The 60948-nt window shown below is 33.4% G+C and overlaps 6 protein-coding genes, 1 long non-coding RNA gene and 3 pseudogenes across 7 annotated transcripts; 5 read left to right on the top strand and 5 right to left on the bottom strand.

Moving 5' to 3' along the window:
• The first annotated feature begins 306 nt into the window (after positions 1–306).
• On the top strand, positions 307–868 carry LOC144563581 (uncharacterized). Its single transcript, XM_078313070.1, has 2 exons — positions 307–593; positions 637–868. The coding sequence occupies exons 1-2, from the start codon at positions 307–309 to the stop codon at positions 866–868; spliced, it is 519 nt and encodes a 172-aa protein (XP_078169196.1).
• A 5239-nt stretch (positions 869–6107) lies between these two features.
• Positions 6108–15730, top strand: LOC144563580 (chalcone synthase 1-like; annotated as a pseudogene).
• A 2946-nt stretch (positions 15731–18676) lies between these two features.
• LOC144563660 (chitinase 2 pseudogene) lies at positions 18677–19540 on the top strand (annotated as a pseudogene).
• Positions 19541–25573: 6033 nt separating this feature from the next.
• On the bottom strand, positions 25574–28797 carry LOC144562794 (Acyl-CoA N-acyltransferases (NAT) superfamily protein). Its single transcript, XM_078312085.1, has 8 exons — positions 28545–28797; positions 28129–28231; positions 27933–28012; positions 27421–27750; positions 27034–27110; positions 26726–26768; positions 26192–26260; positions 25574–26054 (listed from the first exon to the last, which is right to left on the bottom strand). The coding sequence occupies exons 1-8, from the start codon at positions 28596–28598 to the stop codon at positions 26049–26051; spliced, it is 762 nt and encodes a 253-aa protein (XP_078168211.1). The 5' UTR covers positions 28599–28797; the 3' UTR covers positions 25574–26048.
• An 851-nt stretch (positions 28798–29648) lies between these two features.
• Positions 29649–36073, bottom strand: GTA2 (global transcription factor group A2). Its single transcript, XM_078312084.1, has 22 exons — positions 35538–36073; positions 35160–35392; positions 34923–35066; positions 34681–34842; positions 34500–34583; positions 34225–34295; positions 33736–34090; positions 33301–33456; positions 33116–33213; positions 32982–33030; positions 32736–32888; positions 32500–32634; positions 32232–32328; positions 31963–32148; positions 31822–31876; positions 31619–31731; positions 31430–31493; positions 31287–31341; positions 31050–31158; positions 30808–30948; positions 30266–30366; positions 29649–30169 (listed from the first exon to the last, which is right to left on the bottom strand). Exons 1-22 carry the CDS (start codon positions 35926–35928, stop codon positions 29927–29929), a joined length of 3195 nt encoding a protein of 1064 aa, XP_078168210.1. The 5' UTR covers positions 35929–36073; the 3' UTR covers positions 29649–29926.
• A 1209-nt stretch (positions 36074–37282) lies between these two features.
• LOC144563578 (pyruvate decarboxylase 2 pseudogene) lies at positions 37283–37714 on the bottom strand (annotated as a pseudogene).
• Positions 37715–45222: 7508 nt separating this feature from the next.
• Positions 45223–47823, top strand: LOC144563122 (bifunctional bis(5'-adenosyl)-triphosphatase/adenylylsulfatase FHIT-like). The gene is made up of 4 exons (XM_078312520.1): positions 45223–45476; positions 46844–46990; positions 47168–47266; positions 47387–47823. Exons 1-4 carry the CDS (start codon positions 45360–45362, stop codon positions 47501–47503), a joined length of 480 nt encoding a protein of 159 aa, XP_078168646.1. The 5' UTR covers positions 45223–45359; the 3' UTR covers positions 47504–47823.
• On the bottom strand, positions 46551–47368 carry LOC144563124 (uncharacterized). Its single transcript, XR_013514267.1, has 2 exons — positions 47171–47368; positions 46551–46993 (listed from the first exon to the last, which is right to left on the bottom strand). It is a non-coding gene; the product is annotated as an uncharacterized LOC144563124 (long non-coding RNA).
• A 3353-nt stretch (positions 47824–51176) lies between the features above and the next one.
• Positions 51177–51937, bottom strand: LOC144563577 (protein LURP-one-related 8-like). Its single transcript, XM_078313069.1, has 2 exons — positions 51695–51937; positions 51177–51595 (listed from the first exon to the last, which is right to left on the bottom strand). The coding sequence occupies exons 1-2, from the start codon at positions 51935–51937 to the stop codon at positions 51218–51220; spliced, it is 621 nt and encodes a 206-aa protein (XP_078169195.1). The 3' UTR covers positions 51177–51217.
• Positions 51938–57128: 5191 nt separating this feature from the next.
• LOC144563501 (protein LURP-one-related 5-like) lies at positions 57129–57927 on the top strand. Its single transcript, XM_078312989.1, has 2 exons — positions 57129–57464; positions 57552–57927. The coding sequence occupies exons 1-2, from the start codon at positions 57213–57215 to the stop codon at positions 57924–57926; spliced, it is 627 nt and encodes a 208-aa protein (XP_078169115.1). The 5' UTR covers positions 57129–57212; the 3' UTR covers position 57927.
• The last annotated feature ends 3021 nt before the right edge of the window (positions 57928–60948 follow it).

The following is a 60948-nucleotide window of genomic DNA, read 5'->3' as shown; positions in this document are numbered from 1 at the left end:
GTGCCGGGACCCGCAGTTCCTTTGCCTTCATGTGGAGAAGTGCTTGAAGCCCAGGATTTCCGAGCTGGAGGAGATTGGTTTCTCACCATCTGAAATCTCTCTTCTCTTCTCAATTTGTCCAACCGCGTTCAGCTACACCAAATTGAAGCAAAAGGTTCAGTTCTGGATGGAGATTTTCGGCTCTGTCGAGAAGCTATTGTGTGCCTTAAAAGGGGGGTTACCTTCTTGGAGTAAACCTTGATAATGTTGTCATACCCAACATAACATTCCTTAAAGAACAATGCGGTTTATCCGCTCGTTTTTAAGATGTCTCCTAGACGGATCACATCAAAGCCCGAAGTTTTTAAGATGTATGTGAAAAGGGCCAAGGAGTTGGGGATTTCACATCCATCGAATACATTTGTGTATGCGTTGATTGTCGTAGGCGGCCTGAACCAAAGCACTGTCGATGCAAGGCTCTGCCACTTAAAAAGTCTTGGGCTTTCACATGAGGAGGTGACCCTTCTCATCACTACATGCCCAAATGTGTTGCAAAAAAACAGAGAAGAATATAAGCCAAAAGATGGAGTTCCTGTTGAAACAAACGGGTTGTGGTAAGATTGATGTTATCCGAAATCCATGTCTGCTCACATGCAGCTTGGAGAAGCGGCTCATCCCCCGGGGCCTTGTGCGGAAACTTCTCAAGTCCAGAGGAATTCCAGCAGCTAATAATGTTTTCGCTTCTTTTATGGTACTAAATGAGAAGCGATTTTTGGAGAAGTATGTTCTACCTTATGAAGGAACCGTTCCTGGGCTCCAACAAGCCTACATTGATGCTTGTGCTGGGAAAACTGCGGCTACAGAACAGTTTAATTACTTGGTAGATTAGGTACTGCATTTTTTAGTCTAACTAGTTCAAGTTTCTTTTTTATTTCCATTTCCATTTCCTATTTCATTCTTTTAAGTGATATGTAAAATTGTATCTTATTGTTTCAAAATATATCCTATTTCCATTTCCATTTCCTTCTTTTAAGTTAGACTAAAAAAATATGAGATTTAGCCTTAAAATATGGAGTTTATTATAAAGCTATAGCAGTAGATTATCATTAAAAATTTACATGATCTAACAGACATTAATTTAATTAGATCGATTTTGTTTTTAAAAATAGTTATTTTAATTTGACAAAATTTAAGAGCGAAAAGAAATCATGAGTTTATATTACTTCAGAAAAATCTATTATATATCAATGTCAAACATGTTTAATATTTTAAAATATTCAACAAAAATTTAAGACAATCTCGTATAAAATTTTAGACAATCTATTTTTTGCACTGCGAATTCTACAAGTTTAAAGTGTAAATTTTGATATCTACAAGTAGTTTGCTATTGTTTAATGAGTGAGGCTATGGTATTATGCATAGCGTGGAATAGTCTGTAATATGGATCAATATTTCTATTTTCAAAGTCCAAATAGTTAATCTAAATCGTTCAACATGATTTTCAAATGAAAATGTACTTACTGAGCAAATTTTACATTCTTTACAATTTTTGTACTTTTTTTTTTTTTTGAAAATCTTCGCAGAAGCTGCGAAGTTGCGAGGGATTTTTGTACTCTTTTTTATTGGTAGAAAATCACTATCTAAAAATTCTAGACCATTCAAAAATAGTGATTTCCTGATTTGGTGTCTTTTATTATATCTTTAGATATAATTTAGAATATTTTTACAGAGAGCATTAATTGGATGACTTTAGACTAAGATGATTTTTGTTATCACCTAAATTAAGAAATAAGGTTTTGAATTTTTTTGTATTACGTCATATAGAATGCGCTCATCATCTCCAACCTTTCTCCATTAATTCATCCAAATCACATTCGCAGTACACACAAAATACATAGTTTTACAAATGTTGGCAATGCATTTAAATCACATTATTCAAAGTTCCAAAAATACATAACTTTGTATAAGAATAGGTTAGGTAGAAGGGACGATTCTCATGCGCAATCACTCTTTAAGCACACATATATATATATATATAATCTCAACATTATATATACCGCCATTGGAAAAGCAGGATAGCAAACTTAATTAAGTGGAATGCTAATTTAACAAATGGACTATATAATTTTGGTAGCTGTTAAGCCAACAATTAACTAAAAACTATAAGAGATTGGAAGAAATTAAAATATGAATATTATTTTCTGTTATATTAAAATCTGAAAACAGGTCGATGAAGATTTTTTTGTTCGGTATGTTGATGAATGCTTGCCGAGCTACTTGCCTACACCGCATTTTTCCTGGCACCAATTGTATAACTCAATTGAAAATGATATTTAGTGTGCTCGGTACTGTTTTATGAACCAATGGATTTGAGAATCCATTTGTTATGAACCAACAAATTTTGTACTTCGGTGCTTTCTTTAGTGCACACAAGATGTTTGGTGAAATGTTTGAATAACTATTCATCAGCATATATAATTCCTAACAAGTTTGTCATCAAACTGATGTGGTAACATGTAAAGTTATATCCATTTTATGTTATAATTTTATCTCTATATTATGACATAAAATAGATGCACATTCAAATATTGTTTTTGCTTGTCAGGTTAATTAAGCCTATGCCTTGATTGGTGTAGTAGCAAGAAAGCCTATGAGTTTAAAGTCCCAACTGCACAATTATAACTAAGCCTATGTCTTGATTGGTGTTTATTTGAGTGTGCATCTATTTTACGAATGTGCAGCTGGGGCTCAAGTTAGATTAAGGAAAAAATTGATTCGTGTTTTATCTTAAGTTAGGAATACTACTTTATATTTATTTCTATATGCGTATGAAGCACATGTCGAGTCTGGAAAACCATACTTGAATGATATAACTGACGGGTATACATGGAGACAAACAATCTTAATAGTCGCCTTAGTTCTTGTAGTGTTAATCCTCCTTCCTTTGTGGGATGAAATAGCTGAGGAAGATTGGTGTAGGATTAGCGACAACTTTTTGAGATGTCAATCTTTTTTTTTTCCCATTTTTCTGTTTTTAATTCCCAATTTCTGAGTAATTTTTCATGAATCTAATTATTGGAGAGGATATTTTTTTAGCACAATTGTATAGTATGATTTTTGTTTTATGTTGGTTTTCATATGCATTGGGACTTAATCAAATTATTTTGGAGCCTAGTTGCACATTTGAGATAAAATAAGCAAATATTGATTTTTCAGAGATTTGATTGCGGGCTCACTTATGAATAGATTATGCTGCCATTGATATAAATTTGTATTATCATTTTCCTTCTTTGAAAAAAATCATTGAACTTCATGTTGTTGTGAATTAAAATAATTTTTTTTATTAAAAATAAGATATCAAATAAACAGAAATGAATCTGTCTCCAATAAATAAACTATTGCATGACTAATCCCATGTAATTGTTTGGAATTTTCAGTCCAGACTATTTACATGCGAATGATAGTAGACTATTTACATGGACCTTCAATTCTTGAGCTTAAAAAAAAAAAAAATTGTTGTCCCTTCATCATCTCTTTACTCAAAGTTTGGCAAAAGAAAATTCAGAAATTACTTGACCATATCAGCTATTAGAAACACAAATCGAAAAAGAAAATTCATATCAACAGCACCAAGTCCTTTGTCCACATGCCACGTCATCGTTCGGGTTTGGAAATGGGGACCATCTAATTGAGAGGTGAGAGGGAAAGAAGCCAAACGCCATCTAATTGAGAGGAAACCGCTATTCTTCTTAGAGGGTTTCATTTTATTCAGTCCACTGATCGTCATCGTTGGTTCATTATTTACTAAAAGTAGGTGTAAAAGGAGAGAACAACTAGTTGGGACTGTGACGACAGAGCATGGTGTACCCTGTTGAGAGTTCTCTCTAATTAAGCTTGTACCCCGTGGAAAGCTACTCATCTCCAGGGCCGGTCCTAAAGTTTTTGGGGCCCGGAGCGGGAGAAAATTTTGGACCCTTTATATATACAATTTTTTTTATGAAACCATATGTCTATTAAATTATTTTTGTATTTTTAAAGTCCAAAATAGTCGATCCGAACCGTTCAATATGATATTCATATTAGAACGTGCTTGGAGACCAAATTTTATATTTTTTTTGGATTTTTTTACTATTTTTTAAGATAGGTAGAAAATCCATTGATTCAGAAAATTCTGAACCATAAAAAACAATGATTTTCTACCTACCTTAAAAATAGTAAAAAAAATGTAAAATTTGGTCTCCGAGCACGTTTTAATATGGATATCATGTTGAACGGTTTGAATCGACTATTTAGACTTTTAAAATGCAAAAACGACTTAGAAGCATATGGTGTTAAAGTATTTATGGAAGCGATTAGCCGGTCTAATTTTTATAAAAAAAAAAATCATACTTATTTATAAAAAAATTTGAGTCATTTATACATACAAACTTTGGGCCTTAATATTTTATTTATTTTTAATATATACAATTTCTTTTATATATACACAAACATTTTTATTTTTTGAGGCCCCTTGAATCTTGGGGCCCGGGCCGGTCGCCCTGGCTGCCCAGCACCAGGGCCGGCCATGCTCATCTCCGGTTAAATTTAAATAAAGTAACAGTTTCCTCTAAAGTAACTCAAAAGTTAAGTTTGGATCCAGACGTCCGATCAAAGCAGAAAATGTAAGAACTAAATCAGCGTGCCGCCTCCTCAGGTAAATTTACAGGTAACTGTTTAAATTCACATTCTGAAATATTGATTTCTAGTAATTTAAATAGATGGACTATAGACTTAGGAGCCACTGACCATATGATTGGAAACCCTCAAATTTTATCTGGTCCAACAAAACCTCATAATATAGAACTTGTAACTGTAGCAAATGGTTCAAAGGTTCCTGTAACAAAAATTGGAAGTGCTAATATTTTTTCGAAAAAATTATCTAATGTACTATATTTACCTACCTTCACATCAAATTTTTTATCTATTAGTAAAATTACTAAAGAACTAAATTGCAATGTAATTTTCTCATCTGAAAATGTGACATTTCAGGACAGAACAATGGGGAAGAAGATTGGTGAAGGCCAATTAAAAAATGGACTTTATGTTTTAGATATTCCAAATAAAGCTTGTTTTACTACTAGCATAGAACTTAATAAACTATGGCATTATAGGATTGGTCATCCATCTGATAAAGTTTTGAACAAGTTTTCTTTATCAAATTTAAATTCTAGTTGTTGTGATGTTTGTCGATTTTCCAAGCAAACTAGATTACCTTTTTCATTATCTGATAGTAAAACCTCTCATATATTTGAATTAGTTCACTCTGATGTTTGGGGACCTGCACCTATAAATTCATATAATAGTTTTAAATATTATGTCACATTCATTGATGACTATTCACGCACTACATGGATTTACTTACTAAAAGCAAAAGATGAAGTTTTCTCAAAGTTTCAAGAGTTCACAAATTATGTTGAAAACCAATATAACACGAAGATAAAAAAATTTAGGTCAGATAATGGAACTGAATATATCAATAAAAAAAATTTTCTGATTTTTTAAAACAAAAATGAATCTTACATCAAACAACTTGCATAAATACGCCTGAACAAAATGGAGTATCTGAAAGAAAAAATCGTCACATTTTAGAAGTAACTAGATCTTTACTTTTTCAGTCAAATGTCCCTAAAAGATTCTGGTCTGATGATATGCTCACTGCTGTATATCTCATTAATAGATTACCTAGCACTATTTTAAATTATAAAAGCCCCTTAGAAATCTTAAATAATAGGAAAATGAATTTAGATCATCTTAGAATATTTGGATGTACGTGCTTTGTACATATTAAAAGACAAGATAAACTAGAGAAAAATGTAGTTAAAACTATTTTCTTAGGATACTCATCACAAAAAAGGGATATAAATTTTATGATCCTATTAAACAAAAATTATATATCTCAAGAGATATAACATTTTTTGAAAATGTACCTTTTTATAAAGAAAATAAAGAAAATGAGGAAAATTTTTACAAACCAGAAAAGAATGATATTGTTATTCCAGAACTAACATTTTTTGAAGGAAGAACTGAGCAACATAATGTGGAAGAGGAATTGAGCTCAAGGGGAGAGGAATTGAGCTCAGGGGGAGAAAATGGCACAGAAGCCGAATCTTCTCACGAAGAAGTCGAAGCTTCTCCCGAAGAAGTCGAAATTGAGCCCTGAAGATCAATTCGCACAACAAGGCCATCATCTAGGTTACATGATTTTGTAACCTACAATGTAAGTTATCCTATTCAAGATTATATTTCTTACGATAATATCACTACACACCACAAGGCATTCTTAACCTCAATCTCGCAAGAAAGTGAACCCAATAATTATGTAGAAGCCAAGGAAAACCCTACATGGCTTAAGGCTATGAAAGAAGAGCTTAAAACACTTGAAAAAAAATCAAACTTGGACCATTATGTCTCTACCCAAAGGAAAAAAAACCGGTAGGATGTAAGTGAGTTTACAAAATAAAATACAACAGTGATGGAACAATAGAGAGGCATAAAACAAGATTGGTAGCTAAATGATTTACACAAACATATGGCATGGATTACTAAGAAACTTTTGCACCAGTGGTAAAAATGAATACCGTCAGAATTTTGCTATTTCCTACCGCTTTCGTTGATTATGATTAGTGGGACCCACTTTAACTGAGAAATAATAATATATAATTATGTAGAAATGAATTAAATAGATAACAATCTATTAGGCTTAGGCGGCAATTTTAGTGGGACCGTGAAATTTTAGCTCTTTTGATTAGTGGGACCCACTTCACTCTACACCGAGATTAGGGCGTGTTCGGCCGACAAATGGGAATGGGCGCGGGCACGGGATTTGAACTGAAAAACACTGTTCCCGTGGGAAAAAAAAAATTCAGTTGAACTGAATTTTATTTTTCCCACGTGAATAGTGATCTGGCCGAACACGCCCTTAATCTGGACCATTATTAAATGTACGTACTACGTAATAGATATACGGCCTCTGATATTGTCAGGTACGTATCAAGTCCTCTGATTACAGGTGGGATTTTGTATATCCTCTTATTTCGTGTACCCAGAGTAAACAGAGCACAAGTTTTCTGATTCAGGTAGGGGTGATTAATGAGCGAGCATGAGCGAGTTAGGGTATGTTCATGTTCGCTCATTAAGTAAATGAGCGAGTTTAAATGAGCAGATAAATGAGCGAATAAATGAGCGAGTTGTAAATGAGCGAGCTTTTAATGAGCGAGTTGTAAATGAGCAAGCTTTTAATGAGCGAGTTGTAAATGAGCGAGCTTTTAATGAGCGAGTTATGAGCGGCTCACGAGTTATGAGCGATTTACTCACCCCTAGATTCAGGGTAACCAGTGTAATTAAACAGACCACAATTTTCCCAAGATTTTTGTAACATCCTAAATTTTTGAACACACGAAATTAAGTTTATCTAACTTGAAGTGATTTTAAAATACTATTGTTGGTTTTCGAGTATATTTAATAACTTTTGTATTTTAAAATCTTGCTGTCTCAATTTTTGAATATTTGAAGATTTCACGTAATTCAAGAATAGTTATAATGTAGTTATAATATGTTGAGAATTATTTTGAATTTTTGTTAATTAAATTATAAAATGCTTTTCATTTTGTGTCAAAGTTTCATGGTGACACCTGTCTACCATATTTGACCCACCTAACTCCACTAAATTTTGTGTTCGCTGATATTGAGAGTAAAATATATAATATAACAAGAGTAGAACTAGGGTGTTCTTAAGCTCACCAAAGTGTTTGGTGAGCTTGACTCTAAAATCCGTCAAATCGGTTTCAAATGACGAATCCGAACTGTTGAAACCCGCCTATTTTACGTGTGATGTGTCTACATGTGAAATTTTTAAACTTTCGAATTAGTTTAGTATAAAGTCAAGCGGTCAAAACATGTTCAAAAAATGAATGCACTAAAATTAATTTATTAACCTTCTAATTTTGACCAATTGACTTTATACTAAACTAATTCGAAAGTTAAAAAATTTCACATGTAGACGCATCACACATAAAATAGACGGGTTCCAACGGTTCGGATTCGTCATTTGAAACCGATTTGACGGATTTTGGAGTCAAGCTCACCAAACACTTTGGTGAGCTTAAGAACACCCTAGTTCTACTCATATAACAAATAATAGGAACAATGGCTTTTTGTCTCTCTCCTTCATCAAATGGGGACAAACTTGGGTCCGATGCCCATCGGAATCAAATTTGGGTCCGATGGGTTCCAAAACCGTCCGATTCTCTTTAAGATTCTTGCGCACGGATATTTGAAAAAATGTACACGGATATTAAAGCGACGTGCACAGATTTTAAAGCAGATCGGACGGTTTTGGAACCCATCGAACTCAGTTTGATTCCGATGGGCATCGGACCCAAGTTTGTCCCCATCAAATGTATTGACTTCATTAGAAATAAAATTAACTAAAAGAAAAGAAGAAAGCGGTGGAGAAAATAAAAGAAGAAAGAGAGAAGAAACGATAGGAGAAGGAGAGTTGGCATCGGCAGTTCTACCAAACCGTGAGACGTAGAAGATAGAGAAGACAAAAGCTCACTAGTTTGCTTAGTCGATTGATTACGAGCCATGGCGTGTTATTTACTTACAACTTAAGATTTTGTGAGTAAATTCTTTGTTCCTTTTCCTTGAAAATTAGTTGGTTATGATCTCCTTTTTGATAAATTAGTTTGTTGACTGAATTAAGTTCTCACAAAGTATGTTGCCTTATTACTTTTCCGACCATAAAATCTGTCTTACGGTTGGCCTTCCATCTGATAGAACAATGTTGAATTGTAGAAAACTAAAGGAGAGTAATTTTGCTCAAAGACTTAATTTAATCCATGTTCGACTTTTGTATAAACTCTTTTCTGTTTTTGACTAAGCCTCACTCAGGAATATCGTAGGTTTTGTGAGTTGTTGCTAACTAAAGTAATAGAGGATCCTATTGGACTACCTAATTAATCTTGACAGTATAGGCAGGGACCCTACCCAGCTGAACCTACACAGTTGAACCAAGACGGCTTCTTGAACATGGTCCATGTTGTAGAGACGCTTTTATCATTATGCCCGACATTCCTCAGGTGCGAATTTCGAGTTATTCTCAGATTCCTCGAACTAATTTTGTTGATTGTTGATTACTATATTATAATTGTTGATTTAGCTTGCTTTATTGTTGATTGCTTGCTTATAGTTGTTGATTTGACTTGCTTGATTTTTGATTGCTTGCTTATAATTATTGATCTGTGTTGCTTGAATGATATATAGTTAATATAGATGAATTATGGGGGCAATAATTAATGTTTGCAAGGCATGCATCATTATTATGATTTTCAAATTGCATAGTGAGGTAATTATTATAGTTTTCAAATTGCATGCTAAGAATACTTGAAATGCTTTAGGACATGATTATATTTTTCTTAAGCTAGTGCATGACATGGTACAAAGCAATCCCACTAAGCACCTAAGTTTGATTTAAATGAACCTTCGCATGATATGGATGCATATTACTTTTCACAAATGCATGACATGAAGGCATAAATTTGCATGTGAGGCATATATATTGTTTGAAACTAAGAAGTACTCGGTCTGAAAATAAGTTAAGAGTTGAATTATATTATGCACTGTATTTATTAGTTGAGTCAAAAGGATGCATGCATGAGCATATTTTTATTTTGAAATAAAAGGTTGACATGATTTGGAAAAGAATGATTTGACATATGATACTGTGAACTATGTTAAAGAACCAGATGTCTAAAACCTGACGATCATGTATGCGCCCTATTCGGGGTAAGCGTGTAATTTATGTTATGTAGGCGCTGAACTTGTAGCGCATAACAGAACTTGCATAGGCGCCATATTCGTGGTAGCGCATGACTCGGTTATGTAGGCGCTGTACTTGTAGCGCATAACTTTAGTCATGTAGGCGCCCTATTCGGGGTAAGTGCATAATTTCAGGTTATGGCCATAACAGAAATTGTGTAGGCATCATATTTGTGGTAGCGCATGATCGTAGTCCTGTATGAACCTTGACGGTCATGTAGGTGCTGAACTTGTAGCGCATGACCGGGGTCATGTAGGCGCTGTACTTTTAGCACATGACCTATTATTGTTAATACCAAAATGGTTAACCTCATACTTGAATATTGACGGTCATGTAGGCGCTGAACTTGTAGCGCATGACCGGGGTCATGTAGGCGTTGTACTTGTAGCGCATGACCGAGTATTGTTAACACCAAAATGGTTACCTAATAAAATGATATTTTATTCTATCATGGATAGTCTTGAACAAAGGATAATTATATGATATGGTTGCACAATTAAATTGGATTGAACTTTTACATCTATTGTATATGAGCATTGCATGTCATATATTTTTGTTTTGCTTGATTGTTATTGCTATACACTGTTTCTATAGCTTGCTGATTTCTTTCGCGGTATTGAGCATTTCTTGAAATGAACTTATATTTAGATTCTTTGATTCTTATATTATTACTGTAGTCTATATTTTTTGTGCTCGGTGTTGTTTTAGTTTCAGTTGGTCGGATCTGCGGATAACTCGACTGGAACTGAATACCACACTGGGAGATTTTCAATCTCTTACATTTCCATTTCGGTGGGTTCCAAGTACAAGGCGCGAGATACAAAAGTGAGATGCCGAGCTAGCGGACTGCGTGACATGCCACAAAGATGAGTATTTGGTTCACTTTAAATAAATCTGTTATGGTACTTCGATTGGATTTTATTGTACCGTAAGAGATTTATTTTCAAATTGCTTGTTACTTATCAATTTTGAAACTTAAAAGAAAAATTTATTCATGTATTGTGACTCTTGTCTTGTCATTGGTAATGTATGTATATTTATGTTGTGTATTAAAATAAAACCGCCTTGCGTTAATGAACGCGGCGGGTTGTCAGTCCTGTTGTCGGGATGTGACAACTAAATGGGATGTGACAATTTTTTGAGAAGAGCAAAAGTTGCATTTTACCTAGAATCGCGTGACAACACGCCTTTGATATTCTCCCCAGAGAGAACTCCTTTTACTTCGAAGAAAAAAAAAACCATTTTCCTCTAAAGTAACTCAAAAGTTGAGCTTAGATCCAGACGTCCATGTCAATTTACAGAGTAATGATTGTCTAGTCTTTTTTCAGAGCCCTCTCATTCTCCATAGGCTACTCAGAGCATTGGATTTTTTTTTTTCATATATAGTACTCGAATGATTGTCTAGTCTTATTTATTTATTATTTTCATATAGACATGTGTCTTTGCATTTTCAATATCCCAGGTCAAATCCTCATCATCTTCCGCCACACTAAGCCTCTTTACGCTTAGTAAAGCTGTATAAGTATGCTCTTTGATCCATTTATAATTTTTAGAATAATTAAAATAGAACATCGTAAGAACACTCTATGCTCTTCGGACGCATACATTTGTCGAATCCGGATTCTATAAGGTTGGATTCAGACCGTTTGATCAGAATCTACGTGAGTATTAAAAAACCCACGTGAATTCTAGTTTGGGTCGAATGTTTATTTTTCGAATATATTATTCTACAGAGAAACTTTATGCCAATATTTTCCACTTTCTATTTTTTGTATTTTTGTAATTTCTAGTAAAAGCGTGGATTCAATTAGCTAGCCCCAGTTATTTTTTTCTTTTAAAACAGAAAGATAAACTTTAATATCATATTATCATCGTCTGATATTATTGGATTTTGATTAATCATAATTCTCATTCGGACCCGTACATAATTAGTCGAATTCAGATTTGAATTCAAACAGTGCGATGAGAATCAACATGAATATTAAAGAGATCACATGAATTGTGATTTGAGCCGAATATATTGATCAGATTGCCGACATAAAATAGTCTTTTTAATTGCATATCCTTATGTATAACATCTACATGTTGACCTGTATTTTCTGCATAAATATCCACATTTGTGTTATAAAGTTCAAGCATATTTTCTGCTTCTATTTTAAGGAATGTACATTTTCCTTAACACGTACACTGCTAGGTTGGTGAATCATCACCTTAGCATTAGGGTATCATTAGGGTATGCTACCCGTTTAGTAATTGTTCCTCCCACCAGAATCAAAGATGCTGATTGCACGATCCGGATTTGAACCACCCAAATTCCCAGGAAGTATTTTAAGCGTAGGACCTCTAGTCCCAGGAAGTATTTTAGGCGTAGCACCTCTATTCCCAGGAAGTATTTTAGGCGTAGCACCTCTATTCCTGGATCTAAACCACCCAAATTTCCACCAGAATCAAAGATGCTGATTGCAGAATTTGTAGCATGTCACGAGGCATCGAATCATGGTGTATGGCTACGCAATTTTGTCAGTAGGCTAGGCTGCGTATAGTGGAGTCTATTAAGAGACCACTAAAATTGTATTGTGATAATAATTCAGCCGTGCTATACGCAAACAGCAACCGAAGTTCGTTAAAGTCCAAGTACATTGACATCAAGTACTTGGTTGTAAAAGAAAGAGTATAGAATTGTCAGTTGAAAATAGAACATATAGGGACAGACTCCATGTTGGCGGATCCACTTACAAAAGGATCACCACCCAATAAGTTTGAAGAGCATATCGCTCATATGGGGGTAATTTCTATTGAGAAAATTCAGTTTTAGTGGGAGTCTATTTGTTGTTTATTTTGATGTTCAATTTACTTATTGTAATTTTAGATAATGAAACTTGTAATAGAAAACAAGTTATTTATGTTATATGCATTCTGTCTCTAATTTTGTTTCGACCTCAATTTTTGAATATGTGATTTGCGAATTGTTTATTTAAATTTTTGCATTTTACAACAAGTTTATGAAATTCGGTTTCAAGTTTTAGTGGGAGACCTAGTTAGAAATTGGCACAGTAAGATCACAATTGCATGTAATTTCTATGCTACACATCCCCATTATGATTCATGTCATTTGGTTATATTAGTACTGTGATTATTGATGGTCTAGTTACGAATAAAAGTGACGAAAGCTGCTTTAATCTTTTGCTAATGTACTCAATGACGAAATTGATTTGGGAATACATAAGGAAGACAGAAAAAGTATGTGCGCACATAAGGTTAGCAATACATAATTAAAAGTGTATAACATATTGCTCAAGTGGGAGATTGTTGGATCTTAATCCAACGTTGAGCATATATGTAATATAATTATGAATTGTATACTGTCATATATGATTGTCACAGTTAAAGTGATATAATATAAAATTAAGATATTAGACAATCTATGTATTAAATAGGATGTGGTCCATAAGTGTGTAGAACAATTTGGGCAAAGATCAAATCATTAATGTACTGATTCTGAGATTTGCAATTGAGAAAACTGCTTTTTGGGAGCCCAGTGACCCGCACTAGATCTGAGTGCGGACGCACTCAGTACTTAGCCAAATTCTGGAACTTCAGGATTGCGCAGAAGAAAAGTCTGAGCCCAGTGTGGACGCACTAGGACCCCAGTGTGGGTGGATGACCCGCACTGGGTACTTAGGCAATTTTCGAAGTTTAACTTTTCAGCCCAGTGCTGGTGGACTGACCCGCACTGATCCTGAGTACGAACGCATTCAGGATACATGCTGTTTTCAGGACTAAGTAAAGGCAGTTATTTGGATGCGCTTTCGACCCAGCCAGTGCGGACGCACTCATGTCGTCAGAAGTGTAAAGCTATAAATAGATGGGTCCCCGAGGCACAAGATTAACCAAATCTTTTCAGAAGTTATTCTTACAGAATTGATTGCCTTGTCCCTTCTTCTTCCATCAAAGAATAGAGAGGAGAATTCCATTAGAAAATTGGAGATGTATTCTCAAGAGGCAATCTTGTTGCTTTGGAAGACCTGATCTAAGATTCAACCAAAATGGCAAGAAGAAAAACTAGAGTTCTAGAGTCTTAGGTTAAGGTGAGGATTATTTTTTCTTCCCCGGGGTGTAAGTGTTTGACCCCTAGATGAGATGTAATTGTTTGATCTCTAGATAAGGCATTGTTTGTTCTTTTTTATTCCCAACAGGCAGCAGTCAAGGCCATCAAGGAATGGGGCCAGCCCAAATCAAAGATCACACACTTGATTTTCTGCACCGCCAGTGGCGTGGACATGCCGGGAGCTGACTATCAAGTCACCAAACTCCTTGGCCTCCGTCCATCAGTAAATCGCTTCATGATGTACCAACAATGTTGCTTTGCTGAAGGCATCGTTCTTCGTATGGCCAAAGACCTTGCCGAGAACAATCGCGGGGCTAGAGTATTGGTGATTTTCTCAGAGCTCACTACTGTGACCTTTCGCGGTCCATCAGAGTCACACCTTGATTCAATGGTAGGGCAAGCTCTTTTTGGGAATGGTGTTGCTGCTCTTATAGTTGGTGCCGACCCTGACCTAGCGATCGAGCGACTGTGCTTCCAACTAATTTCTGCATCACAAACGATCCTACCCGACCAGAAGGAGCCATAGATGGCCACCTTCGTGAAGTCGGTCTCACCTTTCACCTCCTCAAAGATGTCCCTGGGCTCATATCTAAAACATCGAGAAGAGTCTTGTTGAGTCTTTCTCTCCTCTCGGCATCAACGACTGGAACTCCATCTTTTGGATTGCGCATCTAGGAGGCCCAGCCATCCTAGACCAAGTGGAGGCCAAGCTTCAACTAGAAAAGGAGAAGATGCGTGCTAGCAGGCACATCTTGAGCGAATATGGCAACATGTCTAGCGCTTGTCTATTGTTTATTATGGATGAAATGAGTGTAAGAAAATTATGTGGTCCAAAATAAAACATTAATGGGCTGGTTTAAATGGGCTGATTATGAAGCGTGATTAAATAGACTCAATTAAGAAAGCATAGCGTTTTGGCTTAATTAGGAGTGCACTATTAATTGGACGGGTGCATATCTGTATGTGCTTGGCAAGATACAATGTATCTCTTAAAAGGCTTGATTAAAAGGTGCCTAATTAAAAGATGCGTTGATATATTGATTACAGATGCCTACATGCGGTATATTTGCTTCATTAAAAGGCGCATATTAAATCATTAAAGAAGCGTTGACAGATGCATGGTATAAAGGTTTAATTAAAAGGTGCTTTGTATATAATTGCTAAAGGATGCATACTGTTATATCAGATGCTTGGTGCGCTGAATGTACAGTTAATTAAAAAGGTGTGCAAAGATAATTGCATCCTTTGATTTCCAGCGCCTTTATCTATTTTGTGCATATTCATCTCCTATAAATATTGCTTTAATGACAGACAATATGTATGTGTATTCTAATAGTAAGGTTGATTCTCTTTTCATCGATTTTTCATAAAGAACAAGTTGTCATTGCTTAGAAAGATAAAGATGAGAGAAATCGCTTTACGGTTCTTCTGACGGTTTGCGAAGAACGTTTTAAGTGTTGTTCTACAGATTACTATGGATAAAGGTATGTAATCTATTTGATTGATTTACACGTGAAGACTTTGATTTCTAAAATCTTTGATTTGCTTTTGATTATTTTAATTCCGCTATCAAAATTTTAAAGATGATTAGTTGTACTTATGTTTTATGAATGTGTGTAAGTAGTTGAGCACGATAACATCTACTTACAATAAGGAAGCAATCAGTTGAGCAAGGCAAAGCAACAACTGGAGAGGGGCTCGATTGGGGTGTGCTTTTTGGTTTTGGGCCTGGTCACACGGCAGAGACTGTGGTAGTGCATAGTTTATCCATTACGGCCCAGTAAAAGATAACACGCAGGCCTATATAAGCCTGTACCTTTTATTTTTGTTCTTTGTGTAAGATACAGTTTAATTTCTGAACTGTTACCGGATGCGATTGAATGATTTTTTATATTTTTATTTAAAAATATTGTATTCCTTTTTTACTCTTTTTGTAGTTTAAGGTTTCATAAAATGGGTTTCTTCACTATTCTCAGTATGTTTAATTTCTCAAGGATAATAAATCTTGGTTAAAAATTTAAATGATGGTTTGTAAATGCTACTGAAGAAGAAATACTATGCTTTGCAAATCCAAATCTAAATTGGTGATTTTGTATCACCCAGAGAGGGGGGGGGGGGGGGGGGGGGGGGGGGGGGGGTGGAATTGGGGCAAATGATATCACACCATTTTTTTTTTCGAGTTGTTATGAGTTGTTAATGAATCGGTGGCAATCTTATCACTGAAATTTTCATTGTTTGTCTTCCATGTTCGATATATATAGAGGTTTTATCCATTAGCAAATTATCTCGCAAATATTTGATTTATTGCAGAGGATACTATTTTTCGACTCATGCAAGCGAATTACTGTGGATGATTTACTACGACACCCACATATAGCTAATTATTTATATGATATCGACGCAAACAATCCAACATATCATTTAGGAATTGATCTGAAGATAGATGTACTTCGTAAGAAGACGTGACGAGATGATATATATGGAGTTAGGCTGGGGTGCTATGCATAGCATAGTGGCCTCTATGTTACGGCTCAATATTCGAGTTTTCAAAATTCAAACGGTCGATCCGAACCGTTCATCTTATTCTCCGTATTAATATCTGCTTGGAGACCAAATTTTATAATTTTCTGAATTTTTTTACTATTTATTAAGTCACTTTGAAAATCGCTAATCCAACGGTTTTACTGTTTTGTGCAGCCACCGTTGGATCAACAATTTTATAAAATACTTAATAAATAGTAAAAAAATTCAGAAAAATGTAAAATTAGGTCTCCAAGCAAATATTAATATGGAGAATAAGATGAACGGTTCAGATAGATCGTTTGAATTTTGAAAACTCGAATATTGAGCCGTAGCATAGAGACCACTATGCTATCCATAGCACCCCAGCCTAACTCCATATATATGTCATCATTAAGAAACATATATTATATAATTATGAGTTATTTTTTTGTTTGTACTTTTTAATTATAGTACAAGTTGGTTGGCAGCATGTCCAATCCAACTTTTTTTTTTTTTCTTTTTTTGTTAAACCTCATTTATGATATGACACATCTGAAAGATACCATCACCCCTATGCTAGGGTATTAATGGTCGGGCGGGTATGGGTACGACTCGGGTACGGGTAGGACGGATACTAGGGTATACGGGTACGGATAGGACGGATACTAGGGTATACGGGTACGGATATGTCGGGTATTTTTTTCAAAAATCATACCCTACCCGTCCTATACCTGTACCCGTGTACCCTTGACGGGTAGGGGGGTACGGGTATTTTTTTTTTTCTTTTTCTTTTTTTCTGTTTTGTTTTTTGTTATTTTTTTTCTGTTATTTTTTTTTTCTGTTTTTTTTTTCTGTTATTTTTTTTTTTCTGTTTTTTTCTTTTTTTTTGAACCGGGTGGGGGGAAAATCAAATTTTGGGTTTGAATTTGAATTAAAGTGGGTCGGGTATAAGGGTACGGGTAAGGGTAGACGGGTATCCGGGTAGGGTAAAGTCGGGTACGGGTAAGGTCGGGTACGGGTATGGTCGGGTATGGGTCCAAAAAACCCCGTCCGGTCCGTTTTTTGCCCATACCCGCGTACCCGAGTACCCGACCCATACCCGGGCTCGGGCACGGGTACCCCGGGCGGCGGGCACGGGCGGGTAGGGTAGGGTATACCCGTTAAGGGTATAATTAATACTCTACCCTATGCCTTTGTAGATACATAAACTGTGTTGTTTTTATTTCTTTTCATATTGTATATACCAGTAGCAGCCATATTAATAGTGTTTATTGTTTATCTTAATGCAATTAAATGTTCTTATACTTTGGTTCAATTTAGAATTTTATGTATTATTTTTTTCTCTAATTTTCAAAAGCATTTTATCAATGACAACTGATTACATACACCATCCGTGCGGAAGGACACCCTATAGTAAATGTTTTTTTTTTATTTTTTTTTTATTTGTAGTAGTGCAAGGGCCCCAGTTGAGCCTCCATCGAACAATTACGGACCTCGAGTTCCAAAGTAGAGCAAACTAATTGAGCTATATTAAAATCTGTTATGATCATCCTTAGTCTTAAATTATTGTGTAGAAAAAGGGAAGGAAAAACTTGGTTAAATACTTAAATTTGTGTGGCTTTTGTTGAGAAGTTCCAAGTGGAAAATATTTTGAATTAAATTTTAGCTCATCATGCACATGGTATATTTTACTTGACATTCTTAGCTAATTACTATTACCATTTCTCATGCATGTCCTACTTCTAAAATTAATATTAATTTGATAAAAATTAATAGTCAGTTTCCATGTATGTGATCGATTTGCAACAACTATGTTGCAGGTTACAGGTCTAACATACGAACTTTTATTTAATTGTTTATAAATAACTTCTTATTCAGATTTCGAACCTACGAGGTCTTACACAAAAAACTACTTTGATTTGTTGGTGTGTTGCTTCCGTAGGTGATTTTTATCTGCCACTATTTCTTCTAAACAAGTGGACCTTGTTAAATTATCTATAGAATGAATATAAAAAAACGTACGACTTCACAAACCTACAATTCAACTCTTATCTAACAGACTTCAATAAATATATGTTCACAATTTAAAAATATAAAATCTTATCCGTTAAAACCCAAATTAGCAAGCAACATACTTATAAAATTGATGCTTCAACCCTTTTATATACCCTGCTTTTCTTCTCTTTCTTCCACATCTTTTTCTTGGCACCGATCCATTACCATTACCAATGGCAGTTGCTGGTACCAACTCAAATCTCTTTGCCGAATACATTGGGGCCCAATTTCGAAATGTCAAGTTCTCTGATGTCCCTATTAATCCTAATGTAAAATTTCATTACATATGCTCTTTTGCAATCGACTACTACACAGATGCCACGACACCTCCGACCCCAACAAATGGCATATTTGATGTCTTTTGGGACGATAGAAATCTCTCCCCAGCTGCAGTCACTGCAATTAAAGAAAAGCACTCCAACGTGAAGGTCGCTGTCAGCCTTGGTGGTGCCACCATTAGAGATAGCAAAGTTCAATTCAATGCCACCTCAGTCGACAGCTGGGTTAGCAATGCTGTCTCCTCTTTGACCACCATAATAAAAAAATACAATCTAGACGGCATCGATGTAGACTATGAAGGGTTCAGTGATGAGATTGACACCGATACGTTCACTGAATGCATCGGGCAGCTCATAACAAAACTAAAAGAAAATGGTGTGATATCATTTGCCTCAATTGCACCATTTGAATATAGAGACTACCCGAAACTGCAGATCATGTATCAAGCACTCTGGGCACGGTACTCTGGCGTCATAGATTATGTCAACTTCCAGTTTTATCCGTATGGTGCAGGTACGACAGTTGAGAAGTACGTGCAATATTATGACGAGCAGGTTTCCAACTATCCAGGGGCCAATGTTCTTGCCAGTTTTAGTACTGGTAACACGGATGTGATTTCAGCTGAAACAGGTTTCAGAGCGTGCCAGGCGCTTAAATTACAGCACAAGCTTTGCGGGATATTTATTTGGTCGGCTGATGTTTCGCTGAATCAAGAGTTTACTTATGAAATCCAGTCTCAAGAGCTCTTGGCCAATTGATTTTATTTGATCCCTATCTTTCAGCATTTTCTCGAATTATTTTGGGTTGGTTTGAAATATGGGGAGATGCATCTGGGTTGGTTTGAAATATGTAATAATACAAGGTATTGATATTGTCTGTTTTTTTTTTCACCAATTTCTCGAATTATTTTCGAATTTAACGACTTGTATACAAACTACACTCTATTTATCGTGAAGTTTATGAACTTTTGTTTATATATTCTCTTAATACAATGTTTGATATATAATTTACATTATTAAAACAGAATTTCGTATTATGTCCAAATTACATGATTTTAAATCATGCTGAATTATTTGTTGGTTGTAAATTTATTACTATGCTTCAAGTACCCTTTTAATCGTTTATCCGCGATCTGTATCGTATTCGATAAGATAATTATGAATGATATTTTTTTTCGTTAGCTTATCGGGTATGGGTATGAGTATGAGTAAGAAAATTATGCCATTAACTTATTGAATAAGAGTATAAGTAAGAGTTATTTTGTATCCGCTACCCTATAGAGTAATTAAAAATATATAAAGTTATATATGATAATTCTTTTGCTTTATACATATAACAAAATTATTTTATTAGTATAATTAGATTGATAAAGAGTACATTTCATAAAAAAAATTATTTAATAATTTATGATAAAATTAATGTATTTTATATATTTTTTATTAGTATATATGACCACTTAAATTGATTTATACAATATTTTATTTTTTTATTTAATTAATAATTTAAATCTCTTAAATAATGAGATTAAGAATTATAAATGGAATAAACATTAAATCTGTTTATATATAGTGATATTAGGTATGCAATCAATTTTATTACGTTATATGTGTGGATGAAACGATATATGCTATCAATTTATTTTTTAGTTATTGCTATTCGTTTTGTTTCTAGTTATCTTAAGCTAATTAATTTTAGTGGGTAAAGGTTGGGTATAAGTAAAACAAATTTTAAATAGATATGAGTATGAATTAAATGTGTCTATTGGATCTGTACCATATATATATACCCAATGACATCCCTGGCTTCAACCTATTATTATATGAACAAACTACACTATAAAGAAAGGAATTAGATTTTGATCTAATGACAAAAGACAATAAAAGATTCTTTATTAACATTAGATAAAATGTTAAAAATTAGACCTCAATCATTCTATTGAAAAAAACCTACACCAGAAAGGTTGCAAACGAGAAAAAGCCAGTTTACTCTTTCCATGGGTGAACGGTTCAAACAAATGTTAATTAATGTCACGCTTTGAATTAAGTTTACTTGACTTTGACATTTACTGATAATGGACCAGGAGAGAGAAGGTCGAAAATACAGAGGGTTAGGTAAGAGGCAAAGCTTAGATAACCTCAACATTATTTATACCAAAGCAAGATAGCAAACTTAATGAGAATACTAATTTAACAAATGGGCCGGCTATATATATAATGTAGGCAGTGATTAAACCAATAATCAATGAGAAATTTATTATAAGAGATTGGAAGAAATTAAAATATGAAGTTTGAATAGGCAAAATATGAGATTTAGGCTTACAACAATCACTACAATTGTGCAATTTATTTGAACATGTTGTAATATTGATGGAGTTTATTATAAAGCTAGCAGCAGATTATCATTAAAGATTTATAGTAATCTAACAGACATTAATTCATATCGATTTTGTTTTTAAAAATAGTTATTTTAATTTGACAAATTTAAGAGAGAAAGATCAACCATGAGTTTATATTAATTTAATATGTTTTATATATTTAATATATATATTTTTTAATTATCATTTTATAAGATATTTGCAAATTAATACTACACAAATTTTGGATCAGTTTTTTTTCTGCTGAAGGTGGGATTCGAACCCGGATACGCACTGGTGGTGCCAAAACTGTCACCACTACACTAGAGTTCACATGTGCTCTATTCTAGATAGATATGATATTTAACTTATACTTAAATTAAGTCTTTATTTTTCCCTATAAATTTGATTTAAATTATAATTATCTAAATATAATAGATAAAATAATAAAAAATATATATATATATTAATAGCTATATCGTATCCTTTATTTTTGAAAATTTCCGTATTACCGTATCCGTATCGTATCCAATACGATACCTGTATCCGTATCTATGCAACATAGTTAAGCAGGAACCTCTCACATGCTAATTTAAGTGCTACCTACCTCTGTGGGCCTCTCTGCCTTGAAAGAGAAGCCAATCCAAACATGGTGCAGAAATATAGTAATCGGTGCAAATAAAGAAAATAAATGATGAGACTAATAAGTAGATATGTCATTTAATTTCATTAACATTCAAAAAGCTTTACAACTTAACAATGGTAACTCAAAATATTTTATCTTTTATTTTAAACAATTTTAGTTTTATTTTTATTTTTATTTATTGTGTAAGGAAATTTCTAAACTGACTTTTAGATTATCAGTGTGGAAGAGTTTTAAATTTCAGAGCGTGCCAGGCGCTTAAATTACAGGACAAGCTTTACGGGATATTTATTCGGTCGGCTGATGATTCGCAGAATCAAGGGTTTACTTATGAAATCCAGTCTCAAGAGCTCTTGGCCAATTGATTTTATTTGATCCCTATTTAATTCCCCCTCCGTTTCAGTTGTGTGATTGTTTGGTGGTGGAAAATGGGGAGATGCATCTGGGTTGGTTTGAAATATGGGGAGATGAAGTTGTGTGACTGTTTTCAACATTTTATGTTTTCTTCTTTCAGCATTTTCTCGAATTATTTTGGGTTGGTTTGAAATATGGGGAGATGCATCGTGGTTGGTTTGAAATATGTAATAATACAAGGTTTTGATATTGTCTGTTTTCAGTATTTTATGTTTTTTTTTTCACCAATTTCTCGAATTATTTTCGAATTTAACGACTTGTATACAAACTACACTCTATTTATCGTGAAGTTTATGAACTTTTGTTTATATATTCTCTTAATACAATGTTTGATATATAATTTACATTATTAAAACAGAATTTCGTATTATGTCCAAATTACATGATTTTAAATCATGCTGAATTATTTGTTGGTTGTAAATTTATTACTATGCTTCAAGTACCCTTTTAATCATTTATCCGCGATCTGTATCGTATTCGATAAGATAATTATGAATGATATTTTTTTTCGTTAGCTTATCGGGTATGGGTATGAGTATGAGTAAGAAAATTATGCCATTAACTTATTGAATAAGAGTATAAGTAAGAGTTATTTTGTATCCGCTACCCTATAGAGTAATTAAAAATATATAAAGTTATATATGATAATTCTTTTGCTTTATACATATAACAAAATTATTTTATTAGTATAATTAGATTGATAAAGAGTACATTTCATAAAAAAAATTATTTAATAATTTATGATAAAATTAATGTATTTTATATATTTTTTATTAGTATATATGACCACTTAAATTGATTTATACAATATTTTATTTTTTTATTTAATTAATAATTTAAATCTCTTAAATAATGAGATTAAGAATTATAAATGGAATAAACATTAAATCTGTTTATATATAGTGATATTAGGTATGCAATCAATTTTATTACGTTATATGTGTGGATGAAACGATATATGCTATCAATTTATTTTTTAGTTATTGCTATTCGTTTTGTTTCTAGTTATCTTAAGCTAATTAATTTTAGTGGGTAAAGGTTGGGTATAAGTAAAACAAATTTTAAATAGATATGAGTATGAATTAAATGTGTCTATTGGATCTGTACCATATATATATACCCAATGACATCCCTGGCTTCAACCTATTATTATATGAACAAACTACACTATAAAGAAAGGAATTAGATTTTGATCTAATGACAAAAGACAATAAAAGATTCTTTATTAACATTAGATAAAATGTTAAAAATTAGACCTCAATCATTCTATTGAAAAAAACCTACACCAGAAAGGTTGCAAACGAGAAAAAGCCAGTTTACTCTTTCCATGGGTGAACGGTTCAAACAAATGTTAATTAATGTCACGCTTTGAATTAAGTTTACTTGACTTTGACATTTACTGATAATGGACCAGGAGAGAGAAGGTCGAAAATACAGAGGGTTAGGTAAGAGGCAAAGCTTAGATAACCTCAACATTATTTATACCAAAGCAAGATAGCAAACTTAATGAGAATACTAATTTAACAAATGGGCCGGCTATATATATAATGTAGGCAGTGATTAAACCAATAATCAATGAGAAATTTATAAGAGATTGGAAGAAATTAAAATATGAAGTTAATTTGAATAGGCAAAATATGAGATTTAGGCTTACAACAATCACTACAATTGTGCAATTTATTTGAACATGTTGTAATATTGATGGAGTTTATTATTAAGCTAGCAGCAGATTATCATTAAAGATTTATAGTAATCTAACAGACATTAATTCAGATGGATTTTGTTTTTAAAAATAGTTATTTTAATTTGACAAATTTAAGAGAGAAAGATCAATCATGAGTTTATATTAATTTAATATGTTTTATATATTTAATTAATTTAATATATATATTTTTAATGGGAAAATTTCTGGTGTACCCATCCAAACTTTCATAATAACCAATATCTCCATAAAATCACCATAATATCAAATATTCCCATCAAAACTTAACATTCTTTCTTATATCCCTTTTATTGATTTAATCTTTTATTTAATTATTTTAAAAATACAATTGACAAATATACCCTTCTTCTCTTTGTTTAAGTCTCCTTTCGATTATTTTCTTTGTCAAAGTTTCCTTCCTCCGTCAGTTTGTTTACCTTGCTCTCACACTAATTCAATCAAACCAAGCTTTATTCTTCTTCTCCAACTCCAACTAACTGCTCAATTACTCTTTTTGAAACAAATTGAGTTAGTGGTAAAACCAATAATTAATGAAAAAAATATAAGAGATTGGAAGAAACTAAAGTATGAAATTTCTATTTCATTATATTAGAGTAGTAAATTAACATCCACTGATTTCAATAGAAATCAGAAAATGGAAAGATACTTATATTTGATACTTAGACATTAAGGATGAGATATCACTTACAACATTGGGTTGTGACTTGTGAGTGTTGTTCCCAACTTCAAAATGGTAGCTCCTTAACATCACAAAGAAGATAAGAGTTAATTTGATATGGCCATAAAGCAGGAACCTCATTTGTTTTGATCAATTTATACATTTCTTTCTTCAATTTTAGCATGGTCTCTTTTTATACTTTTCTTGAATTTATGCATGCAAGGTTCTTCAATTAAAAGAGATGATTTGTATTAATCTAACTGACACTTTAGTTCGATTATAATATTACAAATAATCTTAATAATTATGCGAGACTACCACAGATAGTTCCTCTAGAATTTACACTGTTACAAATGAAATTTCTCAATAATTCGTAAATTCAAGTGATCAGATTGAATGTAATGGCTAAGTGATTTCAAAAAAGTTGACATGGTTACAAACATAATTAGAAAATTAAGATTGAAGAGCAAAATGTAATTTCATTCATGATAGGGCGAACAATAGTATGTGTTTGCAAAAATATTAATTCTTGCGGTAGAAAACCTTGTTTTGATCTTTCATAAAAACAGACTGTAATTGTTTTCCCAGTTCTGATTGAGATTGTAAATAATGAATATTACTATGTTGCTTAGTATTGAATAAAATAATATAAAACTAGAAAAATATATAAAAAGATAAACATATATGTGCATGTTAAGTTTCTCCCCAATTGATTTCTTTCTTGTAAAATTGACAATTCAACCTTCATAAAAGACAGAATTTGTAAGTGAAATTAGTAACTAATTTAAATCTATAAAAGACATAATTTGAAAGAGAAATTAAAAACTGTTCGTTATTAAATTCAAATAAAGAAAAATCCAACTAATTACTGAATAAGAGAAATAGAAACAATTAAAATATGAAAGTGTACCTAAAATTGAGTAGCTAGAATAAAAGAGGAGACAGCAGCTCAACACAGACTTTTAAAAATTTCAGCTTAGAACCAGACTTTTAAAAATCATTTGTTTCCCTTCTTTATTGGTGCAATTCAATTAAGAAGATTTTTTTTTTTTAACTTTCTAAAATTACAGAATAAAATACTTCACATTAGACCTAACCTAAAAATTAGAAAATTGGATAAAAATTATTATCTATCATAACAGTCAACTATTACGGTTATGAACTATTCATGATAATAGCATTCAGCTATGGCTATAAAGAAATTTTTTGTGAAATTTTTTAACTTAATTTTCCATTTAAAACCTGAAAAGGTAGCTAAACTGTTTAAAGTACTAATCTTACCACTTCATCTAAATATCTCCTCTTTCTTTCTTGTTTACCAACAAATAATAACTAACAGATCATAAAAATAAAAAATAATAAAACAATAATCTGCTAATAATCACCACCTATCTTTTTGCTTTTCCGGGGCGCTTTCTCAGGTAGTTTCTGCTCTCCTAAACTAAGACCTCCCGTTCTTATGCAACTGAGATATCTCATTCCTATACAAATTTAATTAGCAAAATAAAAGAACTGAAATTGTGGTTATGTGTAGCCGCAATCCAGCGACAAGTATAAAAAACTTTGTTTTAATATTAAATTATCTGTGCATTATAAAAAGGTAACGTGACTTATTTACCTCTAATTTGCTTGTAGCTTCAGGGTCAAACGTTTTGCAGAGAATCTCATAGCTTTTCTCAGCTCCAATCTGATAAAAGCAAAACATAAAAGAAATAACAAAATAAAATAAAATAAAAAAACACAACTTGCACATCTACTTCCGAGGAAACTTCTCTAGAGAATCGTTAGTGATGCATGCTAATGGTAGAACATCACAATTTCTGAAATTTGACAGATAAGCATGTTGTTCTGTCTAAACACAAATGATACAAGGTGCAATTTTGATATTGTTTTCCTGTTGATTAGATTTGTGCCAAAAAGTCGGTTCTGAACTGAACAGTTCTGATCAACATAACAATTATTTTGAAAATTTTGAAAACTGCATCTCATACCAGATTTTATTTTTAAATCACAATAAGCGGCTTAGATTAAAACTTCGGAATTTTAAAAAGTGTGATTTTACAGCATTACAAGCACTACCCATAACACACTAGGAAAATTCTATTTTCAATTTTAAAAGAATAAAACTAAAGAAAAGTAGTGGTATTAGTACCAATGGGTCCACACGTGATGGTGAAATACTTGATATGACATATCTGCAATACAAATGTCACAGTTGAGTCCATTAATTTATAAAAGAAATAGATTGATTTAAAGAGTGGCATATCTGCAATACAAATGTTACGGTTGAGCCAAACAAACTGTAGAGCATCAATTAAACAGTGGCACAATCATACATACAGCCTGATAAATCTACTTAACACTCAAAAAGATATATGCATGCTGAGATATTAATCAGGCACAATAGTGTGGTACGGTACCGGACACTGAAGGCACAAGTCAAAAGTTCGACTGGCTTACCTCAATTTATTAGTATAGAAACTCATGGCATTTTCATTTGCTTTTTGAACTGTTAGCACGACAGCTCCCATCATGTTCTGCAAAATTCAAAACTACATGTCAAGTTTTTGGAATAAAAAGATGATATTTACATTGTTTGTAATCGTATAGTCATTTTTTCTACATCAATATATGATATTATTTGGGGAGATTGTACAACTACAACAAACAGAATGCAGGGATAGCAACACTTATGACAGGTTACAATATTAAGATGTAGACAAATTTGCAAATACTTTCTATACAATTGTGTTTGTCAGGTAAAAGGAAACAATGTCAAATGTGGAGGGCATTCACGCAATTCAGAGAGAACCAGAGATAAATGAGAAAACAAAATAAAAGAACAACCTTGCGAGCAATAAGCTCAACTAGTTGCATCAGGAATTTGGCTAAACCCTTCCCCTGTGCACATGACTCGAGCTGCAGCTCATACACATAAGCCACCGGCACATCCTCTTCAACCACAAACCGGTAATGTACAAACCCCACAAGTCGATCTTGACCATCCATCAGGCCACCATCATCCGATCCATCTTCTGGTTTGTTAACTCCAGCAATTGTCGCATTAGTATTGGATTGCCGAACAAATATGTACCGGGCTTCTGGCACAACCATTTCTCTCCTCTTCACTTTCTCTTCTGTGGGCCATTCTAGACCATAATATCTTTCCATATTCACCTAACATTGTTTTCAAGTACTTGTCAATAATGTGGATACATGAGAGGTTTTATGAGAAATTGTATCATGCATCCTTAAAAAGTAATTGGAACATTGATTCAAAGTTAAATTCCAAAGTAATTCCATTAAAGGCATAACCAAAATAGTCAAAATTACATGTCAAGCACTAAAAACAATTTTACCTTTAAAAGACTTTGAATATATTTCTTTGTAGGGAAAGAGAGATGGTCCCCATTTCCAGATTCCAGGTGGACAGAAAGACCTAATTTATGAAGAAATTAGTAACATGACACAGATATTAAAATACATTCTAAAGCTAAAAGCAATCGAGATATCCCCAGAATATATAAAATGTTCTGAAAAGCTTGCTTACATTACCATTTCTATCGTACTGACAGAAGGGGAGAAAGGAAGTCAGATGGTCTTGTACTGATGTAGCCTTTCTAATAATTTCATCAATAGCCTTTTTCTTCTCCAATACCTAACAAAAAAATCATCACAAACAGCACAAATAATAAGACTATGTTAGTCTGAAGTGCTAAAAAGTGCTATACAGCCCACAACTATATCACTCTAAAAGTTACCAAGGACTGAATCACTATAACACCCTTTATAAATTTTCTAAAAAAAACCTGCTGGTATTGCCCTGATAAGCTTCAGCCACACACATAAACTAGCTACTGAACATTTTTCATGCAGTAGCAAGGTTTCATTAACCCATTTTGCATCATTACCAGAAACAAACAATTAGAGATGAGATAATTAAAAAAAAAAAAAAAAAACGGGGCTGCTACCTCCTTCCGTTTGAGCCTCTTCTCTTTTGCATTATGCAATCCTTCATCTTCCATCTTGATTCGATCCCTTTTGATACGGTTGCCGATCTTTGCGCGGCGCTGGTCTGTGCTCAGTGCTTCTCAAGTTTATTTGGTGGGGTACGCGAAGGAATGGAGAAGAGAGAAGAACTGGAGAGACAGACGAGGTGAGGCGGAGGAATCAGTTCCCTCTCCATTTCCTAAAATCTGGTAAATTGGGACTGATACTGGATCGAGGGAAATTGGAATCCGTACCCCACCCCAGGTACCTGAGGTGAAAGAGGAAATTCCGGACCGTTCTTTTAGCTTGGCACAAATCTTAAAGCAGACCCCTACAGTCACAACAGGTTCGGATTGAATTTGATTTAGATGGAATTAATCTGGGCCGTTCGCTTTTTCAAATAGTACCTCAGGTACCTGGGGGACACGGACTCGGGAAATTGGGCCCGACCAAAGACGACACAAGTTCTCAACTGAATTCGGATCCCGAAGTAATCCAAATTTTGAGTTTGGATCCGACTGTCCGATCTGCTCTGGCACGAATTCTGCGCAGACGGTTCGGATCCAAACTCAAAATATTTGGGTTACATTCGGACCCTTTAGGGTTTAGCATCCTGCGGTACCGTAGGAGATGGAACAACTTCTAGCCGAGTCAAAATTATTTTGATATCTATTTGAAATATATGATCGGCTTTGAGAGTCGTGCAACATTAAAACGGACGGTGAAAATCTCGTTATTCATGGTAGGGTACCGCACTAGAGCCGAACTCCTCGAACTAACCTCCATACGTATAAAACTATAAATCAATGTCACAAGGTAGTAAATGTGTTCATTTTCAAAGACATGCACAATTGGAAACAATCCACTTTCCATAGGTGCATGTTCCCATGATTTTGGTATGACAGCGACAAGAGAGGATTAAGATACACATACACATCTTACCATAAGCATGGTCCTAATTATCAGGGCACTTGCTAAATGCACAAGTCGAAATGAGGTAAGAACTTTCTCACTTAGCCTTAAGCTCAATAACTTGCTATTGCACAATGCCTCACCCATTACTATCTGCTGAGTGCAACACAAACGAACCAGAATGTCAAGATTCCTCTAAACAGAAAAATTGTTACAGGCCTTGTCTGCACCTATTTATCCTCTTAATACAATAGAATATTGCCTAGAACAGAAACACAGCAAAACCTATTTACACTATACCTTCCCATTGAATATTACATGGGCACTTTCGATTCAGCCCCACGCAAACACTGCCACATACAATAAATCAAGAAATTTGGCATCCAAACTTTATCATCTCGGCCCGGAACGTATTTGAGAAAGCACAGAACCCTGTTGTGCTCTCTTTGTTTCAAGCCACCATCTTGGCCAGGAGATTCATATCCAATATCTTGACATCAAACGAACCATCAAGCTTCACAATACCATCAGAGCCGTCAACTCCAATAAGCTTACCAGTGGATCCACGTAAAGCGCCATTCATGACCTTTATCTTCTCAGACTTCTTGGGACGGATTACCTCCACATCTGTCTGTGCAACATTATAGACATCTCCACTCCCAGATGCCCCCATCGCAACCCGGTAGGACCCATCCTGCCAGATAAATAATGAATATTTTGCCATGTTAGAATTGTACAACAGCATGGTAAATTCAATTATATCATGCTTTCTAGAGGAGATCTAACATACCGGTAAGACCTCCCGAATAACACCAAGACAAGGATCCTCTCCAGGCCTTACAACATTCACTAGCACATCTGGCACACACCAAACCAAGTCGCCTTCACCTCCTAAATAAAAATACCAAATTTAGCACAAGTTCCATAACAAAACAGCTGCTAACTGGATAACATTTACACCAGCAATGCATCGCCCTTCACCACCAAATCATAAAGTGACCTACAGCGGACTTGGCTCGCAAGAGTGGACCAAGACAGGGCTTAGAAATCAGTAGCTTATTCAATGTATGACATACTAAAAAGGGTATCATCCATTTTATCCTTGACTTTTCAATCAGGAAGGACTAATGGAAATGGTACTCCTTGATCCACACCTGGTTTGTGTGATACAGTGGTATAAATTCTCATTTCTATTTGAACTCAAAAAGTTGGGAAACATGCTCAGCATAACTGTCAGACTATCTGTTTCTGAGTATGACAAGAAAGGTTCATTGGACGAACATCATTTTACCCACTATAAAAAAGAAAGCAATGCAATGAGAAGTGACAAACCTCCCATTGGAGACATGACATCCATTCCAACATTTCCAGGGGTCATCGGTTGACCAGGAGTCCCCGGTAAATAAGAAGCAGAGCTTGGGGTCATCGGCTGGCCCACAGGCGTTGAGGGGACATAAGGGCTTGGAGCATTGGCTGAACATGAATAGCAAAGTCGGTCAGGTATTTCATTTGTTAACCAGTTTACAAAGCTATAATTTACATCAGTTAAAGCAAGTCAAGAACTAGTTGATTACCATAGCTGTCCCTTGGAGTTGGAGCATCATTATAACTACTACCTGGAGTATTGGTCCAGCCTGAGCCAGGAGTAGGAGCCTCATATGGCCTTGCTGGTGGAGTCCCCGGCTGAAATGAATCAATGGAGTACGATAGATTGAATTATAGTCTGTAATATCTTATTTTCTTTCCAACTGACAATCTATAATCAATAAAATAAGATAAAGATTTGAATCTAGTGAAGTGCAATAGCATACATGGTATGCTGGACTGCTTCCCCAAGTAGCAGGGTTTGCATCTTCCCATGTGTCCCTGAAATTTAACATCATTTATGCACTGTTAATTTTCTCACATAAAAAAGGAAAAGTGGAAAAATAAAAATAAAAATAGGTAGGCCAACCTTGCAGGGCTCATAGGATACCGGTTCCGCATAGGTGTTCGCATACCATCGTGAATTGGTGTTGCTGCACCAATACAAGAGGAAGAGAAGTAAACACAATATATAACTACACTTCCTGTCCAGAAGTCCAAACAACTAACATAGAGAATATCCAACAAAACAGGAATGTAATAATTGAGAATCGCAAACCTCCGGGGTCGCGCATAGGTGTTTGGAGGTCGCGCATAGGTGTTTGGAAAGGATGAAGAGGTGTCCTTGATGGATGGATCGGTGTTTCACCCCCAAGCGAGTATCTTGGTTCCCTGATTTAAACACATTGCAATCACTAAATTCAAGCCGCAGTGACAGTCTTCCATACCAAATACATAAACATATTTATATAAGTTACTAACCGAAAAGGAGTACTTGTTGCCCTGGTGACTGCATCCGTGATGTCGTCCCTTTTTACTGTGCATATTATGTTGTATATTAATGAAAACGAGTATTTCCACATAAGGAGGGAGGGAGAGAGCGAGCAAGAGAGAGTGTAATACCAGTGACATTCTTCATTTGAGAGTCCAGTTCTACACGTACTGTTATGCCCTTAACCTCAGTAACACGCCCTTTGTATCCTTTGAAGGGGCCAGCTTTTATTCTTACAGATTTACCCACCAACTCATTTCCATGCCCCCTTCCACCACCTCCAAACCTCCCACCACCTCCAAATCTCCCACCACCAACTGTAACACAACATAAAATGTATTCATACATGTAATATAGCCAAAAATATAATGCTTATTTTTTAATGTGAAGAAAAAATTACAATTAGAAGCAGGTCCTCTAGGGGGTAGCCCTCCTTGGGACTGGAAAGCGGTGGACGATCTTAAGGCTCCAAATCTTGAACCCAATTCATCACCACCCTGCAATGATGCCAACCAGACTTGATTATACAGGGCAGACAATTAAGACAAATGCTACTTTCAACTGCTGGCTTGTTATGTCCGAGTGTGTGTGTGTGTGTGTGAGAGAGAGAGGGGCGGATTTTGTTAAATGTTTGCTAATTTAGGGAAACATGAACTCATTGAACATACATTCGAACGATTAGATCCGCCGACAAGCACACAAGACTGAGCTTTTGCACAAATGAAGCCTGCATGCTCAAGGTGGTGTCGATCATGTATGAATAATATACCCCTGTGAATGTGTTCCACCGGCCCTTGCTTCCCCTGATTTAAAGGAAAAGAGGTTATTTACAAACAAGCACAACTGCTGAAGGAAGCTTCACATGTTATTGACTTGACTATAAGAAAATTAACATAATGCCTACCTTGAGGGGCCCTTCAATGACCCTAACAATATCCTTGGTTGAGACAATGTTTTTAGAGCGATCATTGGCACTGGTCCGCCTCTCAATTTTGTTCTTAATCTCTCTCAGCTTCACAAGAACTACCTCTGGTCGGTCAGGTACCCCTTTCAGAACCTATCAGACATGTTAAACAGATTTAGCTACTCAAAAATGGTTCACAACATTGAAAAGGCTACAGTAAAAGAAAGGAATTCAAATTCTACTTGCCTGGAAAGCTTCGCTCTCCACCCTGATGATAACCCCGAATGACAAATTGCTGCACACGTAACAATAAAGCCACATTTATCAATAAAAATACATGAAATGCTTTTTATATCATGAACATGAGACAAAACTCTTACTCTAGTAACACAAGATCATGCAATTCATAATCTCCAATTCGAGTAATGCCTGTTGTAATCTCTGAGCTCTCCACAACATGATCTGCAAACACGCGGATCTGCAACAGAGGAAGTAAAGAATAATTGAAGATCTTATTTCATAAGCACTCCAAACAAAAGTGAAATTAGAAAATTTGATGGCTTACATGTTCTTTTGTAGTATCAGACAATATAATCAGAACATGACCTTCCACCTTGACAACCATACCAGTCGCGCCCTCCTGAACACCAGACACCACTTTCACATGGTCCCCAGGCTTAAAAAACTTGCACAGCTCCTTTTCATTAAAAGCAAGTGTTTTCTGGATATATAAAAAAAAAATGATTTTGTTAGATAACAACATATCAGAGCCATTCTGGATGTAGTTGTCTACCAGATCCACTAACACCTTAAATGGTGTCAAAATTTGTGATGCGCAATAAGATAGTTTGCCTCTGTCTGAAACAGTAAACAACAGATATTAACATCTCAGGATGACAAGTTGGGTCTGAAGGTTCCTGAATCCAAAGACTAACATTGAAGGAGCATAAATCAAATCCAAATGTCACAGGCAAACTCAGTAGTAAAGACAAACTATTACCGGAAGGCCAGGCATTTTTGGCTTAATATGGACAGTGCCCTCTTCCACTTTCTCAACCCAACCCTCCAAATTTTTCAGATCTCCGCGGACCACAATAACTGCATCACCCTTCAAGAAGTGGCCTTTCTTTCTGTTTGCAAACAGAGTTGACAAGCTAGCAAGGTCTCCACTGGTATCTTCACCAGGTTTCCTGAACTTCTCCAATTCATCAAATGTCGGCTGGATGTTGTTAGCACTAATAGATTTCATTGACACTGTCTTGTACAGGAATCCGTCTTTGAACATCAACCCTTCAACACAATCAAATATTTCACCAGACTCTCCTCTTCTGCGTTCTACTCTGAGCTTCAATTCCCTGATTGCAATCCATTTGAGAAACAAGCCATAAGAAAAGAAACTTCACTAAAGTAAAACAGCAAAAGGATTGTGGTATTTTCATCTTATCCCAACATCGGATAAGAAAACATTCTAAGAAAATTGGTCAAATACCTAGCTTCCTCTTTGTTAAAGAATCTCGGTGGAGGTACAAATGTCTTCTTTTTTGGGATCTCCGCATTTTGCTGTTCAATATTAACAATAACACATATGAGTTCATTTACGATATCTTTGTTATTTTTAATGCTGAAACCAACATAACAAAACACTATAGACATCAGACGCTTGCAATACCCAAAACAACAAAATAAGCACTTTGCAACCAGGTCAACAAACTTTGAGGTTAATTGCCTGAAAAAGTTAGGATTGGGAGTAGGGGAGAGACTTACAAGCTTATTAGCAATCATTTGCAAGTCAACCCTAGGGATAAGCTTGACGGTAACCCTTTGGCGTACATTATCAACATCAACCACCTGTACCACACATCAAAAAGTGTCAGGTCAGAAAAGCATGAGCAGAGCCATCAAAAAGAATAACTAAAAAAAATAAGCAAAAGTCTGAGAAAAGTACCTTAGCAAGGTCTCCTTTGTAAATTCCCAATTTCATTCTGACCCAAGCATCAATTGCAAGATCAACAACCTTACTCTCAACTGATAGAACATCAGTCATTTCCTTGATTGGGACAAGCATGATCTTGGCTGAAGAATAGATATTACGTAAACCCTTGCAAGCCTAAAATTAAGCAAGCCAATTAGGAATTGATGAGGCAAACTAAACTCTAAGAAAGGAGGAAACTGGAACTACAAGCAAACCTCTTTGACATGAGCTTCTTTCTCAGCTTCCACATAGATGTAGTTCTTCAAATGGTCCAGGGCGACAACTGACCTGATCTGGAGGTCTCCCCTGTCTATGTACTTCTGCATCAGGCATATCGCCACCTCACGCTCGTGGCCGATCTAAATCCATAATTAAACCAAAAAATCAATTAAAAATATAGATAATTGTTTATATAACAGAAAAATTCTAGCAAGGTGGGATTGGAAACTCACAGCACATTTGACCATCCATAGCTTGGGATCCTTGACAGAGGGGAGGAGAGCCTGCTGTTCGACGTCAGTAGCATCCTCGGCATACTCCATGCGGTTGGACCTGGCATAGCGTTCCTTAACCTTGCGCTCGATCTCATCCACATCCTCTTCATGTTCCTCTTCAATAAAAGCTGGTCGACGCATCCGATGTCGATCCGGCTCTTCCCCTAGGTCTGCCCCCTCATCTATGAAGCCTGTCATATATTGGTTTTTTCTAGCATTACAACTGAAGTTCTACATTATATTTCGTGATCTTTATGGCCCAAAGAGGTTGTCTTTGAATCTAAACAGTGAAATTAAAAAGAACAAATATTAGATTAAAAAAGATTGTTTCTTTACCATCTTCTCCTTCGTCCTCCTCTTCTTCCTCCTCGTCTTCATCAACCTCCGCCTCCAATTCAAAAAACTGTGACCCACGCGGCTTCTTCTTCTTTTGGCTGCTACGGCCGCCGCCGCCACCGCCATAATCCTCGTCATCGTCGTCCTCCTCCTCTTCTTCTTCGTCATCCTCTATTGCTGTGTCATCGATGAAATCAGATCGTGCCCTTTTCTTTCCACCGCTAGACGACGCCTTGCCCCCCTTCCCACCTCGCCCACTTTTTCTCCCTCTTTCCTCCACTTCATCCTCCTCCTCATCTATTTCGTCGTCTAATTCCTCCTCGTACACGTCTTCCTGGTCCTCTTCCTCCTCCACGCCGTCGTCATCTTCGTCATAATCGCGCCGCGCCATGTATGAGAAAGCGAGAGCGAATTGAGAGGCTAGGTTTCGTGTTAGGGTTAGGGTTTGGAATTGAATCGCGGTTGGAGAAGGAGAGCCGGAGAGGCCTTGCTCGAGCGGTCGAGTTCATATGCTCTCCATACCCCTAACAATATCACTATTATCAAAATAGAAAATCCTATCCTCTGTGTTACCTCAAATTTTGTGTTTATATATAGACCGTTAGATGTAAATCTTCATGACCTGAATTCTGATTAGACGGTCTGGATCTAAACTCGAACGGTGCTTGAATGAAGAGGAGCGGACTCATAAAAAATAAGGGTAAAGATTTTAACAGAGTTGTTTTGGCTTCATGCAGTGTACGAACTAGATGCATCGCTGTTTTAATTGTGTAGTCCATGCTCTGTAGCAAGCTAAAGCTACTCTGTATATATCCTCCGTGTTAACTCAAATTTTAGTTTATATCTGGACCGTTAGATGTAAATCTTCATGGCCTGAATTCTAATCAGACGGTCTGGATCTATATCAAGAGGATGTTGACTTGTTAAAAATAAGGGTAAAGATTTTAACAGAGTTGTTTTAGATTCGTGCAGCGTACGAACGAGATGCATCGTTGTTTTAATTGTATAGTCCGTGCTCTGTATGAAGCTAAAACTACTCTGTAGAAATCTTTAATCCAATCTAGGCAAAATCTTAACGACTTTCTTTTTATTTTGTTATAATATTTTATTTCAAATTAATTTTATTTTTAGAATAAAAACCATCTATTTTTGGACATTTTTTCGATATAGTTTTCTTATTTTGACGCCGGTAGAGAGACAAAAAATTCGATCCACAAAAAAAAATATTCCGTCTTTGGTTAAGGACAGAAATTTATTTGAAATCCGACCAAAATAAGAAAAATTTGTTCCGATCTAAACTCTGGAAGACTTGAATTCATAACGGCTAATCTGTTCGGATTTTCATTTTACAAGTTCGATGTTCAAGCATTTGATATTTTTTTCTATTAAATTCATCTGGTAACTTTTTTTATGAAATAAAATTATAGATAAATTTTGTCAAATGTTGCTGAACTATGTCATTTGTCCGAGATTTTTATTTTTACCCAAAAAATAAATTATTTTATTATAAATAACCAAAATCACGACAAAATTTTATTTCTATCCAAACCGTAAATAATATTTACGGTTTGAATTCTTAATTCGAACCGTAAATAATATTTACGGTTCGAAGTCACAATTCAAACCGTAAATATTATTTACGGTTCGAATTAAGAATTCAAATTGTAAATATTATTTACGGTTCTAATTCAATGATATCACAGCCGCTTCCCCTCTTGCCTACCTCCGAACCGTAAATATTATTCTTAGTTCGAGTTGGGCCCACCTACTATGCAAATCAATGGAAGGTTCTCACTATAAGCACCGGCGATGGCATTCAACACACTGAGCCCACCAACGGTGAAGGTGATAACACAGGCGCCAACACCGCGAGACCTCGCGTAGCCATCAGCGGCATATCCAGCATTCAGTTTGTTGCAACAGCCGATCAGGCGCAGCCCGGGCTCGACCAGGAGGTGGTCGAGCAAGGTCAGGTTGAAGTCGCCGAGAACAGAGAAGACATCATTGACCCCTACCTGGACCAATCGGCGTGCGACATGGCGGCCGAGGGTGGATTCAAATGCTGAGGTCAGTGGAACCGGGGAGATTGGGTGGAACAATGTCGCAGGGGGATGGCTCACCGTGCCGTCGGTGGCTGCCTTGCCATTGCCATTAGTGGAGTTGATATTGGTGTCCATGGAGAGTGATAGAGAAAAGAAGAGGGAGAGTTGTTTTTTTTTTAATTTGAAGGTATTTTGATGTCAGGTTGGACTGATTGAGGAATATAAAGGAGGAAAGAGATGCATGATGTTCTCAGAAAAGAATGCTAATTAATTAATAAAACCACAATAGGGTTGACCAAATGGAGGATTTCTCAATTAGTTGGTGTGGGTCTCATTCGTCAGTGACTCAGTTTTACCTGAGGAGCCTGAGGACAGGGTAGACAAATAACAGCCCACCATGTGTTCTTGTGCTATTTCATTATTAGAACCGTAAATAATATTTACTGTTCGAATTCTTAATTCAAACCGTAAATATTATTTACGGTTTGAATTGTGAATTCGAACTGTAAATATTCTGTACGGTTTGAGCATTTTTATAAATTTTTCTAAAATCTGGTTATTTTTAATAAAATATTTATTTAAATGGGTAAAAGTAAAAATCACGGGTCATTTGTTATGAATTTATCACTTATCTGTATGTAATTATTGAATATTTTATTTGTTCTAATTATGTCATCCCATTACTTTTTAACAGTCATTTATCACCATATCACTTTATATTTTGTTAGTATTTTGAACTAAAAAAATTATAGAGTAATTTGATTAGGATAAATAAAAAATTAAATAGTTATATTAAAAAAAAAATCAAACTTGAGTAACAATTTGTGACATAATATAAAACTTAGCGACATTCGGCAAAATTTAACCAAAAATATTTTTTTAAGCTCTTCTCTAGTATATTATCAAGAGCAAGAAAAAATATTCTAATTTTTTTTTTCTAGAACCTACCTCTCTATTCATTTTTTTTCCGTATTTTTTGACAGTTTTTATATTGGTGAGAAATCCAATTTACATATGGAACTTGCATGTTACACCCTAGCTTTACTCTATATATACATTCTTTTCTCCTTTTTGAATCCTTAAATATTCGACGATATATACATTTGACACGAAACAATATTATAGTTTGAATAATACGAGTCTGGCATATTAGTTTTGAAAATAATTTAATGTATTTTTTCTATCAAATAACAAATAATTCTAGCACTTTTTGTTTTGAAAATACAAAAACTATCCCAATCCTTTCTATCCTTCCATACACCAACTCTTAGTAGTTCCTCTTTGAATGCTCTTGTTTTCTCTTTACACAATAGTTATTACTTGATTTGGTCCCTTTTTTTTCATTATTTTCTCTCTAATCCATATAATTGTAGGCATCCAGAATTTTCAGATCAAGTGATTTTCTACTTATTTTAAAAAATAGTAAAAAAATTCTAAAAATATATAAAATTCAGTCTGTAAGTACATATTCATATGAAGATCATGTTGAACAGTTCGGATTGACCATTAGAATTTTTAAAACGAAAATATTAGTTTGTATTACGGACTAACCCGTGATATGCATAATACCATAGACTCACTCTATAGTTTGTATTTAAATTTTGTTTCATATAATGGTTATTTGATCAACTTATATTTGATTTTAGATCACTTGATAGTTCATTCAGAATTATAAACTCTGAATTGTGAATCACTAGTTAATAAATAAGTGATCAACTCTAAACATTCCTAATTGAAGTAATAAGGAATGAATTATAATAGTATTTGGTCATTTTTCTGATTTGTCCTATTACTTCCATGTTTTTATAAGCAGATCCAGTTAACCAATTTCTCATACATGGACAAATTTAAAAAAATATATATATCAAAAATATAATTCTATTTCTATATTTTTATAAAATAATATATTTTTTAAATTAACAATTTTAAATGTCTACTAACAATTTTATTGATAAAAAAACGTACTTACAACAAATTAAATGATCATCATTTCTAGATCTACTTTTTTTATTCTCACCAATTCCTCTAAACTACTACTTTTATCTATTTGTACTTATCAACACTCTATTATCTTCTTTTTTTCACCTCTTTCCACGATCGAATCTGCTCTCGTCTGACAGCTGTCGTGCTCCGACAACTTCGTGCTCACATCGAATCTGGTCGGCTCTGTTCTGCTCCCTTCCCTCTCTCTCACCCTGCTCTCTATTCATGAATGTAGAGACCACAGAGACGAGGTATTATCGTGTCGTAAAGGGGATGAAATCTAGAAGAGGTGGCAGAAGCGGAAGGAGGGAGGAGGACTAGAATTTGAATCGCCTTTTCTTTCTTTAGAGAGAAAAGAGCGAAATTTCGGAAATCTAAAAAAATTCTCAAAGATATGATAAAAAAAAATAATACTTAATATTCAAAAAAATTATCAAAATTATGCATTGCTAAATTTTTTTGCTCAACCTATTTAAAGTCTTGGCTCCACCCTTTGTTTGTATCAGTCTACTTTTTCATGTGATTTCTGATTGCAATACAAACATGTGTATGCGTATTAAAATGGAGTAACTTATCTCCAAAAAATTTATACCTGGAACAACTTTTAGTTTTCGCAAGCAATTCAATCAATCATTACACTAAAAATCACACAGAGAGCATAAAACGACTAAAGATAAGTTCCGTCACTTTGTTGTTTTTACTCCTAAAATATTATTCGTGCTTATAGAGTGAATTTTTTTTAAAAAAAGAATCAATCAAGTTGCTTTCAAAGATGGCTTTGCTGCTTGTTTATAATTATCACAAGTGTGGGGTCTTTTAGAAATTTTATTTTTTTGAGAAAATTTTAAAAAATTTATTTTCAATTAATAAATCACATCCGTAAATGTAATAAATATTGAACAAAATTAGAGTGTGATGTGCTTACCAAGAGGGATTGGTGAGCACACCTCTAAAAGGTTATCGGATTGACTTCAAACTATGAATTCAAACCGTTAAAATCCAAGTGCTTCGTGAGTAATGCATGTGCATACAAAATTTTAAAATTTTAAAATTTATTTAGTACATGGTCAAGTGGTCAAAACAATAATGAAAAATTAATACATAAAACAATTAAAAGAATAACTTATAAAATATTTATTGTTTTGACCGCTTGACCATGTGGCAAACAAATTCAAAACTTACAAATTTTTGCATGTACATGCATCACTCATGTAGTATATGGATTTCAACGGTTTAGATTCATAGTTCGAAGTCAATCCGATAACCTTTCAGAGGTGTGCTGACCAACCCCTCTTAATGGGAAGCAGCTTGGGTCCGATGCCCATTGGACCCAAAGTGGTTCCAATGGGTTTGCTAACCGTCGGATCTGCTTTAGGATTCGCGTCTGCAATTTCGCGTCTGCTTTAAAATCCGTATACACGAATCCTAAAGCAGATCCGACGGTTAGCGAACCCATTGGAACCACTTTGGGTCCAATGGGCATCGGACCCAAGCAGATCTTCTCTTGATGAGCACATCACACTCTAGTTTTACTCATAAATATTTAGGAGACTTTCTGCCTGCTAATAATAGAGTGAAATATTGTTTTCTAAAAAATTAGTTGTGACAATTTGTAAAAACTCAATCCAAAAGTTACTCTGGATAAAGTCATTGCTAAAAACTCAGTTTTAGGATAATGTACATTCTTTCTATTTTGTGAAATTAGTTTATTATTTTATTAGAGATCTATTTTTTAAATAAAAAATTTCGGATATGTAGTCCTTAAGCCTTGGACAGCAAGATTTAGCTAAGAGCATCTACATCATGAAACCGAGTTTTTAAATAACTAAATAACTATTAATCGCTTTTTAGAAAATAAGGTATCTAAAGTTTCTAACTCTCATATCTTTGAAATTAATTTTAGAGTTTTTATTAAGCTACGTTAGTGGATTGAATTCGGGTAGGGTACGGGTACCTCGGGTACGGGTAGGGCGGGTAGTCGGGTAGGGCGGGTACGGGTAGGGCGGGTAGTCGGGTAGGCGGGTACGGGTAGGTCGGGTAGGGTTTTAAAAAAGTGTACCCTACCCGTTTCAAACCCGTGCCCGTCCCGGGTAACGGGTACCTCGGGTACGGGTAGTCGGGTAGGGCGGGTAGGGTACGGTTATTTTTTATTTTATTTTTATTTTTAATACTGTTTTTTAGTTTTTTTTTTTCTGTTTTTAATATTATTTTTTTCGGCGGCAAAATAATTTTGAATTTTGAATTTAAAAAAAACGGGTAAACGGGTAAAGGGTAATGGGTAAACGGGTAAAAGTACACGGGTAAAAGGGTAAAGTAGGTCGGGTAAACGGGTGCGGGTACGGGTAAAACGGGTGCGGGTAGACGGGTTTCGGGTACGGGTAAAACGGGTACGGGTTGGGCGGGTTTTTTCCCGAATCATTGAGTCCGGTCCGTCTCAAACCCGTACCCGTGTACCCGTTTACCCGCCTATACCCGGGCACGGGTACGGGTACCTCGGGTAACGGGTACGGGTCGGGTAAAACGGGTCATACCCGTTCGGGTAAAAGCAAACCACTAAGCTACGTCAGCAACAAATTAAAAAGGAGAGATAATTCGAGCCAATCATTTGATTAGCATGAAATTTATAAACAGTTTCTTATATAAGAAACTTTACTATATATTTTTTAAATAAGAAACTCTCTCACATATTTGAAACTGAATTAGAAATTGCCACATCAGATTAGAAACTCTAATAGTTTAAGAGATGTAGATGCTATAAGTAGTGTAGTAAAGATTAGTGATATGAATTGGCTGGAAAATATTAAGAATATACTATCACACTTCTCGCATGCATGCATATCACATTAATTTAACACTCTAGAATGCACATTTTGCCATTATTTTTAAATAATATCTGCCATTCTCATGAACTAAAAAACCTATATATTCATAACAATAACACTATAAGAAGATAACGTGATAAGTACTAAAACCATTAATTTTAATTGGGTAAAATGCAAGTTTATAAAAAATTTATCAAAAACAGTAAGAAATTGGAGGAAATCATTAAAACACCAAAATTTAATCCCTAATTAAGTTTAATGAGACAATAAATAATTAATCTGTCAAAGATATGAGAAACCAAATTAAGTTTTGAGCTATTTATATTTTAGTTCTTCACAAATGAGAAATATGATATTAGAAATGAGATTGGATGGAATGATGTGATTACGTGATTAATTAGGTGATTAGGTGAAATATGTGTAGTTGAAAAATTGGAAACATTGAATCTCTTGTGGATACATATAACATTATATATATAGCACTGTTAGAGACATGTATACCAATTTATTAAGATTAAAATAATTGATTATAATAAGACATAATTATCTACAATATAATTTATTATGATATTCGAGAACCAAAAGAGATAACAAAATTTGATGAACTTTTAGCTATTTCTTTAACAATTCTCCACTAATATAACTAACTGACATATTATCTAGAGGAGGGTTCCAATGTCTCATTTTTTTTTATACCTCATCATATCTTGTATTTTATATCTTCATTTTCTTCATATTCAAAGCCTAAATTGTCGATCCGAACCGTTCAACGTGATATCCATACTAAAATGGTTAGAGATGAAATTTTATAATTTTTGACATTTTTTTACTATTTTTTAAGATAGGTAGAAAATCACTGTTTTTTGAACGGTTCAAAAACAATGATTTTGTACCTATCTTTAAAAATAGCAAAAAAATTCTAAAAAATATAAAATTTCATCTCCATGCATATTTTAGTATAAATATTTTGTTGAACGGTTCGGATCGACAATTTGGACTTTGAAAATGAAAATATAAAATATGAGGTATGATGAGGTATGAAAAAATGGAGGCATTGGAACCCTCCTCTATTATCTAAACATTAGTATAATTAATTTTAAACTAAATCTGTTTAAGAAAAAGAAGAAGATGAATATTGTGGTAATAAATTTGACCAAATTTAATATTTACAACAAAGGATATAGATATTCAAATATCCAACTCTTAAAATGTTAATATTTTGTGATTATGAAAATTCAAAAATATGTATATCGTGTAGATGCGAATAGAATATGGCGATATGATATTTTAGAATACGATATATTTAATATATATATATATATATATATATATATATATATATATATATATATATATATTATTAATTTATACATATAAGTTAATATTTTAAAAAGTGTGATTTTAAAAGGGCGCAGGGTCCTAATAATAAATCATATTTTAATTTTTTTATTGAATATTTTTTAATAAATTTGGATCGGTCTTTAACTTACACAAATTTCAAAATGAAATTCCTATATCAACAATAGGTATTGAATATTTTTTGATCTATTGTAGATAGGCATTGAACATTTTTTTATTTGACTGGAATTAAATCCAGACTCTTCTTTCTTAATTATATCATCCGATGATTAATAGATTAAATTCAGTTTATTGTTCAGTTGAAGCTGTCTAATTAGTATCATTGTTTGTGCGCATTTAATTTGAGCATTAATTTGGAATTAAATTCGGAAATTAAATTGAGAATTTAATTGAAAAAAATAATTTGGAATTTAAAAATTATTCCAATGAGTGGTATTATCTTGAAAAGTCTGATACAACATCATTTCAAGCATACCTTTTCTCATATATATATATTTTTTTGTTGCCGCTCAGTATACAACGAGGTAAGGAATCACATCAAAATATGCCATTGCTTTAAAAATATCTAAAAAAACTGCAACATTTATTTAGACAGAATCTGAGCTTTCAAGCAATATGAGTCAAATACGAATGGTAGTTAATTATATAAAATTTTAATGTTAAAAATAGAAATCAATTTTATAGTATTTATGACATTTTATTTTAAATTATATATAAAATCATATATAAATGCAAAAATTTAAACAATACAGCGGTCGTCCTTCTTGCCTCCGCCTCTAATTACAGAGCATAAAAAAAGTTCAACTTTTTTTTATTTTTTTTAAAATAGAGTGAGTTTTAGTACTATGCATAGCACGGATTGATCCATAAGATGAATCAATATTTAGTTTTTAGTTAAAAAAATCACTTGTTCTGAAAATTCTGGACCATCCAAAAATAATAAAATAATTCAAAAAAAAATATAAAATTCGATTTACAAATACATATTTATATGAAAATAATGTTAAACAGTTTAGATCAAATATTAAAATTTTAAAAATAAAAATATTTATCCATATTACGAACCAATCCATACTATCCACAGTAGCATAGACTCATTCTTTAAAATATTAATAACTTTTGTAATAGAAGAAATTCTTTAAAAAAAACAACGGCGACTTTCACAAATTTATAGTTGTTAAAGAACCTTGTTAACTGGTCAACAATGGATTCACATCCTCTCAGGTTACCTGACTGAGCACAATTATAATCGGACGGTTCTTTAGACTGGCACGAATCGTAAAACGAACCCCTACAGTCTCTACAGGAATCGGATTGAGTCTGATCCGGCTGGAATTAATCTGGTCCGTCAGTTTCAATTTGCTCGAGTCAGGTACCTGGGAGGATACGGATCCGTCAACAATCAGGTCTCCTCAGATATATTATTCTATTGCTTTCTCATATCAGAAATCAAAACTTGTCTTCTCTCTTTGATTTATTTCTTGTCACTTGTATAGTTGTATCCCTTCAAAACCAAATGAAATAAGCAAAAAGAAGCTACTCCTTTGTTTTCTCTTCTCTTCATCTCGGTCTCGGCCCACTCGCCAAATTGACCTCCTACGGTTACCAGTTTCTCGATGGAGGAAGAGAGAGAGGTGTTCACATTTGGGCCGTACAAGAAAGACAGGAGAGAGGTGTTCTATTCCACCCCCCTCTCCTACGCCTTGGTCAACATCCGACCCGTTCTCCCTGGTATTCTCTCTCTCTTTCATCTTTTCATTTTGGCTAATTTTTATTGTAATTTACCAGTAATCAAGCATCCAATCCAACTCTCATAGGGCTGTTCATGCCCGAACCTGTAATAATAAGGGAAAAAAAAAATCTTTACCCTTGCTCGTTTTTTCGAATATGATACGGGTCGAGTAATGGATAAAAAAGTGTCATTGACATCTTAATTTGTACTTTCGATAAAATATTTTTCAAAACAAGAAAAAAAAAATACAAAACTTTATTGTATCATGTATATATATATATACTCATATATAGGGGCTGTCTAATTTGCTGCCAGCAGCACTTCGGCGAAGTGCTTACGGGGTCATATTAGCGTATTTGATGTTCAAACAACAAATTCAAACCGTTAGATGTTTAATCTATATTAAAATCTGCTTGGAGATCAAATTTTATATTTTTTGGATTTTTTTTTTACTATTTATTAAGCTGGTTTAAAAACTGTTGTTTTTATTAAATTTCTGAAGCATTGAAAACAACAGTTTTCAAACCAGCTTAATAAATAGTAAAAAAATTCAAAAAAATGTAAAATTTGGTCTCCAAGCAGATTTTATAATAGATTGAACATCTAACGGTTTAAATTTGTTATTTGAATATCAAATACTAAAATATGACCCCATAAGCACCTCGGTCGAAGTGCTTCCGGTAGTAAATTAGCCAAACTCTCTATATATATATATATAGATTTTTAAAAATTGTCTTATATGATAACGGCCACGGGTAAGATAATGAAAAAAATCATTACCCTTACTTGTATCCGATAAGGTAACGAGAAAAAAAAATCTTACTCTTACCCGTGTTTTCGGATACGATACGGGTCGGGTAAACGAATAAAAGGGTGCCATTGGCACCCCTAAACTCTCAGCCCTTACATGAATTAATCCTATTCATAGTTGCTTCATTTTTCTAATTATGTGAAATATTCAAATTGTGACTCTATTTTCAATTCTTTGTTCCTTTGCAGGTCATATCCTTTTTCCACTTTTGGAACAAGTAAAATTTTGTTTACTGATTGCTATAGACTCAAACTAATATTGGCGTTCATGTTTTCCAGGACCGGTACCAGTATGTATCAGTTGGCATTCAACATAAATTGATTTTGTTGAATTTTTCTTTCCCTTTCTTTCCTTTTTTTTTTTCATTATTCTTTAGATTTCTTTTTCTGCTATCCGGCATGTCTGGTCTTAGTCTTGTACGAACCACCTGTACCGACCGTTGTGTACCAGTTGGTATCTATTATCACTTCTTTGCAATTACACCTATCTGATACACAATTGTCAGACTTTTTACTTGAAAATATCAAATAAAAATTGTGTTTCCTCAACACAAGCAACATGTTCTCATTATACCGAGACGTGAGGTGAAGCGGTTCCCTGATCTGACAGATGATGAAATTTGCGATTTATGGATTACTGCAAGGCTAGTTGGGTCCTGCCTTGAGAAGTATCACAATGCCACTTCTCTCACATTAAACATCCAGGTTCTTTTTCTTTCAATCAAATAGAAAAGTATGCAAACATGCTTTGAATTTTTGTTCAATTCCAGCTTACCAGTTACCATGCTACACTAAAAGCAAACTGAAGACTGCGCTAAGGTATAGCATGCATTTTTATTATATTTTTTGTGCTTAATTTGGCAACATTGTTCATAATATTAGGACGGGCCCGAAGCTGGCCAGTCGGTGGAACATGTACACATTCATGTTGTGCCGAGAAAAGTTGGTGATTTCGAGAGAAAAGATGATATTTATGATGTGGTGAGTTATAATAGTAAAATTATTATATTTCTGCATTGCAATTCTTTTATGTCTTTATTATTCATTTGATTTGCTTCTTGCGGGTTATTTTTTTTATGGTACTTAATGTTTGGTAAACAGCTAGATGAAAAAGAGAAGGAATTGAAGAAAAAGCTAGACCTTGACATAGAAAGGAAAGACCGAACCTTTGAAGAAATGGTTCGTGAGGCTGATATATATCGTTCTCTGTTGGTGTAGTTGAAGCAATACTGGTATTTAGAAATTCACTGTTATTATTACTTGGTGTACTTGTTATAACCACAGTAAGTTTTTTTTGAGAGAAATAATCACAATAAGTTGTTGTTTGAATCAAAATAAGTGCTTGGGCACACATCTGATGAACAACATCATGGTAAGGAAAACTATGTTGTCAGTATCAGCAATTTATATATTCTTAGATTTGAACAGCTAAAAACTGTGTGCTGATATTTGGCTATCACCATAAGCTACATTCCTTTTGTTTTGTATATCTATATTTTTTGGCAAATGATGTCAGCTATAAAGCTCTTGCTATTTATTTATTTTTATTTTTTTCTCACTGATTAAAGTTCAAGAAGGTATCAAACTGACTCTGGTATTGTATCTTTTTTGTTCAACCATGTCACACTTATATTTTAAATTTCAGTAAGATGAAAAACAGAGATTATCTAAATGGCTACCTTTTCTTTTAGTCAATCAATGCTTATTACAAGTTCCATATGTATGTTCATTATTAGCATGCTAATAGGAAGATTAATTGAAAGAAAATCCTTTTGTGAAGAACCTAAAAAGAGGAAAAATAAAATAAAGAACAAGAGGACATTGAAGGCTTTATCACCTCATCATTTTTAGAATTTATCATATAAGACAGCAACTCAATTTATCAATTTATAGATTGGTAGATTTCTAATTTTGTAGGGTCATCTATGAACTACCAATGTTCACAAACATAAAATGGTATTGTTTACAGAAATTACAAAAAAAATTCAGAAAAAAGCACCTCTGATAGTCTCAAAACCATAGGCAACAAAAATACACTAATTAGATCTCCATATATAACCAAAAAACAATGCTGATAAACTTTGGCAAAATAAAAATGTCACTAATGAAATTTCCATTTATTTTTTCTGAAATGCATGGAGCTTCTTTAATATTCGTACAAAGGCAGATTGGACGGTCCATATCTTAACTCAAAAATTTGAGTTACCTTAGGTGATATGTATTCACATTCTACCGGATACCAATTATGAATAGAAATGGAGAACTAGTTATCTTTAAAGTATCTTTATTTAAAATCTTATATAAGACCTCCAATAAACCGTGTGTGAGCAACGGAAATTTTTTATCCACATAAATTATAAAATTCGAACATTGTCTCTTTTCTATTAAATATAGTAAGATCAGATTTATTGAGTCTGATTCATTGATTTTTTTTAAACAGTACAAAGGGAAAAAGAATAATTTATGGATTGTGAACAATGATTCTGATCCATAAAGAAATTGATTTCTGTGGCAAAAAAAATCCTCTGTAACAATTGATTTCTGCAGATACAGAGGGTTTGGTGCCGCAGAAAATTAATCCCTTCATGGATCATAATCACCTTTCACGATCCATAAACTTTTTTTTTTTGAAAATTCTCTACGTAGTTTTAAAAAAAATATTAATGAATCAGACTTAATGAGTCTGATTTTACTATATTTGATAGAAACAATGCACTCTTTCTACTTCTATACGTGTGAAATTTATAATTTCTATGGATAAAAAATTTCCGTCACCAACTGAGTATCTATGCTGGTCTAAAAAAAGGACAAGGTATAAAGATGGTCTTAACTTAACACCAAGTGAAAATAAAGACATGGAGTTGTTGGTGACTTGTATAAAGCACCAAATATTAATTATTTGGTTTAATTATATACTCATGTCAATCGTTGTTTGAAACTACAGAATGCCTTTGCCAATATTGTCAACTGGGCCACTGGGGCCTAATTGAGTATCTCAATATATTTTGTCAATGAAGAAAGCATAAAGGGAATTATTGTTAACAAATGTTTTGTTTACTGTAACATATATCTCACTTTCAATTAATAATATTTGTTATTGATCATATATTCCCTTCAACTTTCTTCATTGACAACTTTTCTTTTATAAAGTCAGTACGTAGTGTTCGGAATATAATAAAAGGCACGCACGTTTCAAATCATAGAAGGAAATCTAATTTTGACTGAAATTAATGGTCTGATTCTAGTTAAATTTTGGCGGAAATGGTTCAATTCCAGTCAAATTTTGGCCGAAATAGTCCACACAGAAACCTGATCTACTGTGAGCCGCGCATATACTACTCTCAAAAAAATTTCCATCCTGTGACTCGAACCAAGTACCTCTTAATTATCAACTAAGCGAAATACCACCACACTATATATATATGCTGCCTTTTGTTGCGAGAATACATAATACAATACAAGTGTTGAAATCGCTATTAAAGAGAAGAGTTTATGTGGCAAAAAAATCCGAGTTTCCGATTCGATTCAACCAATTCCAACCGATTTATCCAATTCCGATTTTACAGTCAAAAAAACCGATTCCGATTCCGATTCTAATTTTCCTTCTATGTTTGAAATTTTAAATAGTTCATAATTTTGATCAAAACCATGGAATAAATAACGGTCAGCGATCTAATAACGATGATATTTCAATTGAGGTTGCGGTGGACTGTAATCGCTATAGCATAAACCAGGAAAAAAAATCCAACAATTATTAGATTTTAACTGAAGTTTTAGTTGAGGTAGCTCAAATAGTTTGTAAGATTCTATTTCTTAAGAAAAATGAATTGAGATTAATTTCTATGTCTTAAAGAAAATATTTAATTTATGGAGGGTTAAAATGTATTATTGGTTTTGCGCTCCAATTATGATCCACATTCTTATTTCCGTTTTCAAAATTTAAAGTACGGTTGGTATGAACCACTCAACATGATTTTTGTATTAAAATGTGCTTGGAGAATAAATTTTATATTTTTGAAATTATTTTATTGTTATTTTAGATAAGTATAAAACCCTTCAGATGATTAGACCATCCAAAACAATAATTTTGTACATATTTAAAAAAAATAGTAAAGAAATTTAAAATAATATAAAATTTGGGCTCCAAATACATTATTTTATGAAATGTTAAGCAGTTCAGATTGACTGTTTGATGAAAATATAAATAAAGATGTGGGACATGAATGAAGCACACAACCAAAAGTACATTTTAACCCTACTCTATATGAAATTTACAAATACTACTGAAAGTATTTTTCCTCATTTGATTCTTTGGGACTAACATCTAACAACGTAACATGAATAATAGAATTTTATTTATTCACAAATTTTTATGAATATATATCTTTTATTTATTGTTGGTCTTGTGCCATTTTGTTTTAACAAAAAGCAAAGTTCACGTCATCTAACTATTTTAATATCGACAAGTTATTACTCTATTTGAATTTCAAACCTGCAATCTTCTACACGAACTGCATTTATCACTAGACCAAAGTCTCATTCTCGACATTAATTATCATTTAAATGACTAATTAGAAACTACATTCCATTAATTATTAGCATGTCCATACAAAGATGAAAGGAGAACCTTTTGTCAACTATATATGCATAAATCCAACCCAACTGTTGAGAATAATTGGAAATATAAGGGTAGAAATGTAAAATAAGGAAAAAGGGGTTAAAGTGTAATTAGGAGAATTAAGTGACTGTACCGTTAGGTACCATGTACCAACGGTAAAATGGAAATGGAAATGTATAAAAGGGGTCAACCTTCTCTCTTGTAATATATGCAACAAAAAAATATATTTTGTCTCCTCAAATTCTCATCCCTTTACAAAAATCAACACCAACAAAACAAAAGGGTGGTTTTAAAAAAATCTGCATGAAAGGTTTCTAGCTTATTCGATCCATTACAATGATAAATGCCATCACCAATTTGCAGTCGAATCCAGGCTCGATAACAAGACTAAACACATCATTTCCTAGTAACACAGATGCTTGCCCCGTTGTTTTTCGGGAAATCTGAGCCACCTTGTCCCCCCTACTGTTGTAAATTTTACAGCTTCTTTTCTCGAAGCAGCCTTCAATTCTGAAACTCGGCATTAGTTTCGGCTTGCTATTATCTGCCAAATAATTTCTCTGCAAAACTTCTGTTTGATCAAAGTTATGAAGCAATGAGTATCGCTTCATTGAGAATAATTTTGAGTTTGGTTGCTTGTTTCCGCATTCTTTGACTTCGTACGCATTCCATCTGTCATGCAAGCTCAAAATCTGCAACAATGATGTAGCAATATAAGAAATCTATATCTTGGTAGATTTGTAAATCTCCAATTTAATTTCTTTTAGGTGAATTTCTTAAAAATTACATACCCGAGGCCGTAAACAGAGGAGAGGCTTTCCATCTCCATCCATGAGCACAATCTCTTTGGTTAAATATCTTTGCCTTCTCGAGTAGTTATCAACACGAAAAACTAACTGCCCCGAATCACCGTACACCGAAAAACCATCAGTTCCTTGAAACCCCATACTCGATTTTTGCCACACCGTGAAAACCCTCGGATTGTCGAAACTTTTCGATGTTTCTCTCTTGCTCTGTGTGTGTTGCACTTGCATCCTATTCATGATCTGTTGTAGAGTGTAGTGGGAAAGAGATAATAAGACTGTAGAAGACAAATTGGTGTTGTTCCAATTTATTTGCTAAGGATTAATTGGTGACAAATGGTGTTGGTTGTCTACTTCTTATATATATATGATACTACTTGCTGCATTAATTTGGTTGTGCATGTATATATTTTATTATCATTTCCATGTGTAGCACGTTTGTTATTGAAATAAAAGCAATTTTGCATGATTATGTATAAAGAAATGGATAATTAATTAAAACAATTTTCATGTGTGTGAGCCCATATACGATGCTGCATGTGCATGGTGTCAATAAAGTGTTGAGAAAAGTATAAAGATGGTCTTCATCTAACACCACTTTAAAATAAAGATTAATTAAAGAGCACCAAGTATGTACGTATTTGATTTTAAATATATAGCTCATGCCAATCGTTGTTTGAAATTTAAGAATTAATGAACCTTCGAAAATACTTCCTAAGTGCCACCTGAATTTCATTTTTAAATGTAACTTCTCATTTAAAGGAACAATACACGCATTTCTCAGGTCCGGTCTCTATAGACCGTGTCTATATATATTGAAACCTTCAATTTTGTAAGGCCCAGGTTGATAGTGTGTTCGCTGAAGTACATTTAAGACATGTGAATTATTATGGTACACTGAATTATACTTTAAAGTTTAAACAATCGATTCAAGCCGTTCAATATGATAGATAAAATATACCTACATATCAAATTCTGCATTTTTTTGAATTTTTTTTTACTATTTATTAAGATGGGTACACAAATTCAATGGTCTGAAAATAACGATTTCATAAAATACTTAATAAATAGTAAACAACATTAAAAAAATGTAAAATTTGATCTGGAAGCATATTTTAATATATCCATCATGTTAAACGATTTGGATCGACTGTTTGGACTTTGAAAACTTTGAAAATATAATGTGTAATCGGGTGTCACAAAAAACAGTATAAGCTCCTCTTATTATAATTGTAGATTAATTAATAGTTTAATTTTGAGACATATAGCACGAAAGTACCAAAATTAGTAGCTTATATATGCTATAGTAATCATAGTCTGTTGTCTCAATTAAAAATCCATTAATATTGGAATTGTAATCACTATATATATATATATATAGAGAGAGAGAGAGAGAGAGATGGGCTATGGTGCATTGCAATGCACGGAGGGGTTTGTGCATTTGACCATAAATCTAAAATTCAAAATCCAAATGGCCGATCCAAATCGTTCATCTTGTTCTCCATATTAATATGTGCTTGGAGACCAAATTTTACATTTTTCTGAATTTTTTTACTATTTATTAAGTATTTTACAAAATTGTTGATCCAACGGTGGCTTAACAAAACAGTAAAATCAGCAGCCACCGTTGGATCAACAATTTTGTAAAATACTTAATAAATAGTAAAAAAATTCAGAAAAATGTAAAATTTGGTCTCCAAGCACATATTAATATGGAGAACAAGATGAACGGTTTGGATCGGCTATTTGGATTTTGAATTTTAGATTTATGGTCCAATGCACAAACCCCTCCGTGCATTGCAATGCACCATAGCCCATCTCTCTCTCTCTCTCTCTCTCTATATATATATATATATATTGGTCTCAATGATAGACAAATATATATTTTTTAATTTTATTTCAAGAATCAGTGTGTTGTGACGAGTGAATATTTAAGTTAAAAATGTTTGATCTAATTTTTACTCAAAAATAAAATTTGAAATTGTTTATGCATGTCATTTGGAATCTTCAATACTAATAACTTCATTTATATATGAAAAAATTGTTCTTGTACCGACTGTTTTATACATGGTAATTTGACAATCAAATCAATAAGAAAAAAATTGCCATTAAAAATGTATAAAAACAATATTATCAAGAAACATATACATTGTTCCTTTAAAATGAGAAGTTGCATTTAACAAAGACATTAAGGCGACACTTGACTTAAATTTCAAACAACGATTGACATGAGCTATATATTTAAACCAAATATATATTTAGTTGGTGCTCTTTAATTAATCTTTATCTTAAAGTGGTGTTAGATGAATACCATCTTTATACTTTTCTTGTTCAAATAAAGAAAAACTTTATGATGTCACCCAATTACGCTAGTTCTCCATTTTGCTCATATTTGGTAGAGGAGGGTTCAAATGCCTCCATGTTTTTGTGCCTCCATCATGTCTCCATCTCTCTCCATCATTTTCAAAGTTCAAACAGTCGATCCAAACTGCTCAACCTAACCTCCATACTAAAATATGTTTGGAGACCAAATTTTATATTTTTAGGAATTTTTTTACTATTTTTTTAGATAGGTACAAAAATACTGTTTTTAAATGGTTCAGATTTATTGATTTTGTACCTATCTAAAAAAATAGTAAAAAAATTCCTAAAAATATAAAATTTGGTCTCCAAACATATTTTAGTATGGAGGTTAGGTTGAGCGGTTCGGATCGACTGTTTGAACTTTAAAAATGATGGAGAGAGATGGAGGCACAAAAACATGGAGGCATTTGAACCCTCCTCTATTTTGTATCCACTTGGATGTGAACTTACAAATTAGGTTTAGAATTTGTGTGTTTTTAAAGATTTTGTAGGATGACAACTTGCATAAGTAGCACAAATATATACTACAAACTTAGGCCTCTAATATTTACAGGAATCTCCCATTAACATCAAGCAATGTACGTATCAGTATTAATTAATTTGATGGCATAAAAATAAAAGGATTCATTAAAAAAAATTATTTCAATATCTATCATCAACACTGTACATACACTAGGAATATTATTTTTCAAATTTCGACTCGAAAATGTAATAATATGTATTTGAGAAAAAATATAATATTAAAATTGAGAAAATAAAATCAAATAGAATGCAATATCAAAATATGTATGGAAATTTCAATAAATGAGGACATAATAAAGTAATTAATTAATTTCGTATATAAAATTAAGTATGCTCCGTACATTTTTTTTTATGAATATATATATACATGTTACTGAACATTTAAACAACTTTTGTCATCCGATTGATTAAAATTATTAATGCACGATCGATGGATCCATTGATTAAAAATGCTTTATGATCTGACGTATTTTATAAGTTTCAAAATCCAACCACATGTATGAAACATCATTTTTTTTTAGAATGAATTATGCTTCTTTTTATATAAACAAATATTGATTACATGGTTTAAAGAATTATGAGTAGTAATCCTTCTAATCTACTTAGAATTAAAAAAGAAAGTATATTAAATAAAAAAAATAAAAAATATAGCTTTTTGTTTCCACCATCCATGTATTCATCTATTCAAGAATCCCTATAAAGAGGGAAGGTCTAGCGAAAAGTGTACTAAAATTGAGGAATTCAATTCCTCTATTATTTATACATCTTGATATCACATGTTGAAAAATATGCTAAATTGAGGAGGAATTCAATTACTTTATTATTTTAACGGTGATATATCTTGATATCATATGTTTATATTTTTGCAAATTTAATGTTCAAATAGTCGATCTGAATTGTTCAACATGATTTCCATATTAAATTGTGCTTGGAGACCAAATTTTACATTTTTTTTAAAATTATTTTAGTTTCATTTAGATTTTTATTTTAAATCGTTGTTTTTCAATGATCTAGAATTGTCTCAAAACAACAATTTTGTACACATCTTAATAAATGCTAAAAAAATTCTAAAATTTGGTCTCCAAACATATTTTAATACGGAGATCATGTTCAACGGTTTGGACTTTAAATTTGCAAAAGTAACTTATAAACATATGGTATCAAGATGTATTACCATAGAACGAGATAATTGAATCTCTCCTCTTTAAAATTTTAATTTTTGCAAACATTAATACATTTAGCTCTCCTTATTAAATGTTATTATATGACACTTATTCCGCCCCTGATCACTAAGTTCGTATTTCTTCAGCAAGTTCATTCACCGTTTTAATTAATGTGTTCGATATTTTTTTATGAGTGAGTCTATGGTACTATGCATATCACGGGTTGTTACCGTGCTACGGCTCTATATTTGAGTTTTCAAATCCTAACGGTCGATCCGAACCGTTCATCTTGTTCTCCATATTAATATGTGTTTGGAGACCAAATTTTACATTTTTTTGAAATTTTTTTACTATTTTTTTAGATATTTAGAATATCACTTGATCTGAAAATTCTGGACCATCCAAAAACAGTGATTTTCAATAAATTTCAAAAAATAGTAAAAAAATTTCAAAAAATGTAAAATTTGGTCTCCAAACACATATTAATATGGAGAACAAGATGAACGGTTCGGATCGACCGTTAGGATTTGAAAACTCGAATATAGAGCCGTAGCACGGTAACAAATCGTAATATGCATAGTACCATAGACTCACTCATTTTTTATATCGTTCTCTCCATATTATAAACTACGAAATTTGAAGTATCTCTCTGATTCCTTTCGTGTGCATATCCATTGGTTGTTCGGTAATTTGATGGAATTGAATCGTTCTATAAGCACTGGCGAAGCTCCATTCATTGAATTGGGATAGGCAATTGTCTATCTCTAGATTTTGAAAACTAGTTATAAGTATATGTATAATCGAACTGTTCCATATAAGTCTATATTACGCGTAGCATATTAGCATTTTTTCTAAAAGTTATATTGGGTAAATATGTGAGTTATTAGATTTTTAGATGGTAAATATGTAATTACAAAAATTTGAATGGTAAATACGTAATTTCACAGTTTTTGAGTGATATATATGAAATTCTTCCAAAAAAAAAAAGAATAGAAAATATTAATGTGGTAGGCGTTTTTTTTTTTTTTTTGTAATATCAAAATGGAGATGAAGTGTATATAAAAAATGATGCTTGTTAAATTCCAAAGTTGCTAGAGATGTCCCTTCTCACTGAGAACTCTGAACAATGAACTACCAAATATAACTCAAAACTTCTCCATTTATACATACAAATGGAGACGAACTGGATAGTTCACATACGCGTCCAAAAGAGCTTTCTCTCGTCATAGTGTCATAATTAATCATGCAAAATTGCCTTATTTAAATAACAAAACGTGCTACACATGAAAATAATAAAAATATACAACCAAATTTACGGAGCAAGTAGAATCATATATATATATACATACATATACATACTACATAACCAACACATCCTAAACAAACAAACTGAACAACCCCAATTTGTCTTCTCCCCTCTTACTATCACTTTCCCACTACACTCTACATAACAAATCATGAGTAGGATGCAAGTGCTGCATACAGAGAGCAAGAGAGAGACATCGAAAAATGTCGACAAACCGAGGGTTTTCACGGTGTGGCAAAAGTCAAGCATGGGGTTTCAAGGAACTGACGGTTTCTCAGTGTATAGCGATTCTGGCCGGTTAGTTTTTCGTGTGGATAACTACTCGAGAAGACAAAAGTATTTAACCAAAGAGATTGTACTCATGGATGGGGATGGGAAGCCTCTCCTCTGTTTACGGCCTCGGGTATGTATTTTTATATATAAGAAAATTGGAGAATTAAAAATCTACCAAGTATAAATTTCTTATTATGCTATATATATATTGTTGCAGATTTTGAGCATGCATGACAGATGGAACGCGTACAAAGTCGAAGAATGTGGCCACAAGCAACCAAATTCAAAATTATTCTCAATGAAGCGATACTCGAATGTTCAAAACTTTGATCAAACAGAAGTTCTTCAGAGAAATTATACAGATAATAGCAACCCAAAATTAATGCCGAGTTTCAGAATTGAAGGCTGCTTCAAGAAAAGAAGCTGTAAAATCTACAACAGTAGAGGGGATCAGGTGGCTCAGATTTCCCGAAAAACAACGGGGCAAGCCTCCGTGTTACTAGGAAATGATGTGTTTAGTCTTGTTATCCAGCCCGGGTTCGACTGCAAATTGGTGATGGCTTTTGTGATTGTAATGGATCGCATACACTAGAAACTTTTCATGCAGAACTTTTCTGAGTATCAAATTAGATCTTCATTATGTTCTTCATTGGGATGACTTACTAAATTATTGAAAGCTTTTCTTCCAAAAAAATATTGAGAAACATTGAAATTGCTTAGGATATCAGGAATTCTACAAAGAAAACTATGATAAACTTTAGATTTGAATATACAATTTTATGTACATTACTGCTACTGGAACGAAGAAAAATGATAGCATTGTATTATTGTTGACCATGTTAACAGAATGATTGTCATATATTGGATAAAGATCTCTTAAAAAAAGTTCCTTCAAAATTTGTACAATATGAGAATTTATCTTTAGTATTGTGACTGAAAAACTTAAAACTTAAAATATCTCTGGTAAATTATACTTAAAAATTTAAAAACTTGACCTTTATCTTTATCAAAAAAAAAATTCCAACTTTAATAATTCTGATAAAATTAGCAATCTGATTGAATATTGATCTTTATTGATATATTTCACCGCATTTACAATGTGTACTACATGGTGTATATATATATAGGCTAAAAAGCTGTTGAAACTATGCCTAAAGTAGAAAAGAAAAGTAACGGTACGTACAAAACAGAAAAAGAAATATTGTGCTAAGAATAAGTAGCAAAAGTAAAATAAATTCAATAAAAAAAAAGTAAAAAATAAAATAAAAAATGTATGGGGGCTGCTATGTGTATCCAATAAATACACCTCCCATGCCTATTTCTCTCAAGTATTTCTAATAAATTCCTTAATTTATTTGAACTTTCTTCATTGAAAAAATATATTGAGACTCTCAATTAGGCCCCACTTGATAATATTTTGTGAGGACGTACACCCACTTGATCACAATAATATATAGCAAAGGGCATCTTCTAGCTTCAAACAACGATTGCCATGAGTTATATAATTAAACCGAGTAATATTTGGTGCTTTATACAAGTCACCAACAACTCCATGTCTTTATTTTCACGTGGTGTTAAGTGAAGACCATCTTTATACCTTCCTTACCTTTTTCTTGAGACCAGTACAAATAACCAATTTCTGTTCATTATTGGAGGTTTTATATAAGATTTTAAATTAAGATACTTTAAGATTTCTGATCTACTTCTCCATCTCTGTTCATTATTGGTATATATCCGTTAGAATGTAGAACCTATAAATTGTTACAAGCAACAGATCAGAGGGAATTTGAAGATTTTTCTTTAAATAGAAATTAAAATATTTAATTCTTGACACTTATCAAAATTTGTTCTACAACATCAAAATTCATATATATTAAACATCCTAAATTAAAAAGGCATCGAATAAATTAAATGCCTCATAAAACCAAAATAACTTAGTACCAAAAGCTAAATTAAATTTCCATTTTTTTCATACAACTAGAGATGATCTTGATTCATCACATCCAACGAGATCATACCCATCAGAAAGTGTCATAATAATGTGATTTTCCATTAATTGAGGAAGCAACGTGCTAAGCCGAACAATAATAAAAAATAATACACGATCGACCAAGTAAAAGTAGCAACGCATATAATAAGTGTATATATATAGAGTTAGGCTGGGGTGCTATGGATAGCATAGTGGCATCTATGCTACGGCTCAATATTTGAGTTTTCAAAATCCAAACGGTCGATCCGAACCGTTCATCTTATTCTCCATATTAATATCTGCTTGGTGACCAAATTTTACATTTTTCTGAATTTTTTTACTATTTATTAAGTATTTTACAAAATTGTTGATCCAACGGTGGCTGCACAAAACAGTAAAACCGTTGGATTAGCGATTTTCAAAGTGGCTTAATAAATAGTAAAAAAATTCAGAAAATTATAAAATTTGGTCTCCAAGCAGATATTAATATGGAGAATAAGATGAACGGTTCGGATCGACCATTTTGATTTTGAAAACTCGAATATTGAGCCGTAGCATAGAGGACACTATGCTATCCATAGCACCCCAGCCTAACTCATATATATATATATATAACCATCCACACTGGTCACCAAATCTAAGCCAATAATTGAACCACCTCTCTGTCTTCTCCCTCTCTCTCTACAGAATACAGACTGTTGAGTGCTCTCATCTGTTTACGGCCTCGGGTATGTGATGCTACGTATATTTCAGGAAAAATAAATGGACATTTCATTAGGGATTTTTCAATTTAATTTGTCATAGTTTATCAGCATTGCTGTTAAATAGGTACGTATATTGGTTGCCTTTGTTTTTGAGATTCAATCAGAGGTGCTTGCTCTGGATTTTTTGTTTTATAAATTTATTTTAGTAAACAATACCATAATTTTTTTTTTGTGGATATTTGCAGTTCCTACATGGCCTTATAAAATTTTCAAATCTACCAAGCTATACTAGCTATATATTGATGCATTGGATAGCTATATATCTCATATGATAAGTTCATGAGTTTCAGTAAAAGAAGGATATATTTTTATGAATTGACTTTATTTGTGACATGCCTCGTTCATAATTTATTATGCTACATATATAATATTGGTCATAGATTATGAGCATGCACGACAGATGGAATGCGTATGGAGTTGAAGAGTGCCTTTTTAACAAGCAACCAAACTCAAAACTATTCTCAATGAAGCGATACTCAATGCTCCAAAACGTTGATAAAGCAGAGGTACTTGTAAAAACATCTGCAGATAATAACAAACCAAAGCTAGTGCCAGGTTTCAGAATTGAAGGCTGCTTTGAAAGAAGAAACTGCAAAATTTACAACAGCAAAGGGGAGGAGGTGGCACAAATTTCTAGGAAAACGATCGGCGAAACATCCTCCATGTTACTAGGAAATGATGTGTTTAGTCTCGTTATTCAGCCTGGATTCAATTGCAGCATGGTGATGGCTTTTGTGATTGTAATGTATCGATTATGTTAAAGCCTTCAATATTTACTCTTTTTTTTTTTTCCCCTCTTTATAGGTTTTTGACAAAAGGATTATCTTTCAATCTTTATATTGACATGCGCATAATTAATGAACATACATAAGGAGATTAAT

Source organism: Carex rostrata, chromosome 12 (genome assembly GCF_964058835.1).
Source record: "Carex rostrata chromosome 12, lpCarRost1.2, whole genome shotgun sequence".
Taxonomy (NCBI): Eukaryota; Viridiplantae; Streptophyta; class Magnoliopsida; order Poales; family Cyperaceae; genus Carex; species Carex rostrata.
This window is presented reverse-complemented; position numbering and strand designations above follow the sequence as displayed.

What these genes read in the sequence shown, in the direction of transcription:
- LOC144563581 (XM_078313070.1), top strand. Translation starts at nt 307, where the DNA reads ATGTCTCCTAGACGGATCACATCAAAGCCCGAAGTTTTTAAGATGTAT. An exon ending in GTTGAAACAAACGGGTTGTG is followed by an intron (nt 594 to 636) that starts GTAAGATTGATG and finishes GCTCACATGCAG; the next exon opens with CTTGGAGAAGCGGCTCATCC.
- LOC144562794 (XM_078312085.1), bottom strand. Translation starts at nt 28,598, where the DNA reads ATGGAAGATGAAGGATTGCATAATGCAAAAGAGAAGAGGCTCAAACGG. An exon ending in ATATTCAAAGTCTTTTAAAG is followed by an intron (nt 27,751 to 27,932) that starts GTAAAATTGTTT and finishes AAACAATGTTAG; the next exon opens with GTGAATATGGAAAGATATTA. An exon ending in CATCACGTGTGGACCCATTG is followed by an intron (nt 26,261 to 26,725) that starts GTACTAATACCA and finishes TGCTTTTATCAG; the next exon opens with ATTGGAGCTGAGAAAAGCTA.
- GTA2 (XM_078312084.1), bottom strand. Translation starts at nt 35,928, where the DNA reads ATGGCGCGGCGCGATTATGACGAAGATGACGACGGCGTGGAGGAGGAA. An exon ending in TCAAATGAAGAATGTCACTG is followed by an intron (nt 31,877 to 31,962) that starts GTATTACACTCT and finishes TAATATGCACAG; the next exon opens with TAAAAAGGGACGACATCACG. An exon ending in AACTCCAAGGGACAGCTATG is followed by an intron (nt 30,949 to 31,049) that starts GTAATCAACTAG and finishes ATTCATGTTCAG; the next exon opens with CCAATGCTCCAAGCCCTTAT.
- LOC144563122 (XM_078312520.1), top strand. Translation starts at nt 45,360, where the DNA reads ATGGAGGAAGAGAGAGAGGTGTTCACATTTGGGCCGTACAAGAAAGAC. An exon ending in TCCGACCCGTTCTCCCTGGT is followed by an intron (nt 45,477 to 46,843) that starts ATTCTCTCTCTC and finishes CAACACAAGCAA; the next exon opens with CATGTTCTCATTATACCGAG. An exon ending in AAGATGATATTTATGATGTG is followed by an intron (nt 47,267 to 47,386) that starts GTGAGTTATAAT and finishes TTTGGTAAACAG; the next exon opens with CTAGATGAAAAAGAGAAGGA.
- LOC144563577 (XM_078313069.1), bottom strand. Translation starts at nt 51,937, where the DNA reads ATGCAAGTGCAACACACACAGAGCAAGAGAGAAACATCGAAAAGTTTC. An exon ending in TCCTCTGTTTACGGCCTCGG is followed by an intron (nt 51,596 to 51,694) that starts GTATGTAATTTT and finishes TCATTGTTGCAG; the next exon opens with ATTTTGAGCTTGCATGACAG.
- LOC144563501 (XM_078312989.1), top strand. Translation starts at nt 57,213, where the DNA reads ATGAGTAGGATGCAAGTGCTGCATACAGAGAGCAAGAGAGAGACATCG. An exon ending in TCCTCTGTTTACGGCCTCGG is followed by an intron (nt 57,465 to 57,551) that starts GTATGTATTTTT and finishes ATATTGTTGCAG; the next exon opens with ATTTTGAGCATGCATGACAG.